Source organism: Chiroxiphia lanceolata, chromosome 1, assembly GCF_009829145.1.
Source record: "Chiroxiphia lanceolata isolate bChiLan1 chromosome 1, bChiLan1.pri, whole genome shotgun sequence".
Lineage (NCBI taxonomy): Eukaryota > Metazoa > Chordata > Aves > Passeriformes > Pipridae > Chiroxiphia > Chiroxiphia lanceolata.
This window is the reverse complement of record NC_045637.1, coordinates 60,041,568-60,113,226: the sequence shown is the minus strand read 5'-3', so window position 1 is coordinate 60,113,226 and position 71,659 is coordinate 60,041,568. Positions and strand designations below refer to the sequence as shown.

General features: G+C 39.5%; 3 protein-coding genes across 11 annotated transcripts in view; 2 read left to right on the top strand and 1 right to left on the bottom strand.

Moving 5' to 3' along the window:
• DIPK1C (divergent protein kinase domain 1C) overlaps positions 1 to 407 on the top strand; it is an 11,874-nt gene extending 11,467 nt beyond the window's left edge. Inside the window, exon 4 of the mRNA XM_032694827.1 lies at positions 52 to 407. Coding sequence (XP_032550718.1) covers positions 52 to 267 — 216 coding nt within the window. The 3' untranslated portion in view covers positions 268 to 407. The remainder of the gene's footprint in view (positions 1 to 51) is intronic.
• A 26,064-nt stretch (positions 408 to 26,471) lies between these two features.
• Positions 26,472 to 49,686, bottom strand: C1H18orf63 (chromosome 1 C18orf63 homolog). 9 transcript variants are annotated; one of them, XM_032704335.1, is made up of 15 exons: positions 49,120 to 49,686; positions 46,455 to 46,624; positions 45,705 to 45,783; positions 44,227 to 44,283; positions 42,749 to 42,860; positions 41,635 to 41,676; positions 40,703 to 40,779; positions 39,263 to 39,372; positions 38,536 to 38,632; positions 38,357 to 38,442; positions 37,613 to 37,790; positions 35,092 to 36,156; positions 33,996 to 34,112; positions 32,278 to 32,366; positions 28,516 to 28,629 (listed from the first exon to the last, which is right to left on the bottom strand). In XM_032704335.1, the coding sequence occupies exons 2-14, from the start codon at positions 46,586 to 46,588 to the stop codon at positions 32,310 to 32,312; spliced, it is 2,211 nt and encodes a 736-aa protein (XP_032560226.1). In that variant the 5' UTR covers positions 46,589 to 46,624; positions 49,120 to 49,686; the 3' UTR covers positions 28,516 to 28,629; positions 32,278 to 32,309. The 9 variants fall into 9 exon arrangements, with proteins under 9 accessions (XP_032560218.1, XP_032560226.1, XP_032560246.1 ...); XM_032704344.1 differs by lacking the exon at positions 32,278 to 32,366 and adding an exon at positions 32,663 to 32,714 and having other exon boundaries at positions 28,612 to 28,629; XM_032704327.1 differs by lacking the exon at positions 32,278 to 32,366 and having other exon boundaries at positions 26,472 to 28,629.
• A 332-nt stretch (positions 49,687 to 50,018) lies between these two features.
• Positions 50,019 to 65,918, top strand: LOC116789265 (cytochrome b5). Its single transcript, XM_032692887.1, has 5 exons — positions 50,019 to 50,271; positions 59,936 to 60,064; positions 61,786 to 61,815; positions 63,894 to 63,928; positions 64,804 to 65,918. Exons 1-5 carry the CDS (start codon positions 50,128 to 50,130, stop codon positions 64,880 to 64,882), a joined length of 417 nt encoding a protein of 138 aa, XP_032548778.1. The 5' UTR covers positions 50,019 to 50,127; the 3' UTR covers positions 64,883 to 65,918.
• Positions 65,919 to 71,659: the final 5,741 nt, after the last annotated feature.

The following is a 71,659-nucleotide window of genomic DNA, read 5'->3' as shown; positions in this document are numbered from 1 at the left end:
AGCAGGGCATGAGTTGCAGCTACAACAATCTGCTCTTTTTCCTTTTCTCAGGTAATCTGTGACAAAATATTCCGTCACTGGTTTTCCCCAAATCTCAGAGGACCGTTGGTTTCCCTCCCCCTGCAGCTGCAGCTGCAGAAAGCTGTGCAGGAGTGTGCTCAGCTGGGGCACATGGACGCCGCCGGGCACCAGAGGACTCTGAAATCTCTCTCTGAGTTATACCACCTGCTTCAGGTCACTCAACAAGAACTGCAAAGGGCAGAGTAGACACAAAGGGCAGGACACTGCAAAGGCTACACGCTAGTCTCTCTGCCATCCCTCCTACCCACTGTACATTTACAGCACAGATATTGCTTTTCTGCTATGCAAATGAAATTCGTGGCTGCAGGTGCAGCACATGGTGTTAATATCCTATCAAGTGTGAAATTGTTTTACATTACCTGGATTCTGTTCTTGCTTATTTTCCTGAGTTAGCACTATACCTCTCCATCAGAATTCAGCACACCATTCACTTACCAAGAGCTGTAGACACTGCATCTGTCTGAGAGTGGTGCTCAGAGTGAGGATGCACCTACAGAAGAAAAGTGTAAGTAAGTGCAGCAAAACTACTGTCGATAACTAAAAGAGTGGGTGGGTGTGGATAAATACATGCATGGTGCTTGTTTAAATTTCTCTGTAGAATGAGGTTTTTTTAAAGTAGGGACAAAGTGCTCTGTGTGATAAAAAAAAAAAAAAGGATCTCAAATAGGAAAATATGTTTTCACATGAGCAAAGAGTTGCTTTTGTACAAAGCAGTCCTGTCTGATGTCCTCAGATGCATTTTCTCTAGGGCATTGCATTACCTGTGCGATAGATAACTTTCTGGGGAGAAATGATATAAAGCTACTTTGGGCTTTTCTAGAGCAAAATAATTATACCCTTGCTGAGTTCCCATGTGGGTACTCATATTCTGCAGCACAGAGGTATGAATAATGGCACTGGATTTTCCCATGTGAACAAGCCCTCAGGCACTTGTACATCAGAGCACTTGATAAGAAGCACTCCTTTGCCAGAGAGCAGAATTACCCAGGAATGTCAACAACCTGTCCTTTGCACTGAACAGAACAATATCCAGACCCAGAGTTGTCTTCCACAGTATTTTTTTAATGAACAAAAGGAAAATTTTTGTATTAATTCATAATCTTGCAATGAGTTACATAAATAAAGATCCCTAGATTAACTTACAATCATTAACTTTGCCTTTTAAATGTGCATAGCTGGCGGTGGAGAATCTGACACACAGGTTCAGAAGACACTGCATGTGCTTAGGCCCAGTACTGGGCAATGTACCCACGAGCTGCATGAGGAATTAAAAACCCCACAACCAGAAAACCCACCAGCCTATGACAGCCCTTGGCTCAGAAGGACTCTTCAATGTTAAGACTGACAATATAGATTTTTGGATGTGAGACATATAACAACACTTAATCTGTTTCATCTTTACATCCCTCAGCCTTATGACAGCCATGAAGCCTGTGAGAACTAATTATACATAGACTTTCTGTTTCTGGAGTGGTTCTTTAAAGTAATGTTAAAGATTGCCTTGATCAGAAAAATAGGAGCTGCTTAGGAGACCTTGACCTGCTAAAAATTAGCTCAAATTTTCAGACTAGTGCTAGGTCTATTTTATATTTCTTGCAATAAACTACCATATTTTTAAAAATCATGCAAGTCCTTAAAAAGCTAATAGCAAGAGCAATGTCAGCTGCCTTTCCTGGGGCTGGACAAACTGGTGTTAAGTCAGAGCTACAGCTTAGGAGCTCCTGACTGGTAAAGCTTCTCCTCTACCCAGGCAGAGAATGTTTCAATACTATAAGATCATCCTTTGCAAAAGTGGGAAGGCAAAGCAGAATAAGAAGAAACATGAACTCTAGAACTAGCTCTGTTACAAAGTCACAAAACTGATAGAGAAAATAATTAAGGTAAATTAAATAAATTATGGTAAAGGGTTGGGGAAAGATAAAGTATCAGGTAGACAGAAGATAAGGAAAAAGAGTTGAAGGAGAAATAGAAAAAAGAAGTAAAAAATATGGGCCCCTTTGTGAAAACATGATTTATGATGCCAGATTGAATAAAGTAGCATTCAGTCTGAAGAAGAAGAGACTGAAGATAAATACAGTAACTCTCTTCAGAAACAGAAAGAAGGTGATAAAAGAGAATAATAGAGAACTGCCCTGTCCAGATTTCCTTGGTGAATGTGACCAGAAATGAGCTTAAATTGTAGCAAGTTAAAAATCAGGTTAGACATGGGTTACAGGCTTTCTGATAGAAAGAAAGAGTGAAGATATGGTACAGGTCATCTGGGAAAACTTCAGACTTCACAAGCTGTGATTTCTAACTACAAGCAAGAGTGAGTGCCTGTCAGGAATTATGTACATGCAGTTATATTGATGCTGCTGCCCTGAGGTAACCTTTTATTTCCCAGTCCTGTGATTATGTTATTATCAGGTTATGTTTGTGCTCTTGTGACTCCCTCACAACAAAATCCCCACTTCCGAGACACAAGGAGACATAAGTCTCCTTTATCTTATATGTGCAAATCCATGAGGTCCCCTGGGAGGGGAAGGCGCAGATCTCGAATGGTGCAAATGATGCTACAGAGTCTGCTGGTGTGATCAGGCTCCATGTGTTCCCCACGCAGCATTCCTGCTGATTGCACTGCACCTTGCTAGCTCAGGAGTGACTCAGTCTATGTCCCAAGCACTGCTGGGAAACCTGAAGATCTTACACACTGTTGCTCTCCTGTTTCTATGGTCCCATTCTTTCCTCCTTCCCAGGCTTGGAGGGTGCCTTCAGGGAAAAGCAAGCATCACGCGGACGCTCGGTGCTTTGCAGTGTTATGCTCCACCATGGCAGGGCTCCTCCTCCGATTTTCATGTTTGCATTTGAGACAGGGTAAATTTCTGTTGGATGAGAGGTTCCACTTCTAAAACAGGTGGAAATAATGTAGTGAAATGAAAACTGGCGGCAGTCAAGTGCTAGTGGAATGTCACTGTCCTCAGAAGGTCCTTGTCCTTGCAGGATATAGGAAGGGAAGCTGCCTTTGACAGACTTCTCCAACCCCCTCAGGGCCTGGCTGCAGCCACCTCTACCTGACAGGGACCTCCTTCCCCCACACCAGACTTTCCCAGAACATTAGGTTTCACTTCTTTTCAGGATACAGAAAATAATCCTCAGAAACCTCCCAAGAGCAACACAAACGGGTTATTTGTACTTGGCTGGGCTGTGAGATTGCATATCACTGATGCAGCCAGCTCTGGCTGGCTTTGGTATACACCTTCACCAGTGAGTGGAAGGGCAAGGAGAATCTGACAGGCTGTGTGAACACAGGGCTTGATTCTTTGCTGCCTGTCCTGCACTTTGTAAAGTCACTAAATCCTGGGAAACAAAAGAGGCAAATACTACCAGTGAAGTAAATGAAATATTACAATTTAATTAGCACACGTACCGGTGACCAAAACAGGAATAAAACAGTAGTTATGCCTTTATCTCCCTGGGGCAGAAAGAGAAGAAAATTAAGACACTGCTTTAGTTGCCATTTACCTTAAGGAGGAAAGTGCAAATTTCTGTCATTTGAGCCTGTATGGTTTTAAAGCCAGGTTTTTTTGGTGCAAATGTCTATTTTTTTTTTTAATGGAAAAATTTATACATGTGTGTGACAAGAAAAAACGGGCCTGGTGCTGCCTTCTGATGAAACCCCTTTCATACTGCTTTGGCAGCACTGCCCACTAAAAATAGCCCTGGTATGAAGATATACCCAGCTGGCCTGTACTGTGGAAGACACGGCCAGGTCAGATGGGTGTTGAGTGAGAGTGCTGTGGGCTGTTGAACCCTGGGCTGCCCACACGATTTGTTGCAATACAACAGCCAGGAGTGGGAGCCAGGAAATTCTGCAGTGAAATATTCCTGGGCTGTGGTCAGAAAATGAAAAGTTGCCCTAAATGATATCTTGCATTACAAAAGTATTTTTTTAAACATGAAAACTGTCAATTTAAAGTGCTTTTAGGCCAATTTTGAAAATGCTTAACATAGTCAGTTTTGTCACTTTCTATTTGGAAAAAACTATGAGTTATTTTCTCAGTTTTAGTTACTTCATACTGAAAAAGCTTGCAAAGCAAAAAGACAAAGATCGAAATGAATCGCAATTTAAACCCCAGTGTTTCGCCTGGTCTACGCAGTGAAGCTTGCTAGTATCTTCAGCTTTTTCTGATGTTTACTTTTCATCCCAATTCAGATGAGAAAACAGAGACTTTTTCACCTAGCCCTGGTGGTGAGATTCAGAAAAGAGGAGATCCACATATAGTCTTTGAAGGCACCGTTTCTACCCACTTCATTTCTGCATGATGGCCATGCTGTTAACTTGGGCTGCAATGCTTTCTGCTTGGTTTTTCTCTCTTTCAGGTGCCTCCAAAGCACGTTCCTACTGACATCCCTCTTTGGTTGTTAGTTCACCATAGGTTGTGAAGTCACAGACTGCATAAGATTCTTCCCGCTGTTCACCCCTTCCATATAAAAGATAACTTATAAATTTTCACTAGTAGGATTTGGTTGCACTGAGTGGCCGCTTATTATAAGTTGTCTGTTCTCATTTAATTGATCTCAGTCCCACTTTGCTCAGTCAGTCTGTTACCAAATCCTTTTTGCCCTATAAAAGTGGCATTATCTCTTGATTAATTTCTACCACTTGCTGCAGTAGTGCCTTACTCAGCAACTGTCTCCCCATATTTATGGCTCTCTGTGAAACAGGAATGGCATTAAGTCATTGTTTATTCCTTCCTTGAATCTCGGTTAGCAGCATGCGCTTCAACTTTGCAATAATCACTGTCTGTTCCCACATTTTACAAGAAGTGAGTCCAGTTGGAGGACTACTTCATCTTGAGGAAATCTTTAGGAGAGATAAATTGAACCCTTTGCTCAAGATTTTCACAGGACTACTTGATTTTCTCTAATTGGCATTTTATGCTCTGCAGAAAGCATCTACAAGCAGTAGTTCTGCACCAGGATGATGTAAAACAGAGTAAAACTCCTTGCTCTAAAGGATTTATGTGGTTCCCCTTGTGTTTTGAGGTTGACTTAATGGTAACTAACCCAGAAAAGCAGGTCATTGCTATAACTAGAGGTTTCCTTACAGAGATTATATTGTGAATTCCTGAACTCCCCCTTCACTGAGAGCATTCAGATGCAGTTGCTGGAGGCACCACTAGAGATAACAATAGGTATTTGGGACTGGGAGAGAACAGAGGGAAGGGTTTGTTTTCTTTTGATTAGAAACATTAACTGAACAAAGTACTTCCTAAAGGTGAAAAACGGGATCACAAACTTGAATGAGTTAGGCACTCCTCTCTGATTTTTTGTTTCCTTTGTTATAAAGTGTAGGCCCAAGCTGCCCTATTTATTTTTACGTAGTTAAAGGAAAAAAAAGGGGTTAAAGAAGCCACATTGCAGGTTGCCTGTCTTTCAGCAGATCATATTGTCTTATGTAATGAGCAGGAAGGCGATAAATTGCAGCTTTTAATGAGTATCAGGCTGTAACATGGGAGCCTTGTGGTTGCAATATCAGTTTACGCATCTGGACAACCAGCTATAAAATAAACCCATAACCAGTGTCAGTGGAAGCACACAATCAGATTAGCCACCTCGGCAGATGCTCTTATAAGCCTAGAACAGATGAATGATGAATCAGTCCCCTCTGTCGGAACTGACCTCTAGTGAGTCCAAGCAGTAAGCAGAGTCACTCCACAGAAGCCTCAGATGCTGCCGCTTTCCTGGATCCTCAGTGAAACCAGGAGAAAGGCTACTGGGCTTTCAGCAGCAGCAAAAAGGCAGCAACATGTAGAGAGGGAAAGCACAAGAATTTTCTCTTGGGAGAGTGAAAATCCAGGACAACTGAAGTCAGAACCAAAGCTAATGAGAGACTCCATACTGAAAAATCAGAGAACGTCAATAAATTGATTGGAAAAAAAAAATCCCAAATTCTATTGTAGTTCTTTAAAATAAAAGAGAACAATAGTACAGTGGATATAGTGGAAGCACCTCCAAAGCCATTTGCTATGTGTGTCTAAGGATCTGTCAAGTAGACTACAGAGCTGTATAATGAGATCTGCAGCCTAAAGGCTAGACAGAATAAAATAACCTAGCAAAAGCTTTTAGAACTACTATTTACATAAATGTAGAAAGCTACCTTAATTAGTAACAGCCTGTGTCAGCCAAAAAAAAAAAAAGAGGAAAGATTCCTTTTCTCACTGAAAGTGTTATTATGTCTATAAATTAAAGTATGGCAAAATGCTGAAGTCCCTGAAAGGCTACACTCCATAATCCTGTGGTTTACTTAAAGTTTTGATCCCTCAGGCTTGGGCCCAGAAGCAGCAGAGTGATTGCTGAGCTCCTTTAAAAGCCGTGATTCTTGGTGCCTTCTGCAGTATACTTTGAGCTCCTTTTCCTGTAAACTAGAGGGGCTTTTTCCTACAGTACAAAATGTGCCTAAGTGATGTTGGCAGCCAGAAGGATGTGCATATGATCCAGCGCATAATCACTTCCACAAGCATCTGCTGCTAGTGCTTTCAAGATACATGTAATCCAAGCTGGAGACTGTTGCGAATACCTCTCATTTTCCCTTGCTGGTTCCTTAGCGGTTTGCTTCCAGCTAGTTAGAAACAGAATCTCCCATCCTGCTTAAATTGGTTATAATCTCTCCAAGATTCATGCTACAGCAGGAAAAGAGCAAACTGCATTGAGTTCAGGATGGGTTCATTCTCTTAAAGGCACGACATGCAAAGCTGCAGGAAAGAACAGAGGCCAATTTTTATTTCTAAAGAGGAGGTTCTCTGGCTAAATATAAGTAGCTGAAAAAATAGATGTTTCAACCAATATCCCATGTACATTTATGAGTTAACATTTTTCTGTATCTGCATAATTCAAAGCCCTCTGCTTCTTTCCCATTCAAAAGAAAATTAAAAAAGTACAATGTGTTTACTACTCTGAATTTCACAGGTATACCAATTACTTCTTTCCCATTTCTGTGTCAGACACTTTGGGTTGTATGTTTGTCCTTAGAAAATTGATTTTTTCCATTATCCCAAGAAAGTGAACAGCTGGGAATAGGCAGTTTTAATTTTTTCTCTTGTTCAAGGGTTATTGAGCACCATTCTAATCTTGCAGGGAGTTATCAGTGGTTAAATATTTATTACATGAACCAGGGCCCATTTAATGGCCTCAAATGTCTAACAATAACTAAATAAATATCCAAGTAATTACTCCAGTGTTCAGAATTTCTCTTTTAAAGTAATGATACCAGTTTTAGCCTATCTGATTCTAAATTACATATGCACAAGTAAGTGCTTTGCCAAACTTATGTTCAGACATCCATTCACATGGATTCTGCCTGCCTCTGAGTCTTGGCAAAACTGTGCATCTGGAACAGAGCGTAGAGGAGCACAAACCAACCCTTGCAAACTTATATTCGTGGTCTTCCTGTTAGTCATCGTATTCTATTGGTTGTGGAGTAAAGGCAGTGTGTGTATGCATGGATACTCGTGCATCAGTTTGTTGAACTGTAACTTCATGTTACAAACGCTCGGTGGATAAACAACAAATGCCTGGTTTTTTATTTTTTCATATTATATTCTATATAAATTGGGGAAATGCAAGAGTAATTAGAAATATGAATGAGCATCACACAGTGCATAGAAATAACGAAAAATTAGCAGAATGTTTAATCAAATTCTGCATTTTTACATATTGATTTCACTGAGCTTTCTTAAGTAATTAAAGAGTTACATTTCTTGGATCAGATTCTAGTTTCCAACTCTTAGAAAATATTGGATAAACAGTATTATATTAGCCAAACCAATATCACTGAAGAAGTATGCAAGTATACTGCATGAATTTCCATTGCCATTTCAGTTGATATCTTTCAAAAGTGAAGAAATGAAGCCAAGAGCTAGACAGGACAGTGATAAGCTCTCCTGAAAAGCCGGCAAATGGACTCTGCAGGGACAGATCTTCAGTCCCACCTCATTCATTTTCTATTAGTTTTCCCTTGAATATGAAGTCACATGTGATACTAGCATGTTTTAGGGCTCAAGCTGAATTTACAGCAACATAATTCACTGGCATTTTAGTGCATGTTCTTGATTCATGTCAGCAGGAGAGCAGGGGCTCCTTGTGTTTTAAATGGGCAGAGGTAGGAGTAATATAAACAATAAGCTCATTTAATAAAAGAGAGAAAGAGACATATAACCAGAGCCCAGCGGGTTTTCTCCTTTCCTTAGCTTTGTCTATGGAAAGGATGACATGACTGCACCACTTGGATGCCATGTAGGGATGCTCCTCAAGGACCGTGGCACAGCCCATTGCTATCCCTTCATACATGGTGGCTCAGTGATGATGCCTGGCATGCTGGCAATGAGGCTGGGCTCTGCTTGTGCCTCAGAAACCCCCTCTTGGCTCTGGGGTAGGGCAGGGAGCTCAAGGACTCTCCCACACCTGGACAAGGAACAGATAGATGAGGCTGACCTGTTGATTGAAGGCTATAGCTTGGACTCTCTCCTACAATAGTGCTGATCATTAGACAATGAGTTACAAACATTCACTCTACCAGTCCTTGATTGCAAGCTCATTGGGAAATAAAAGCTACTTCTCAAATAGACCTTCATAGGGAGATGGTGGATGAGTCTCTAACACTGTTCCCAGTGCTGAAGTGTCTCCTCCAGGAAAGTCTCTCTCCTCGATGGGATCCTTCCCAGTCCCAGCACACTGGTGGGGACCTCACCCCACTGCCTACCATACTGCTCTTCTGGCTGCAAAACAGTCTTTTCCATGCTGAGACTGGTGTCTCAGAGGAACACCACACTCATGCCAAGAAGGGCAGTAAAAGAACACAAAACAAAGGTGGCACGATAGAGGTTCTTCATATGTTGATTTCACCCATCCCACAGATCCAGGATTTTCAGAGCCTTCACACAAACTTTGCTGAGAAAGACCTGCTCTTATAATGTAGACTGCTGCAAAAAGATTGTAGGGGTGAATTTAATACTATCTGCTTTTTCACGTGGGAAGTGGATAAGAATTGTCTGAATAATCCATACAAATAAGACAGTCTTTTTGCAAAGTATAAAGGAAGAGAGAGAATTTGTTGGGCTCTATCCTTTCATATTATAGACATATTATAGACATATATTATAGACAGCAAAGCACAACAAGGCTGTGTCTAATTTACAGTCCAGGAGTTCACAGAGCTGTCAGCCAGGTCAGATGCCATCTCTGTAAGCAACAGCGATTTAAATGCACACACACCCCTCTCTGGGCATTTGGATAAAAGTCTGGTAGATGGAGTGTGCAACTACAGGCTATAAATATTTAAACTGATCTGAGTGAGTGTTCTCAAGCTGCAAAGATGCTGGAGCACAGAGCAGAGCTGGAGCAATGCCAAATCAATAGGTATGGGCTTTTAAAGGGTGCTTGTATGGATCTCTGTGGACGCTTCTGGTACTATGAAGTGCTTGCTATTAAAACCAGAAGATAACAGTGTCTTTTCATCAGAGGAAGCAAGCCCTAAAAAAACCCCACCGTACAACCTCTCTCTTGCACAGACACAGGGAAGATTATTATGAAAGGAGGCTGAGAGGACTGTGCTTGTTTAGCCTTAAGAAGTGACTGCTATGTACAGCTAATGGGAGCAGGTACAGAAGATGGAGCCAAACTCTCCTTGGAAGTGCCCGATGGCAGGACAAGAGACAACAGGCACAAGCCAGAACACGGGAAATTCCAACTCAGTATTAAGAAAAAGTTTTATACTGTGAAAAGAGTCAAGCACTGGAACAGAGTTCGAGAGAGTTTGTGGTCTCTCTCCCTGGAGATATTCAAGCTTGACAGGACAAGACCCTAAGAAATCCAGTCTAATTGGACCACCCTTGAGCAAGAAGTTGGACTAAGTGGCCTCCATGTCTCAGTGCCAGCATGGAGCCTTTCAAAATATCAACCACAGTTTTAAAATCAGAAAAGCATAATAGCCTTTTTTAACTATTATTACCCCAAATACCCAAATATTTCTTTTACCATGACTATTATTCATATGAAGAAAACAAAAGTATGTATTTGGCTGCCGTCAAACAAGTGCCCCATCCAGTTGTTTGCAGGCATCTTCTACTCTAAGCTAAAACACAGACTTCACACTCTGGCCTAGCCAAAGCCAACTCAGGCTCTCAGGAAGCTGAGGAATGGGGAGAACAAGAGTTCTGTGACTGACAAGGCATGGCAGAGTTGCATTGCCAACAGTGTGAATCCTCTGCAAAATTCCTGGATCCCAAAAGTTAATCTCCATTTGAACTTTGAGGACAATATTATCATGATTTAAACATTTTGTTGTCTCTACCAGGCTAAGTGGATAAGGCCCTCACTGTGTCAGGTACTGGACAGGAGCAGGGTAATAAACAATGCCTGAGTTTGCATTCATGTTGGGCCTACTCTGTAAAAGACCTTCAAGGGCTAGAGTGGATATCAGTAAAATGTATGGCCACTGCAAGACCTTGACATGAGAAAAAATCAGAATCAAGCCCAATAATCTGATGTACTTTTTCATGTGACTTAGATTCTCCCTCCCAAACAGAACCTCAGTGCTGAGAAAATCCCAGTGCTCCTCCTTTATCTTAGGTATGACTACAAGATTAAGGACAAAAAGAGACCAGCCAAGTACTAGAGGTATAAAGATTTTAAAAAGTAGCTGTCATGTAACTAACAGAGAATCATAAAATAAATTCTTCAGAAATACAAAAATAAATGTCTTTTAGTTGTTCCAATGAATAAGACATAACGTGATTCTGAATAATGTATCACTATTGTTAGAAGCTTTAATACTATTGCTTTTTTCCCCTGAATAAGCACTATATATGGCAGATACAAAAGGGTTGTTGTTTTGTGTTAAGTGTTATTTTTTTTAAAACATTATGCCAAGTTGCTGTTTTCAAACACATGTCGGTGCTGGGAAGAAATAGGCATGTATCCATCTTGCCTTCAGGCCAAACCATTTAACCAGAACTGGGAATACTGACAAACTTTCTCAAGCCTTCTCTCTCTTTAGTACAACTGTATAAAGCAGCCCTTTGCAAAGCTGTCTATGAAAATAACTGGTAAAAATATCATGCTGCATGCTTCCCTTTATCAGGTGGAAAATTCTTTTTAATGTCCTTCTAGAGAAAGGTAACAGATAAGTAGCAAACGTTCTCACAGTTGTTATAAAGGGAGATGTGTCAGTCTATAAATCAATAGCTGGCTCGATGCCACTCGCTTCTGAATGGAAACTGGCTATTTTTACAGAGTTCTGCTCACAGCAGCCGAGCATCAATGCTAACTAATGTGTAGCTATTAGGGAAAAACCGAGCATGACAACACAAATCATGGAGCCCCTGATGAAGATCTCCGCACATGGCTGCTTCTCCTAATCACCAGCAGAATTTAATGAGACACCTGCAGTTTATAGACACACTTGCTCCAACATAAATTGCCCTGAGAGCACGAAGTCTTCTTTTAAAAAATCTTCTTTAGAAAACCATAAACGACAAAGAGTTCATTGTCACTAATAACATACTCTTTATTAATTTACAATGGTATGAAACCATAGTCATTCATACATAACCTACAATAGATCTAAAGATTAAGTCAAAGGCTGTTAATATCTCCTAATTAGCAGTTTTCCACCATTTAGGCTTTCATTAATAAAACAGTGCTAGAGACCTTGGAATTGACCCCTTGCAATGCAGCAAAAACACTAATTGTTCATAAATCTGACCCATATCAGGTGAAGGAGAGGACTGAATGCCTCCCGTGGGTCTCTATGTAGGAACAAGCTCAAGCAGGTTGGGATTCCTCCTCTGCTTGAAACTGTAATGGCATCCAGCTGACCGTAGCCACAAATTCTCCTGCCTCGCCTTCCACTTCCATTGCAGTGAGTGGGAAGCTTGAACTGCCAAAAAACAGAGGCAGTTCGTTAGAATGCCAGAAAGGATAAAAGTTAACTACCCCTTGTCATACCTTATCACATGTGCAGAGAGGAGGCAATAAAGCCCCTTGTTTTCTAATCAGCAACATGTTCTTTGTTGCATGGCAGAATAAACAGAGAATGGCATCTGCTAAAAAAGAAAACAAAACCAGCTCCTCTGAATCAGTGGACTCAGTGAGTGAGAAAAGTCTTGTTGCTGAGAATTAGGATGTTGTCATCCACCAAGTCAGCAGCTGTAAATCAGTGGCATGAATTGCTATATCTGTGGGACACCCCAGGGCTTTATTGTCTTGAACCAGAACATGTGGCCACAGCACAGAAGCTATCAAACTCTCTTCAGCAGGTGCACAGGCTTCCCAGAAATTCTGCTGGGAGCTGTTTTGTTACCATTGATAACAGCATTTTGACTTGTTAACATCCGTGATGGATACTTGAGGATCTTTGATGTAATTTTGTCACGACCTGCAAGTATCTGAGAGTTACTTTAAGAGTTTCCTTCAAAGGGCCCTCAGAAATTGGTAGCACATTATAAATTGTGATCCCTGATGACACAAGCCTGCTGCTTGTAGGAGGAAAAAGATTTGTGGCATTTGTTAGTGGAGCAGCATTTATTGGCAGCATTGAAAAAAATAATGGAAATTTCATTCTGCTCCTCTTTGGTGTCAAATACTATCTATTTGTCAGTGGCTCCGTCTCCAACATTTCATACACTTTTCCCTCTGTGGACAATAGCTGCATTTCATACTGTGCCAGCTGGTGTAAATAGACACATCTCCAGTGAAGCTGGGGATTTTTACACAGTCTGTGGACCTGGCACTAAACATCTTAAGCTGGCTGTGCAGTTGCATCAGTTATCAAATGGGACATGTCAAAGAGCAACTCTGAGTCAGACATAATAGTTGTCTAACAGCCCTGCTATCAGGAAAGCCACAAATGCTCTCACAGAAACAGTTCTGGTAGAACTGATAAGTATCTTTAACAATATGTTCCTTATGGAAAAGAAGGGCAGCACATTTTTATTCCTCTCACATTCTTCAGAGATTTTTCTCATCATCAGAACAAGAAAATGTCAGAATAGGTTTATTTGAAAAATGATTTTCTAATAAAGTAAATGGAACCTTCTTATCTAACGGGAGTGAAAGAGAATAATGTTAATGGAATTTTCATTAAAGAAAACTTCTTTGCAAAATAGTACAGACCATTGGGAGAGAAAAATTAGCAGTCAGATCCTCACTGGCTGCAATCTGGCGTTGTTCTAGTGACAGACTAGCATCTCATCTAGTGTCACAAGTGAAATTACACAGTCAAGTTGTGCACTGAGGCATGCATTTGTTATGCACTACCTCGTGTTTGTTTTTTGTTACCTCAGGACAGAGAAGTAATTTCATTTTTATTAATGAGAAATATGCAGGTGACATCTAACAGTGAACTTCTCGAGGGTTTGGCGTTCCTTAAAAATCTAACCAAAAATAGCCTAAAAAAAATACACATTTCAGGCATTGATCAATCCTTAATGTTTCAAAACCTCATTCTTATAGCCTACGTGAGTTTTTACACACTCCGTTCTTATAAACACAAGGTCATTTTTTATCACCTGCACCACGGGGGCCAACCAGTGGAACCCCTTCACCACCACAGCTGAGTCTGCAGCTGTCTAACAAGTTAGCTGTGCTACAGCCTGGGCTACCTTGGTAAACAAGTTCCCAGTGAAGTTCTAAAAGATTCAACAAACATCATACCTCTAAATTATATGAAGGTAACATTGATTTGATTTTTTTTTCCCCACATTTTAGTATTTCCTCATGTTTGAATTGCCTGTTGCTGTTACAGCCCTCAGGACATAGAGAACCCCACAAACAATAATGCACTCACCTTAAAGCAATACTGCTACAAAGCAGAGCTTTGCTACTATTAATTTTTTCCAAGTATTTCAAACAGCCCTCATTCATAACAATATTTAGGCATAAAAAGGACTAGTCAGTTACACGGTTATTTGGGTTATTAGTAGTCACAGGGAGCTGGGTACACTGGAGCTGGATACACCAACTAAATACTTACATCTCCCAGCACAAGTATCTTTTAACCTTGGCTTGAACTGCCATGCTGAAGGACACAAGATGCTTGGAGGAAAGGTAAGAACAAAACCTTGAGTTTTGGGGTAGCATTTTCATCTCAAAGCTGCCAGCATTACCATGCCTTGCATTGCCACCCTGGGCTGGCATCCTGCCTGCTCAGTAAAGCACACAGCAGCCCAAGCTACTGCTGGTGTTGGCACCTCTAAAGCACCAATCATCTCCGTGGTCTGCAGCACTGGAAAGAAATCAAGTGGTGGGTATCTCCATGGAGTTCTCTGTGCCTTTCTCCTTTGCTCCTTTTGGAAGTGGGGAAGAGGACTCTGAGCAAAACCTCTGCTAGAGCTGCAGAGACCAGAGGTGAGGTAGACAAGGCAGCTCAGGCACCCAAGGCAGCCTCCCTGGGGTCAGGAACAGGCTTGGTGCAGGCTCATTTCCTTTCCACTGTGGGCTGTAAAGGTGAGACAGCACTTGGCAGTGTTCCAGAGGGAAGCAGGTGATGAAATGTGTTGAAACACATATGAAGTGGGCACAAATGGAGACACAGGTGAATAAACATCAAATAGAGAATATAGAGAACAGAAACCCTTTTTCCTATCAGTCAAATCACGGCTGGGGGGCCCAGACTAATTCAATTAAGAAACTCAGAATACCTAAGAGACGCAAGAAAAATCTGAAACTTAGCAGGAAATCTGTTCAAAGTGAAGCCACTGAGTGAGCTGGTGACAGAAATTATTCCAAGGTGTGGAGCAGAGCCAGGGAAAAAAGAAAACAGTCAGCCAGACACTACAGAAGACTCTGGGGATAAATTGCTCTCAAGAAGTGCAGTGCTTCTTAGGATTCAATTTGAGGGTACTTAAATATTATTTCTAGTGTAAAACCTCCACAGCCAGCTGCTTGGGAATGTTTTTAGCAACTCTTTAAGGACTGAGAAATACTGATTAATCAAAGAAAATATTTTTTTGGGGAAAAAATGGTATCTACTTTGACAAATATCCATAGGACTATAAAAATGGCACTGAACTAGTGTATTTTTTTTCAAGTTATCTTCTTGGCTTAATGTCTAGACTCTGTTGTTCTATGGCTGCTCAGCAAAAGGAGCAGTCCTGCAAATGCTGAAATTTTCATACCTAGGAATAGCCCTAAGTTTTGGTCTGCCTCAAAGGATACCACCCCACAGTTTCCAAAACCCTTTTGCAGAACTGGCATTGCAGAAGTCCCAACTCAAATAATGATTTTCAGAGAACAGACTCACCATTTGGTAACTAGAGACTTTGACCAAAAGGGGACTGTGAGATAAAGAACTCTCCATAACATTTGGGATTCCTCTTTGCTGTGAATGACATCACTAAGCTGCATAAAACAAACTCCCAATTTTAGTGTCACTCTTTAAGGCATTTACAAATACATGAATGCCCTCCATTAACAGAGACTTTATTAGCTTTAAAGTATTTTTCACTAAACAAAATCTTCACATTTTTCAGTACTGAGATCAAAGCATAAGCAATTCCTATAAACATTTTATTTGAACCAGCATTAGAAACCAATTTGGCATTTGTTGTATCATTTGTCCCATTCTTATGCAAAAGCCTCCTATTCTGTTTTGTATATAATTTTATTTTGATTAGTGTAATTTTGGTTGCAACTAATCACACACATTAAAAATCAGCTAGCTTTGAATACGCCTTTATAAAAATCTCGACACTCTCTGCTGCTCATTCTTGATGTCTGATGCATTAATGCACACCTGATTTAAAATGCAAAGTACAGATACAAAGTGCTAATTACAGTGAATCAAACTGCAATCAAGCTTTTCATGGCTCTGCAGTGCGTGGTGTGGCATTTACTAGCTGTAGCTCAGGCCACATATAAGCCTTTGTTCCTTAATTTATTCCCAGTGACCGGCTTCCTTGGGAGCGAGGTAGGAGGCTTACTATGTTCCCTGGGAGCAAATGGCACTGCAAGACCATATGAACTCAAAACTTGACATCTAGTTTCCCATAAACCTGGTTCTGAAACGACCCCTCAAGACAAGTACATCCTCCCCTCCAAAAACTCATCAGGCCATTTTATTTTTAAAGGATTTTCCAAAATTGAGTCAGTGACTTTTTTTTTTAGAGCTGCAATTAGATATGGACCATATTTGCAGATTCAGAACCTTTTTATTCCCCAGTGTACTAGGGAAGCACTCTGTAGGCTTTGAATTCAGCCTGTGATTTCCCCAGAGCAGCCAACACAGCTCTGTAAAGCTAGTCTCAGAAGCAATTGCTAGATCAGATACTTAATTTGTACTTGACAATGTTCGACTCATACACACAGTAGGTGGGTGGGAGAATTTGATGGCTTTCAGATTGTGTGGAGGAAAGGAAGAAATAGACTTTGTATTTGGTGTGAAAATGATTAACCTCTCTTATATTCTTTTAAGTTACAGCATGGATGTGGAGCGAGAGAGACTTAGATTTTAATCTTTTTACTGAAGTAAAATAATTAAAAGGGTTTCACAAACTCATTTATTTCCACATGAAATATTCTATTTCAGGAATACTTGAAAAAGTGTTTCAGAAGTTAGCGGTTTAAAGCAAGCAGCTGCATACTGATAACAGGCACTTTAGATCACAGGAATCCACTCGGCAAAGGAACAAATTTTTCTTTCTAATTTTGAAAAATACCCTATTGGCTAGAGTGCTAGCTTGAAATTAATACACGGATCTGCTTATTTTCCAAGAGAAATAGTACAAAAATGGGTAGAAAGATCTGCAGCTCCTTTAGTATCACACAAATGATAATTTATTGCAAAGAGAAAAGCTACTGAATTCTTTCTCCTCTAATTACTATTAATTTGTGACATATGGACAGAAGATGTGACGCCTTTGATGTGGCCATTTTAAATACTGGTTTTATGCTTGTTGTCAAAGATATTGTCACAAAGAGTGATTGCAGTGTGTTACAGGTGCTCCCTGCGCTCGCTGCAGCCCCCCCCCCCCCAGCAGTCTTGAGTGGTGTCTGTCTGCCAGTCTCAGAGTGGAGACCTTACCACCCCAAACATCTAATGCAATGAGTGCTTGTTTCCCGTGTAATAGCTTGTTCTTGTACCTTATTCCCTGAAGCTCAGGTTTACCAAATGATATCAATGTTTAAATGGAAAATGTGATTGGGAGAACTGCTGATGACTTACGAGTCAGTTTGATCAAACCATTTTTCTGTCCTTGGACTTGACAAGCATGAAGACAGTAAAATCCTAGCAGCATTTGTATTTGGTGTCCATCTAGAACAACTCACTGAATCATAGAATTATCTCAGTCTGATATTTGGGGTCACCGAGGGGTTTTCTCTGGGCAAAAGAGTCAAGCAGATCATCTCTCGGTTGGGCTCCTTGATGGCCCATCAAGATCAAAACAGCTTCTCTCTGCTGTGAGAATTTTTCACCCACAGATGTCTACTGCAGCATGTGGGACCATGATTTTCTTGGCAACTTTTCAAAATTGGGCTTTCCTAAAATTATTTCCATACTTACTCAATAGCTGGATGTTTAGAGTTTTGCAGACTTGGAGCAAAATATCTGCAAGGGAATTCAGGGTTCAGAAAGTCACACCCATGTTATCAGTATTTTAATTTGCCCCAAACTCATACTTAAACCCAGGAGGAATCATTAAATATTGTAATCTTCTGTAGATCACAGGCTTTCATACAGTTACCCTTTGTTGAGGCCCCAAAAATGTTTGTTTGATTACTCATTTCTTCCATGTGAGATTTGATTGTTGATTTGAAGACATCCAGACATGGAAAGCCCTCTGTTTCTCTTCGTGGTTTGTTCCAGTGGCTAATCGCTCTCACTTAATTCCCTATTAAGTCTGCCTGATGCTGGCTTCCAGCCATCTATTCTTCCAATGTCTTTCTCATGAAGTAAGACAGTGTTGGGTAAGTCAGGGTCAGGCCCTAGTGTGCTATGTCCACTCAAGGAAAATGCTCTGCAAGAATGGTTGTTGGCATTTTTAATTAAAAAACTCTTTGCATATTTATATAAATGAATTGAAATAAAAGAAAAAAACCACCATGAATTAATGTCTTATGTAGCATTTTAAAAGGCATTGAGTGCTATGCAAGTGTATGGTTTTATTTTAATGTTTCTCTAGGCGGGTATTATTGAGAACTGGCAAAATAAAAAAAAACAAACCTATGTAGTTGTTCTTCTGCTATAATGAACGTCTGCATTCTTGTCTACCTCAAGTGCCTGTTTATGAAGTTAGAGAAATGCACCGCTTAAGGAGTAGGACAGAACAGTACTGAAAACTCAAAAGAAATTTCAGATGACAATCTGGCTAACTAAAGAGAACGAAATGAAACTCAAAGCTTCACCTCTCTAACAAAGCTCATAAGAAAAAATCTTAAAGACCCAGCTATAGCATTCGGTAGCTATATTTTCATTAGAAAGATGTTTTTTCTCTGGCAACTCTACCCTGAAATCAGGATGGACAGAGAATATGAGGCCTCAGATACTCAGAAGAAATAGGAATTACTCAAAAATGTTAAACATACAGCAGAGAGAAGAAAATCTGAGTCTGCATCAGTTGAAACCAATGGAAGTTTTGCTCTCAGTGCTAATGCTTTATTGCTTTGATTGAAATATTTCTGCTACACAGTTCCCTCAGATTCAAGAACTGTTAATATCACCCCCTCTGTCAATGTCCCTTTGTAGGGATGGGTTCGTTGGTCTTCCGTTTACAGGCTGGGTTTGGAAGGATGGCAGCATAAAGACATACTAAAAACCCTGAGAAAATTCACCAAACTAGAAGACCACAGAGATGCAAAATCAGGCTGAGAGCCCAGGGGCAAGGGCAGCAAAAATAAAAATAGTTTTTAAAATGCCCAAACAACTTGCAAAGAACTACTCTAGAAAGTTTCTATCATCTTTTTAATCCAAGTTTCAAGGACCCCTGCAAGACAAACAAGTCAAGATTTATTTTAACAATTGAGACAATGGTCTAACTTCTTGTTGTTCTCCACTACAAAAGAACAACACTGCACTTAACGAATCATTGTGAATGAATCAATTACACAATTACCATTAGTGCAGTTGTCCAATTATGCTTTTTCACAGAGCTAAAGGGAATCAAAGACAATCCATGTACGTTAATGTGCTGCACCTTTTCTTCAGGATGCTCTGGCATTGCTATTTCTAAAGACTGCCTGCAGCCAATTTAAATTCTGCTTGGGTTGAATAAAGGAAAGATAATGTTACTTCAGCCTCTCAGAGTCATCTGGGTTCTGTTTTGATCATATTTCAGAAATATTTGTATGCTTCCCATACATACTGTAAGAGTATTTTTGTAACATAAAGTTCTCCTTTCTAAGGTCATTTATTTTAGTTTTGATGCAGCCATGCTGATGAATGGGAGACAAAGGGGCATGAGAACTTACTTTCCCATTTAATCACAAACTCTAAGCAATAAAATATTCTCCCCAAGTACTAAGCATAATTTGGGACCAAATCTTACATATGGAAAACTGACTGCTTGCAGGGCTCCTGCTCAGTGTCAGTCATGGATCCACCTTCTCTGTGTTTTCTTAGCCTTTGTGCCTTCCATTGGACTGTTTTGTACTCACTGGGCAGTTCTGGGAATCAAGCTGTGCAGTCGGCACAGCCATCACAAACATTCTTGTTAGATGGCTTCTGTGTCAGCACTAGCTCTGGCAGGGATGGGGAGGGTTTTTTTGTATGTCACCCTGTCTTGGGATGCTAGAGGTTCAGTTTCCAGATGCATAACTGGAGGAACATATTTTTTGGCAGTTATCACAGATTATTGTGCACAAAAGGATGTAGGAGCTGGAAGAAAGATAGTGGTGCAGTCAGGGGAGGAACGTCATCCATCCGAAATCAACAGCACATTCTCTCAACCTTACATACTGGAAAAACTGCTGCTCTGAAAGATAGCTCTCAAGGTGACTCTTTCAAAGGTCCCTTCAAAGTAAATCTTGGAAGAGTAAACAACTAGAAAACTTCTTGGTACTCGCTGGATGTTTACTTGGGCTGATACAAATGTGGAAGCCAAGGCAGGGGTAAGAAAACACTGATTAGTGACAGAGATTTCTGTCTGGGAAACTAAGAAAACATCAGACTGGAATAAGACTGTGGGAGCGAGCAAGTCTAGTGGGAGAAGCTGGCACTGTCTGATTTTCTGGGACACACCGGCCTGCTCAGAAATAGATTTCTGGCGTGTACTCATAGACAGAATTATCTGGTCTCCGGCCCAGGAGGGAATAATTTCCATGCAACTCATGTAGTGCCATCACCCAAACCGCATAAACACTTCAAGCCTGGGATGGAGAAGCAGAGCTATGGGTGTCAGGGCATCACAAGAGGCATCTGGCTGGTTAGAATGTGGGTACCAAGGAGTATCAGCACCTTAGAGCAAAGAGTTTGCATTCAAAGACCATTTCCGTTAAGACCTTTTCAGACGTTGTATAAAGGGGCTGTGGGAAGCACTGGATTCCTCAAAAATGACATAGTCCGAGGACGGGAGCACAGCAGGCACCTGCCTGCTGCAGCTGCTGACTCCAGAGCACTGGGCAAACACAAGCTGGAACAGGGAACCATGTTCAAGTGTGAGCAGGGACAGAAGAGAGGGTGTTGCTGTCCAACCAGGGCTGCAGCCACATCATCGTGCCTGAGAGCCCTGCCATCCCAGGGATGTCTGCCCACAAGTGATGATAGTTCTGGTGCTGCTCAGCTGGACTGACGCTCCTGGCCAGGGAGATGCTGGCAGGAACAGAGACCCTGGAGCAGGGACACCCTAAGGGACTGTAGCCTTGGGTGACCCACTCGGGAACAGAGCAGGAGGAAAAGCAGCAAACAGCAAAGAGCAGTAGAACATCATCACGAATGGGAGCTTGCAGCTTTGTGAGACAACATACTGTAAGCACAACCAAGAAGAAATAGAAGTTGGTGCAGAAGGGACAAGGATGAAAAAGACGTGAGCAAATATATGAGCTGAATACCTATGCTCACAGCTTTGTTTAAAGTCAAAATAATTTTTTCCCCCAAGAAAAAATGTTAGACAGAAAAGGTAAAAGAAATCTAGTGTGTATGGATATGAATGAAATACCTCAATCTCAAAAGACCAAAATGGGAAAAATAAAGCTTATTTCAACTCTTGATAGATATCCTTTTCAAAAGACACCTGGCTTGGACACTCTGAATGCATTTAGTCACATCTGTCCCATTAAGCAAGAGTGAGCAACCTAAGCCATTTGAAAATTGTTACTGGCCCAAACACAACTCACTAGGAATGAAAGCCAGTCCCATTAATTACTTTTTGTGGACCATTCCCAAAAGCGCATTATTCACACTGTAGTCCTAAGCACATTGTAGTTCAAGAGGCAGAGATGGGAAGACCCTCATTTGGATACAGACAGAAAGCTGCACCTTTGGACTGAGCAAGCATAAACTCATGGGAGAAAGGAGTGAAAAAATTACACAAAATATTCAATATGATTTATTAATTACCTTTAATAGAAGTGTTATCATAATCATAAAGGGAGAGATAACTAAATGTGCAAAGAATTCAGTGGGAACTGTAACATAGAATCAGTTGTACATTTTGATACTTAACAGCTCTCTGTTCCTGCCTGTAGCCTGTGGCTCCAAAAATGTGTCTATATCTGTCCTGTCTGTTTGAGTCTGTTGCTGACCAAAAGAGCAAGTGCCACATACAGTGATGCTATCTGACTTCTAAATTTTTACCTTCTGAGCTTATGTGACTCTTATATCTGAAACTGATAATGCAACATATTATATCTTAATGAAATAGTGAGTTATTGCATAAATATTTTATCCTTAGTTCACAAAAATATAAAATACCACCTGGTTCACTCTATGCTAAACACTTTTTTTTTAATTAACATCTTAAAAGCCTGCTGTGTTATTATTCTGAATTATTCTGAAAATACTTGCCCTGATTATACAATAGCAGGCACATGCAGGTGATTTGAAGGAGCTAAACTTTCCATCAAATTTCCCCTGGGTACTGTGTGAAACTGAACAATAAATGAGTGTTGCAGTAACTTAAACAGATACTGACTCTTTGGAGACATGAAAATAAAAATCTTGTGGCGTTAAAATGTGGCCCTGACAGGTCTATTACACTCCTCGCAAAGTCTGATAGTTTTCTTCTAACAGTAGCTCTCTTAAAAATTAATGATGCATACTTTCCATGCTATCTTATTACTGATGCACAACTCAGTGGGTTCAGATGAGATTCCAGCTAGAAGGCTACACCCTTGCAGTATGGGGGATTGGGCTTAGTTCACCAAAAAGCTCTCCTTCTGCATATCTTTTTCTACTTTATCTGCAGAGACTCTCTGGGAGATCTTCCACTCTGTGTTCGCCTTTTCAGTTGTCAATATGACTGCTTTAGATCTCCATCTTGAGTTAATTCCATACGATAGCATAAAAATAAGGCTTTTTAAACTGAAGTTTGGAAAACACACCAAATATTTCAATCTGTGAAGCAGAAAAAAACACCTTTTTCTATAGCACATTAAAATTTCCATTAATATTTGAAAAGATCCCAGTAGAAAAGAACTTTTCTCCATAAAGCTGCAAAAGTTACAATACTCAGAGTATTGAAACTCACAGCATAATTGTTATAATAAATTCCCGCGGGTTTATTGTCACCGACCAACAATGCAGAAAGTAAGTAGCTTTTAGCCTTTCCATTTAACTAATTTAAAATTAGTTAATCTCTATAGTCATATGTCAAACATGCAAGCCAGCTTTCCAGAGGAGTGTCTTCGTGATTTAACGCAACTTCTTGCCCCCTCTCGTCCAATTGGCTCCCTCCAGCCCAGAAAAGGCCTGGGAAAGGAGGCAAAATCGGCATTCTGACCCAAGGATGGCAGACTTGGCTGTGCCAGGGGAGTGCAGGACACAAGAGAGTACAGCTCAGCATCCCTAACCCAGCTGCGGCCTCAGATTTCAGTAGATTCAGGCATGCCAGTGGCCAACGGATATACGTATGTCCAGTATTCCCAGTATGGATGAAATCCTACAACTGGTGCTGTTTTTCCCTCTACATCTGAATGATGGCTCACACTGTGTGTGCTTACGCTGCTAACATCAATTGATTCACCTCTAAATAAGAATTAGTGAATATGTGTGCTCAATACCAAGCTGGGCTGGCTGGCTGCCCAGGTATCGGGAGCTATGAGTTTTCCATTACTGGAATGCATTTACTCTCGCCGATGTGCAGAATTTGGATTTTGTTGTTATTCTTTCTAAATGAAAAAAAACCTGCAGAGGCAGAATATGCAATAGTGCTATGAGGCTGAAAAATAATCACCCAGGTCTGGTCAATAGGACAATGTGCTCATTCTGTCTGGGTGGCAGTTTAGTGAGGGCATTCCAACAGGAGCTGTGACATCGGATGTAAAATGAAAAGCTTCGGTCAGCCTTCAAAGAGTCTTAACTCCCAGAAAATATAAACTTATGAAACTCAGTCTTACTTAAGTCTCTCTTGCAATACAAAGGGCGCTACAGAAATTTCCTGGTTAATGAATGCTTGAATTTACACATATTTCAATAATTTACAGTGCTGTTCACATACACTAAAAGCTTCACAGTAAGCTGCAGAGTGTTATCTGCTTTACAGAGGGTCCATTTAAATTCTTTCCATACTATTTTCCATTGTATGAATGGAAAATAAATGAAGTTTGTCTTCAAAATAAAAAAAAAAAATCAGAAAATCGAGAACTACCTTATCATTCCATGTTATGATTTACTACCCTATTTTCCCTCTTCAGCAGAGGTTTAATTAAGTTTCATTTACCTCATGTGCTTTGAAATATCCCAGAGCCACAAAACTCCAGTTGTAATAAAAATATTTCTGCAGCATAATGTAATAAAAAATGTGACATAAAAAAATTAAATAGGTATCCGCATCTTTTTTGGATGTGTGGGCATCGGGGTTTCTTGCTAGCACCTCCCGGTGGAATAACCCTTCTTATTTTTATTCTGGAAAACACTTTGGCACTGAGCAGTTTTGGCTGGTTTCATAGAATCATAGAATGCTTTGGGTTGAAAGGGGCCACAAAGACCAGCTAGTTCTAACCCCATTGCTATGGGCAGGGAGACCTTTCACTGGACCAGGTTGCTCAGAGGCCCATTCAATCCAGCCTGCAACTCTTCCAGGGATGGGGCACCCACAGGTTCTCTGGACAGCCTGTTTCAGTGCCTCACCACCCTCACAGTGAAGAATTTCCTCCCAATATCCAATCTAACCCCCACCCCCCCATCAGTTTAAAGGCATTATGCTGTATTCTATCACTGCATGTCCTTGTGAACAGTCCCTCTACAGCTTTCTCACTGTCCACCCTTAGGTACTGGAAAGTGGTCTGAGGTCTCCCCAGAGCCTTCTCTTCTCCAGGCTGAAGAGCTTCAACTCTCAGCCTGCCTTCATAGCAGAGATGCTCCACCCTCTAATCATCTTAGTGGCCCTCCCCTTGGACCTGCTCCAACAGGTTCATGTCTTTCTTATGTTGGTAGGCCCGGAGCTGGATGCAGCGCTCCAGGAGGGGTCTCATGAGAGTAGAATAGGAGAGGATCCCCTCCCTCAACCTGCCGGCCTCCATTCCCCAGCACTACTCACTGGCTGAGCTGAGACACTCTGCCAGCTGCTTTGTAAAACAAATGTTCATTCTCTCTAAAATCTGTGCTGCAATACCATGCATAAATAAGGGAAATGCATTTTACTGGACTGTGGAAGCTGAGAAGCACATAACCACAATATACTTTGTGTATATTTATGTTAAAGTTCAACTTTGGATCATCAACCCCTGTGACCAACTCACAGGCATACCTGCAGTGCACAGACCAACATGTTGGAATAGGTTGGAATGTCCTTGGCATGTAGAAAAGAGTGAAAGTTTTACCTTCATTACTGAATTGGCATCACCCAAGATTTCATACCATAACCACCCTGCAAGCTGCAGCACACTTGGCTAACTCTTGATTTATTTATGTAGTAGTTGATGGTTTAATAGTACTTAATTAAGCTCAGCACAGTTAAAACCAGCTAGGCTTTGGCAGCCTGTTCCTGTCAGTGTAAATTGAATTCTGCATCATGGACAAGGGAATCAGGACAACAAAATGAAAATTCTCTCTCTTGCACCACCCTCTGGTACTTGGCAACAGGGAACTACCAAATGCTGCTGCCCAATCTGAACTGTCTGTACTAGAAATAAAATTTTCACATTACACACCCGCACCATATTTTTTAAAAATCTGTTATGAAGCACAGCTATATGTATGGATGTGTGTATTCACACACATGTGCTCTAATACACACACACACACACACACACACACACACACACACACACACACATATATTTTTACACACATATTTGGCTGTTCTCTCACTGGAACGAAACTTTCTGTTCCTGAAAGCAATTATTTAATCCCAGACAAAGAGCTTCCTGCAAGAAGATCAGACATATTAGTCATCAGTACTTTTGAACTGCTCTTGCTGGAACAAACTTGAATCCCTTTACATATTGGGTTAAATAAGAAATTTGTTGTAACGGTTTTGAACAATAAAAAAAATTGTTGCAAGAAGCTACGTGTGTTCCTGGTGGATCTGTAAGCTCTTTGGGAACAATTTTCACATATTTTCCAGCAAAGTTGGACTGCCTTGTCCCAGATTCTAATGCTACCCTGGGGGGATTAAGCTGTTCAGAGTTTGCATCAAGTTCTGCACAGATCCCAGGGAAAACATACTTGCTCATCCTGGCTGCAAATTTTTAGGTGAGAGGTTGAGCTGCTGCTCTGTGCTGTCCATGGGCCAGCAGAATCACACAGTTTTGCAAAGAGACAGCACACTGTCATTTTAAGGGATGTGATGAGATGTTTTCCTGAACTAGCACAGGAGATGCCATATTTCTTCAATTCAGCGTTCTCCATGAAGATATGATGAGCATATTGATGCAAAAAAACCATGCAGCCCAAGGTCCTTAGGTTGACATATTTACTTAATTCCTTTGTGATACAGTGAACATAGTACTTTCAGGGGTCTTGATCAGACTATTTTTAAACCATCTGGTTTGAACCACAAGCTGGTATGACTCTGGCACCAAAAGAGCTGAACAACAAGCTTCCCTGCAGTTATAAGACAATTTGCAAGCTTCTAAGTTCATATTTGACAGAGCAGTTGTGCATATGCCAATTTAAAGCACATAAAAAGTCCCTCTGGCTTACATCTGTGAAGATGAGAGAGGATAAGAACAGTCAACTTATGAAAATATGTGAGAGAAGATCATTCTCTGGAAATGCATATTTACGAAATATTGTGAACTCATTACGAATACTTCAACTTGACAAATCCTCCAATACAGTGGCCAAAGAAAGCTCTTGTGAATGTAAATCTGAATTGACTTAGACACAGAATCAGACGATTTGAAAACTGGTGGAAAAGCTATAAAACACTGTAAAACCCAGCAGATGTCGAAGGGCAGGTTCTGCCAGTTGATCTCTTTACCAGCATCTCACACCTGGGGATTGTTTTAACCTTTTACATTTTCACTTCTTCCTAATGTACGTTTATATATTTTGGGGTGGGTGGAGGAGTCTGTTTCTTAAATCTTGAGAAATCAAGCCAGCAGACATCACATGTGGGGGCTCCAGGTGGTCCTAGTTGTTGAGGGTTCCTTTGGCACGTTCATATACCTGCCAGAAGTGAGGATATTCTGCCCAGTTAGTAAGAACTGATTAAAACCAGAAAGTGGGGTGAGCTCTTACAACCCCTCCATATAAACAGTGAAGGGTAGGGCAGAAGTGAAGGTCCCTTCAGCATCCCCAAATCCTCCCAAGGCAGTCACAGCACTCATCCTTCTTCCTCATTGGTGTCATTTCCATCGGCACCACTCCTGCACCCAGCACAGTTCTACTCTATCAACACCTTCCCATGCGTTTACAAGGAGTGGGTGGGTGGGTGAAATAGCAGGGTTCTCCCCTATGGTTTAAACTAGGAAGTAGCTGGCAATTTAGCACACATGAGTAATTCAATAGTTTATTTTAAATGGAAAACATTGGATCTGCAATAATTAAATTTTCTCCATTTTGAGTATTATAACAGATACAAAACAATGTAAACACTTGAAAATGCAAGAATAGGGCAAAATTACTTCTGTGATAATACAAGGCAAATGTTGGCAACCAGCAGCATCTTAACAGCAACAACAGGAAACAGATTAGGTAAAGCACTAATTTATATAGCATGGTAGAAGTGCAACTGCTCTACAGGCTTTACCATGTTGTAGGACAAGTAAAGGATCAATTACATAAGGTTAAATCTATAAAAGAGTAACTAATCCACAGAATTTGAAAATTAGCTTTATATACCAATTTCCGGATAGAATGTAAATATAATTCGATTTCTTGCATATTGCTCAAAATTTTGTGATATTTGTCTTGGCTTGTATGTTTTTATGTTATGTATGAGAAAATGACATATTGTTGAAGTGCCCACTTCCTTTTAAACACTTGCACCATGAAATTTAAGCTATGTTAGCAGTCACCATTCAAAAAAACTCCACAACAAAACAACCCAAAAGTTGTCACAGTAGTAGGGCAAAATCCTGCTTTGAAAAATGATGCAAATAAAAATACAGATATGGCAATATAAACATTAAAGATTTCCATAAAGCACATAAAGTTCTATTGTATCAATTCCTTTAGGAAAAAAAGATTTGCAAATGTATATCTAAAACAAGTGTTAAACTTCAGTTCTATAATGCTTGAGTTTAGGAGCTAGGGTGACATTGAATTCTTATGTTCCAGGAAATGTAATAAGGTTCACTTTAAATCAGTGATTATGGGGCAACAACCATATATATATATATATGTTTATATTTGTAACTGCACCTTTGAGTAGGTCATTGAAGATACACTTATGGTGATAAAATTAACCAAGGGGCAACTACATATTCTGCATAAACTCCTGAAGAATAGCTTGTCAATTAAACTTAAAACAAGTCTTTTACAGAGCAGTTTAATTTCTGAAAATTTGTCAAAAATTACAATAAGAATTAATGAAGCTTTAATCACACCTGGCCTTCAGATCATTCCCCTAAGAATAAAATTATTTTTTATTTTCTAAGCATTTGACTTGACAAGGAAAACTTATTTAGGAATGTTTTACTGATGAAACAAAGTGGTCCAGACATTATAGGAAAGAATCAGATATTATATCTTTACAAACCAGACTTGAAACATCAAAATAAGTTGAAAGAATGATTAACTGTGTAAGCAGGTACTAGGGCAGATATAATGTGATTCAAAAACTAAACAATTTAGCTAAATTTTTAAGTTCATTAGAATCTTATTAACCTGAACTGTCTGGAGAAGTTGCTGATACAAGGATTCACTTAACTGTATTTAACACTCAGTTTTTCATGAAGAAACAGGTACCAACGACAAACAGAGCTAAATACACAAAGCTCGAAGATCCTCAAGTATGTCCTCTTGGAAACCTGAATGAAATAAAACATAGGAAAAGTTTAGATCATAGAAGAAACCAAAAGACAACTCAGAACTGTATGATTAATATGCAGAGAATAAAATGTTTCTGTAGTTCCACATTTGTGTTTGCATTCTGCTTACAAAGTTTGGATTTAGGGCATCCACATTAAATGTATGCATTTTTAATACAGAACAAAAGAGAATTCTCTTCTTGACAAATCTATGGTACCGTGCACAGCTTTATCCGTCCTCTTAGGTCTGAGTTTTTAAATTTAAATCCCTCAAAATATTACGGTCAGTTGTGGTGCTGGAAGAAGAAACTTAAATTAAAGAAGTCTATTCACACCTTCTTAACCAGCTGAGGTCAGGTAGCCAAACTACATTCTTAACTCCCTAAGAAAGGAAGAGACAGAATCTTAAGAAACTATTATTTAGCATTTATAAATGGTCAACCACACAGTAAATTAGATTACCCCTAACCTGGAAAAATCCTGCAGCAATGAAAAATGGATAGGATAACAGAAATAATGTTATGATTGCACCTATTTTTTTGGACTATGTGTCAAGTACTTAGGTACCAACAACCTACTAATGAAAACAGTCCAAAGGTTATTTCTGCTACTAGATTTGATTAGGAAATTTTCCCCCATCATAGAAGAAATTGCTTTTTCATCAAAAGACTGAGCATTTTCAGAATCTTCTTTCAATGAAACCCCAAATATTTTCGCTATGTACAAAAGGTGTTATTTTAGCCTACTCTTTCACATCAAGAATGCGTTTGAAAGATGGCTTTGTTGAAATGTTTGTATAGCGCCCTTCAAAATCTAAGATAAATTCCTAAATGTTGCCTTGGGGACTACACCTTGTAGAAGAAACAGTCCAATAGTTCTCAGGTCAAAACAAATGAGAATTTTTCTGTAATTCCAGTTGTGTGGATCTCCTGCCTTCATCTTGTGTTCATACAATATTCTTCCGGTAATGGCAGCAAATATTTTCAGGTGAAATGCTACTATTATTACTATTATCTGTGATGAATTTGCATCTTCTCATTTGCTAAATGAAATTTGGCAATGAAAACCAAAGATCAGTATCTCACTACAATAGAAGGAGCAGAACAACAGGAAGAATTGCAGATCGGTGGAAAAGGCTTGGAACCTTCAGTGATATATGTCTGTTCTTGCATCAACATTTGTGGTGATGCAAATCCTTCTTCTAAAAAATCTTTCTGTACTCATATATACTGTCATTTGGAAGCTCTGCTCTTATGATTGGTCTTAGAAGCCAAACTTCCCTTTCACAGTAGTTTTTGACCTTGAAAATGACAGGATGACTTTCATGAATAAAGGAGTAAGCATGGAGACTTTTTAAAAAATCTGACTGCAAATATAAAACAGCTTAAAAAGAATCTATAAACCTTTTCTGCAAGCTCTGTTTTCATGCAGGTCTTTATTCACAATGCATAACTATTCAACTCTTACTCCTGTGGTGCGTTTGAACTCCACATTTAGACCACCTACCTGTGCCAGTCTACATATGTGTTAAATGTCAAAACTCCTATTAAATTCAATGAAAATCTACACAACTTACCCAACAAATTCTAAAGAACTCACCTAGCAGCAAACACCCTGCCCTCACTCCATAGCCTGAACACTTCAACAGCCTTAGAGGTTGCAATGGCCCAATCTGCAGGGCCTTGGAAAAAAGCAATGTACCCAGCATAGTCCAGGCCTCTAAATATGCTTAATATCTGGCTACTCCTTTTATGCCAAAGGAAAGTCTGAGTCGGTCCCCAGAGAGTGGGGGATTGTCTTTATGTGGGTAAAACCAGAATGATTTAGTATTAGAATTAAACATTCAGCTTCTTAAAATGTGAAGTACTTCTCTCATGTTGCTTTATTGACAGATTCCAGCAAAATAAAAAAATGAAAATTAGGATTATGCTGTGATTTCCTGGATAAGTCATGAGGCTATGCAACCTGGCACATCAGTCATAAAAACTGACCCTTGCTGCAAGAAAATAGTAAAAATAATTTTGTTGTCATGAATTATAGAACCAAGTCCTTTCTGCTGACTACATCATGGAATTCCACTGTAAGGCCTTCTCACCCATAAATCTTAGCACACAGTAAATTTGAAAACTTACAAGTAATTCTCAAGTGTTCAAATGAAAACATGCACTCTGAAAACATGCAGTAATACATAGTAGAGGAATTCAGAGCAAAGCTTTTCAGAATCAAATATGTAGGTACCCACTCAACAGCAGAAGTTATTTTAGCTCTAGTTTTCTTTTTAAATCAACACCAATGAAGAACTCCTGTCAGAGGAATTTTTAAAAATCATATTTTAAACCCTTTACAGAAGACACTGTTTCCCCTCAAGGGTTTAAGCATCACCTACCATGATCAACTTGACCCTGCAGCATTTAACTTGTAAATAAAAAAAAAATCAGAGCAAAAAAAAAAGTAAAGTTCAGACCATTTGCAGAGACACCATTTCTGTTCATCAGTCCTAAGTGAAAGTCACAGACTTCACAGACTTTGGACCTACAGATATCTATGCTGATCACTAAAACATGTCACCTCTGAAGAAGGACCGTGCCTGAACCGCCTGGCTTGAAGCAGGAGAGGTGAAATGCAAGACCCAGGAGTAGAATATGCTGAACACTGAAGTATGATGGCCATAGATGGAAAGATTCCATCCATACAATGTACTTTCTCTAGGAAAAGCAGACAACTGATATATATGTTCACTGGAAGAAATATATTCACATAAAGAAAGGAAGGAGATATGTTGAAGCCAAAAGCCAGATTAAAAAATGCCCAGATTATATTTTGCTTCTTTATTGCTCTGTTTTTCTATTTGCTTTGTGTAATGTACATTTTTGTGCTGTTGTGTCTGTGTGATCATCTTGCTTACATCAATATTTTCTTCTGAATAAATATACTTCTATTTATCTCTGAAACAGTTAACTATATAGGCTACTCCTTCCTGTGTGTTTTACCACTGATAACTTGTGATAGGCATTAGGGCATTAAAACTGGTGTGACTCTTATGCTATATATATCCTTAATATTCAAAGGACATTCAAAGGTCAAGCTTGCTCTATCTTGCAAGACTACAATCAACAACCACTCATGATGTAGGCTGAAATATCTCATCACAAAACTATATTTATTCTGTTTGTATGACAGACAGTTTTGTCCTTTGATTAGATCTCAGCACCACAAAAGCATTTAGCCACCTCATTTTATGAAATGATATCAAATGATACACAGCTTCACTTGCATGGTTTATGGTTTTAACTGCAGCTCAGATTCAAATGAAACATTGAAGTACAAAAACCAGGTGTATTTTAGTCTGAGAGAAAATAAGCCAATCCAAATAAATTTAATCCAAATGCTAAGTACTAGTAAGTACAAAATGCCTTTTTTTAGCGTTGTTGTTTCACAAAAAAAAAAAAGCCAAAGCTTTATTTGTTAGTGTCCAATGAAACTTAGCTTCTGTTACCTCATTATTTTGCTCTAGAAGCCATTTCTTTAGTGAAGTGATTCCTTTGTAGACAGCTGATATCATCATCATAATCCAAAAGAGTAGGAACTATTACAGACATGATACTATTTTAATAAAAGAAAAATATTTAAAATTTGTAGTAAGCATACCCAAGAGTTTTCTTTCAGTACTCCAGAACATATTAAGTAGAACGCTTACTTCTTTTGACTGTTCTTAACTTTGAATAACCTTCTTCTTTCTGCTCACAATCAAACAAAAAAAAGAGGCAAAAACCAGTAAAGCAAACAAACCAGTAATATTAAGCTAACAGTTCAACTAAAAAGTTATTTCTCATGAAATGCTTAGTTGAATGCAAAGCAATTAATAAAAGGTTTTATTCTTCAATATAAATATAATTTAAAGTATGTTTATATCTACAGTGGTTAAATAATTAAGACCAGAGCTACTGAGAAAATACCCTTTTACATGCTGGCAACCATGACTTTCAAAACCAACTTGGTTGTCCGAACTTGAGATATAATGACTAAGGCTTACTCTTCAGAGAAGTGTTTAGCAGTGCCTCCAGTTAGTGCCATTGTAGTTTAATCTGAGAGAGGAGGAATCAGACTGACGAGCACCAGAGAGTCCATCCCTACCCCAGTGAACAGACGAGTCCCTCTCCTATTCCTGAGACTCCAGCTGAAATTTCCCTAGAGCTGTGCATCCACCTCACTTGAGTCCAGCAGTGGCAGTCCTGCACTGACTGTGGTAGGGAGGCAGTGAGAACTTGCTGTCTCCTGACACTTTCCAAAATTAGCTTGCAGGGCTCAGGCAGGTACCTGTGCTACTCACAGCCTGCCTGGAGAGTGAGGAATGCATGGGGCACTTCTGATTCCTGACTAGGACAGGACAGTGCTGAAGTCCTTTGCCTGCCACAGGGAATGACTCAGACACAGTAGGGCTCGTGAGCATAGAACTACCTCTACAACTTGGGCAGACCAGATAAGCAGAGAACTTGTAGCTGGTCTGGCAGCACTGCTGGAATGGGGAAGGAGCACTGTCCTTTGTATTGTGGTGGAAGTTTCCCTTCAGTACTCATACCCCTGGGGTTGCTATTCTTATGACCACAGTTATTTTTAGTTGCTGCTTTTCTTCTCTTTGTGAGACTGACTCTACTGCTGTAGCACTGTAGTGCTGGGCCTGTAACTAGTGACTCAGTTGTGGCCCTGTGGAAGGGCCTTTCCCAGCTGCAGCTGGATGGGGCCAGCTCAGAGCAGCTGGGCTGGCGCTTCCCACACCAACTCCTCTCTTCCCTGCTGTAGCTTGAGCTCCAGGGTATGACTGTGTTCCTGCAGTAGGCCCCTGGGGTTGCTGTACCGCCCTTTCCTGAACTGCACTGAAAGCACAGAGTGTGTTCTTTTAATTACAGTTAAAACTTCCAGAATTGTCTTGTATTGGGCTTTAAAAGCTTAACAGAACAAAAAGTAGTTTCTACAGAACGTTGCTGAAATCGAGTCCTTCAGATGAGATACTTACAGAGCCACTGACAATGCCCATAGTTATATTGGCATTATACAGCATTATGTTTTCTGTAGAATCAGAAGATCTGCTTCAGAAACAGTAACATCATTAAACATTTTAGTAATGTCTTTTTCTGGAGACAAACATTCTAAATGAAGGCCTGAAGTAACAGTATCATAACCAATGGTTAATGTTAGTTTTATCCTGGTTATGGATAGTTTTATTCAAAACCAGCTCAAAAAGATTTCTTAGTTTGCCTATTTTACCTGGAACATGCTAAAATGAAAAAAATTTAGATTTCCTTTTTATCTCTTAATTTAGGTCCTTCTGGACTGGATCAAGGGGTGTATGTGTGTGGGACTTTTACCTGTCTTCTTCTGGCACAACCTTTCTTTACAGATTCTTCCATATTGCTCTCCTTGACTGATGAAGTCAGTTCTGAGGTCAGTGTTTCACATGTCAGATACTTGTTCCCCGTAATCATCTGAAGTATACAAGTTTATATCTTCATTAGCAAACAAAAAAAAAAGCACAAAATTTTGAACCAGTTTTCTAATTGTTAAAATTACCTATGTTTTCAAAAGGTGCCCTCATAACACAAAGTTGAGATAACCTACCAAATTACGTTATGGATGAAAAAAGCGATAAGCACAGGACATTTCATCCATGTGACCAATATATGGGATATCATCCTCATTAAAGCTGTACTGCAATCAGCTCAGCTATTTATTTTATTGAAATGCAGAGAGAATCATAGAAAAATTAGGTTGTGAAGTACCTCTGACTGTCATGTAATCATAACTTTTACTCAAAACAGAGCTAACTTCAAAAATAGATCACCTTGCTTTGGGCCTATTCAGTCTGAGAACCTGAAAGGCTAACAACCTCAAAAACGCCTCTGTGCAACTTGTTCTAGTACTTGACCACTCTCACTCTGAAAATTCTTTTCCTTATGTCCAGCAGGACTTTTTCCCGTTGCAACTTGTGCTTTTTGTGAAACTGTAATTAAACTTCTGTTTGCAAAACTTCCATGTTTGTCTAACGGCACAATGCCTTACACACAACTGCTGTCAGCATCACACAACTGAAGTCTGAGAGGAAGGAATTACTCCATTAATATGATTTCATTTGAAGACAGACTGAACACCAAACAATTTTACCACGTTAACCTCACACAGATCTTGATAAACTGATAAACTGTCTTAAACAAAGAAAAAAAATTTATCCCACCTTAAAAGTCCCACAAAATAGAAGTGTGCGTCTCACATAACACAGGAAATCATTTTCCCTTTCAGAAAAAAACCAGTAGTGGCTGAAAACATTAAGTTAGTAGAATTTTAGAAAACCATACTGAGAATGATGGCAGAACATGATGAAAGTCATGCTCTTTATTGCTTAATGTTGTTTTTGAATACACTGAATTTGTGAGAAGCAGTAAGAATGAGCCCTGTTATTTACTGTACCTGTTCAAAATTAGCTTTGGAATGATGACTGGTTGTCTTAGTGATATAGTCCTTAGAATGGCATGATGCTTTATTTTCTTCACTACTGGCAATGCAAACTACATCTTTGAAGACAGATTCATGAATATTTAACCCCACTCCTTTATTTGATCTCTTTGTTTGTTGCAGTGATAAACCGGAATTTGTAATTTCATTGCCTAATTTACAAATCTGCGAGCGCACGTCCTCTGACTGGAGTTGTTCCTGAAAAACTTGCAGGGTATTTTGACTTGCAAACTTTTTCCCCCTTCTTGCACTGGAAATAGGAGATTCACATGCATTCAGACTCAGATTGGTGTTGGATTTCTGAAGCACTGGCCCAACATTCTTAAGAAAGAAAGAAGAATTTGTCTTTTTGTGGTTGATTTCACTTGAATTCCCACCTGAAGTTGAGTTTTCAGAAAAATCAGAATTAGTAATTTGTCCACCAGACTCTGTTTTCCATCGAAATATGGGTGTACCATGTTTTTTGTGTGTTTTTGTTTTCATTACCTGAAATATGCTGCTGTCAGGAGGATTTTTGACTGACAAATTTTGATCTTGTTTGAAAACCTGAGTTATGCTGGACTTGTGCACAGTCAGCACAGAAGATGAAACACCCATAACTTTTATTGGCCTTTCAGCATTTTCCCTTTTCTTCCTATTCATTTGATTTGTGGCCTTCCCGTTCATTTGCATCAGCTTTCCTTTGAAAATTGGTATAATTTTGCTGACTTTTGGAGGAGGGAGTTCAAAGGCTGAGTTTACGGATATTCCTAAAGATTTCGCAACTGGTAACTCCAGTACTCCTTGCTTATTATTCATTGATTTCTCTGTTGCTTCACTGCGAACCTCTCCTGCGCCCTCGCTGCTACTCGAAAAACTGCGTGTTCCTGGCTCTTTGAGCAAACACTCCATCCAGTGGCTGTTTTCCGTACTGCACGGTGAAGGAATTTTAGGCAAAGTCGGTTTCCTTGGAGGAGTCTGCGTTAGAGATACTACACAAACCATTTCACCATCCAATTTCATATGCTTAGATTTTATTTCCTGCAATAAAACAAGAGTTGTTAAATTGAGTGAACTGGATTTAAAAAGTCTGATAGTACCACGTAATGCATCACGATATGATATCAACCTAATACACATCACAAGATTTAAGCATACATTTTCCTGTTTTGAATCAGAATGACTACATTTTTAAACGACATTTAGTTGTCACTATAAATTAAGTTTTTTTTTTTTTCATCTCCTCCAGTTCTTTGTTTATAAACTATGCTGGAATATCGTATTTATCAGAAGGAAACACTTAAATTTAAATTACAGTCATTATCTTGGTTTAGTGCTTTCCAACTGGATAATGTCTACCCCTTTTGAGGTGGTCTGCACAGGGTTTGATTGGCAGGGCTCCTTGTCTCTTAAGACTTCTAAAAGCATCTGTATTCAGAGCAAAAGACAGTTTGGATGTCTATAAAAACTGCAGATGACACAGAGGAGCCATTCTGGCTTTGATCACTGAAGACACATAAACAGGAACTGCCTTCTGAAAGAGGATTATAGCATTTTAGAAACTCTGCAACTTCTGTCACTATTCTTTGTTCAGAATTAATTACTTCATTTCTTTCACTACTACCAAAGAAATTTGAGTCTCAGCCTTTGTCACAATCTCAAATTAAAGGAGTTTTGATTACTTACCTCCTTTCCATCACCAGACATGGAGCAAATCTTACAGCTTGGTTTTAAATGCTTAAGTTCACAGAACTTTATTTTAAAAATTAATATTGTTATATTAATAACAATAATTAATTGTATATTATATATATTTACATATTAGATATGTTTTGCACTTATTATTATTGTTATTGTTGTTATTATTATTAGTGCTTTCAGTTGGAAGGGACCTAATAGGTCATCTAGTTCCAGCTCCCCTCCCAGGGGCAGGGACACCTTTCACTAGACTGGGTTGATCAAGTCCCTATCCAACCTCGCCTTGAACACTTGCAGGGATGGGGCATCCACAACTTCTCTGGGCAACCTGTGCCAGTGTCTCACCACCCTCACAGTAAAGAATTTCTTTCTAATATCTAATCTAGATTTACCCTCTGTGAGTTTAAAGCCATTCCTCATTGTTCTGTCACTACATGCCCTCGTAATAGTAATAATAGTAATAGTAATAATAACAATAATGTAATTGTTATTATTGTTATGGAAGAGAGCTGAGAAAGTTCTGGACATCCAACTGTTAAAAAGCATCTATAGAATTGCAAATACTGATAACACCAAGTCCAATTTTTTAATGTATTTGTGATATGAATAATAACATAACAATGGCAAATAACAATGTAATTTTTCCTTCCACATTTAATTAAATGTTAGAGGATTGATAGTTATTTGTTGTGAAAAGCACAGTTATATGCTCTTACTGTGCTCTGAATATGATAAAGACCACTTCATACCATGAAAAAGCATCACCATCAATATGTTTATAAAAAAGCCTTACACTCACCAGAGCCCTGGAGAGTTCTTGTGTACCATAAAGTGCTTTACTTGTCATCTTCACTGGGAATCCACATAGTTGTGAAAGATTGCTCTTCATGTCAGAAACAAAAGAGTTCACTACACTTTCTGCATCTGTTCTAGGGAAATACTGCACTGGCTGACTACGAACGCAACTTAAAGGATACCTGAATAAGTGTTAAGCGAGACACAACAAGTTTCTTTATGTTTCTATAATTACTAATCATCTTCGTAGAGAAGAAAGCATGAACAGGTCTAAAGCTTTTTTAAAAAGGTGAAAAAAAGCATTTAGTTTCTTGCAGGACTGAAGCTTATAAAGTTACAGGACTTCAGCATGACTATACCATACTAACCTACAGTAGTAAAGATTACTCAGTAGAAGTAATCCTTAGTCTAGTCTTTCCTGGTAGGAAAATTCTCTTTAAAACAAATATTTGTTGGCCATGTTTTTACAGGAATTTAACTCTTTCTTTTACTTAATGCCACACCATTTAGAGTGGCATTATCGTGTTTACAGAAGCTGTGAAATAAATGGCTCTATTTGACTAACTATTATTCAACACTAGAACAGAGACTTGACTAAATATTTTGTTTCAATGTGTCTAGTTAAACAATTCTCTACTGGCTTCTATAAAAGTACGAAGAAGAAAATGTGGTGCACTCAAAAATGAAAAGCAGAGCTTTGCTAGAAATGTAGTAGAGGAAATGTAACAAATATATTCTGAAAGGATACGTGAAGAACCTTTCCCCTATTGGTTTGAAGTAAACACTCAGGTATATTTTTGTCTCTTCAAGATCCTCAGGAAGAATATATCCATACTTTAAAAAAACAAACACAAACGTGTATTACAAATACAAACTCAATAGGCACAAAGAAGGAAGTGAAAAGTGAAAACTGTATATGTTTCTTACCAAACTCTTCCAGTGCACCTGAAATTCTTTATATGAACGGAAAGGAGATTCTGGAGGAATTATATGGCTGATGTTTATGATCTGACCCATTTTCATGCTGTGCACAGGTAAAGAAGGGATGCTTAGAATGAGTGTCAAAAAATCCCGCCAAAGATCTACTGGTCTTTTGGAAAAAAAAAATAATTTGGCATTCAAAGTATTTACAGATTATTTTTGTTTTGAGGACATTTAGCTCATAAGTTTATGACATAACAATAGCAATACTTCCTGAAGTGTGGAAAAGAACTTGGCATCTACAAGTCTAATTTATCTTGTCTGTAATACTACCAGTGAATAGAGAAAAAAAGCAAATATATAATTGCTTCTCATATTTTTATGATGAAAAAGCATAGGTAAAAATAAAGATAGTTTGTGGCAAAGATGGAAATATTTTTTCTTTAAATTGGCACTTTCTGCTAAAATTATATTTGAGAAAAAATGATGCTTTTGCATACCACAGAAGTAGCACAAAATTGAAATAATACTTAAATGTGTAATTTATGATTCACCGGTTACTTTTTCTCATTTTCCATAACACTGAGATAATAAAAAAAAAAAAAAAAAGATTCCTGAATGTAAAACAGACCGCAAGACAGAAGTGTTCTTATCAGTAGTATCAAGTTCACAGTTTGTAGGGCAAGCATTCCAGGAAGTGTTTATTTCTGCTGAAATGTAAACAGATTCCTACCTTGGCAAAACATAGCACCAGTTACTTAATATGGAATGTTGGTGAATAACTGTATTTTCATTGCTGTCAAACAGCTTTACAGTGTTTTCTGAAATATCGAAATCTTCCAGCTTAAAAAAGAAAAAAAAAAGTTCTTTTGAAATATTTCTACAGTCATCCAAAACTAAAATTTTCAAAATTTTTCTTTTATCAGCTTTCACAGACTGATTATTTTAGAAGATATTCCTGTTATCAAACTGCACATTATCTCATTTTAGAGCTCACACTTCCATAAGCTATACAAGTACAAGGTTTAAAGTGTATTTCAATCAGTGATATTTAAACTTTATTTAAGATGCTTTAATAAGTAAGAGTACAGGAATTTCTCAAACTGAGAGCTGTCTTACTTCCATGCACATTTTTTAAAATGCAAATCAGAAACCCATGTTTGACATTCTAGTAACTGTGTATGTCACTTTGCCTATTCAAGTGCAAATATCCAAGCAACAGAATTAATGGGACATGCAGTTTCATCCTCTGAGAAATCAAAAAACACCACACATTTTCACAATGTCAATATTTGACTCTACGGGACAATCAAAGACTGAGATTTGAGAAATATTTTATCTTTCTATGGGCTACCAGGGTTTGTGTTTATTCACTGACAGGAAAATCTGGACATTTCTGTTTTAGAAAGGTATTGAAAGGATCAAACTGATAATGAAGCCACATCATGATCACGTCCATCATCGGTCTGTGTCGTTTGGGAATTGGATTCCTATAGATGGCTTTAATGTTTGTGCTGTCCCAAGCACATCTTAGAAGAAATCCTATTCTTCTATTCTAAGAAACTGCCAAGCCTGACAAATATGACCCTATATGGACATATGCACCAACAGTGACATGGCTGTCACAATGGATGGTAAGTTTTCAACCTCAGCCATGATTTCTTAAACAATTTATTCATTATGCTTACAAGCAGCATAGTCCTAGTTGCTCCAGTACTTTGGAGGCTGCAAAGAATATGAAGCAGATTCCATAATAATCATATACATAATCATATACAGGGACTTTAAACATGGTGCTGACAACTCACCTGTAGTTTCAATGTTGTTACTCAAAAACTGTCTATGTATTACAGTGAGACTGAATGCTTTCTAGAAAACACTGCTAGAAGGAAATCTAGAATTACAAAACACTCCACTACTATATTCTGTTTGCATTTTTGAAAGGTCTCTTACAGAATCCCAATTTTATAATGCTTGCGAGAATGTACCAATATAGATACTATATGGATGTTATGCTCTTATAACAGGTGCAGATAGTCAATGACTATGATTAATGTCTCAGTGCAATCAGAAATAAGCACTTCTATCCCTGTCATGCTAATTGGAAGTCACCTAACAGAAGATGGACATTAATAAGACAAACACAGTCATAGAAAATATAACCGGCTTATACCTCAGGGGGTGGCAAACGAATAGAGCAAGCCTCCACACTGATGCAAAGCTGTCTCTCTGACACATTGAGGTCTACAACTAAAATTAAAAAAAAGCACAAAGCCTTGTTTTGAATTACAGTTCATCTGTTAGGCAGAAAGCTAACCCAGGTATTTATTAAAGGTAATTGTTAGTCGAAATGTTGCATTTGAAAATCAAAAGGCTACACTTTCTCAGCATGGAAATTAAAACCAAGAGCATTTTAACTATGAAAGTAAAAATAATAATGAATTGCCGTTGCACAGTACATCTCCCTAGAAACTCAAGGCTGGATATGCAACTGGATGCCTCATACTCTTATCTTTCAATAGGAAAGACTATATGAACAAGGTATGCATTTATTGGCACACCTCCATAACTTCCACCCAGCTTTGAGTTCCTCAACATACGCCCCTGTTACAAATTTAGGCTCCAATATCCCCAAATGTAGCCTTAAACTTTTATACAGGAATAAAAATATTACTTAGTAATTTTTGCAGTAGCTAAACAGTATGCTTTGTGACTTCACTTTCATGAACAGCAAACATAGTACATACTGACAGTCACTATAGCTCATTTTCCTATCTATTATTACGAAACTTTCACATCACTTACAAGACTCATCATCTGGGGCAAGTGTATTTATTTGCAATAATCATAACTTTAAATGGGCAAATTTCAATCTATGGCTGTAGATTAATAGCATTAAAATTACCTTTTTTGTGGGCAATTTTTCAAAGGTTCGGTTGAGCTGACAACTATCACAGCCAGAGCATCATCTGCCATCACGTGTATTTTGACAGAAGTGATTTCAAAATGAAAATCAAAGACACAAATGCCAAGACTGTGGCAGTAGGAAAGTACTTAATTATACCTTGCTCTCTCAAGTTTACCATTAACAGAATTTGTACTTACCAACAGCATTTTGCCTTCCTGAATGAGACAGAAAGTCTTTTCCTTAACAAATAAAATAGATAGGCATTATTTTATAAACTGTATGTCTAAAGTCTTTGTGGGGAAAAAAAAAAATAGGAATCACACAGTTTTGTTTGTGTGCGCCAGGAATGCTGAAAGGTGAATGCTTTTAAGGAGAGAAAATCTGTTCTATTAATTAACTTTTCACTGATTCATGAACATCTTATATAAAAAAGAAAGATGTGTAAAAGCATGTTAGTGGACAGCAATTTGCACACTGCTTTTTCCTCCTGGTAAGAAGCAACTATTTATAAGTGACATAGGAACATAGAACTTTTTTTAATTGACTAACAGTTAATTCACTTCTTAGGATCAAAAGCAAATCTGTATAGTATTACTATGTATTTTACCAAATATGTTTTGCCCAGCTTTAGCAACATAAAGGATTAGACAAGCTGCATGTATCAGGGTCACATTGTTGTTGGTCAATGTCTTTATTGCAATCGGCTTTGTATCAGCTACCATCTAGCCCTCTACTTCTAGCTGCTACTCCTGAATCAGTTGATTTCATTTTGAGAGCCCTATATTTTGAAGATACTGAGAATAGGATACTGTTATTATTGTGGCTGGAAATAAGATAACACCATATACACTTTTCTCAGTGTACATTTGAAATTATGTATACAATTGCTCTACTTATTATGAGCACACCACAGTATCTGAAGAACATGTGCCACTGCTGAAAGCATGAATCTGAAAAACAGGCCCAATTTTTGGAAGACATTCACTGTCCAACAATATTTGGTTTGGAAATTATTAATCTGGTACATTGCATTCAGTTGAAATAATTATTTGATCTATTAAAAAGATAAGGAAGAAGATGAAAAAGTGAATGCTATGTTCATTCATGTCCATTCCGTTTATTAACATGAATCATTCAACTTAGATAAAGGAACAATAAAGATGCAATTAAAGAAAAAAAAATAGGGCAAAGGAACAAAACAATTTATTATAATGAATGAAATAATTACGGAAATTAAATTATGGAAAATAAATGCAACAATAAAAAAGTGAAAACTAAATGCTTGATCCCTGACCCAGGTCAGCCAAATACCTTGCACGAAGAGATGGCCAGCCTTGTTCCATTTGGGTGCAAGTCTGGCTGTAAGCGTATAGGAGAGACAGGTTTGAAGGATGGCTGGAGTAACTGTTTGCGGTCCTTCCAGCTAATAACAAAAGTGTAAAAAAGAAACATACATTATTAATAATTTAACAGATTTTTTTCAAAAGCCTCGGTCAAAATTTAAGCAAATATACTGTTACTGCGTCTTGGTGTCAAATCCTAGTGTATGTCACACGTAATCTACTGAGCTATAGGAGGAAAGTATAATAATAATATTTGATGTAGGCATTTAGATTTCATGTGTCAAAGTAAGGTGCACTACAGCTCCTATAATGTTTCCACAGGGCTGAAAATAGACTTGGGGAAAAGATCAGTTGAACCATCTGCAGTACTTTACTAGATATGCAACTCTTTCCAGACAATAGGCACAACATCCAAAACTGACATTACCTCTGCTGTCAAACTCAAGACCAGAGATATTTTCTTGCAATCACCATAGATAAATGTAGCTTTGCTCACCCAGCAGCACCACTTGCCTGACTCTCTGTCCTGCAGAGCTTTCTCTTGACCATTAGCATTGGTCAAGACTTGGTCAAGAAACCAATTATAATGGTTTAAAAAGACTTAACTAATACATCTCCAGAGGGATGTTTCTAGTGAGACCCTGCAAGGAACTACTTGCAGATCATGGTTCTTAACTATACTTCATGCTTCTTATCTGCTGGTGTTGGAAAATCTAACGATGACAGGTTAGCTGCATATATCAACATAAAGCAGTTTTGTGAGATAAGCATTTTCAAACAGTATATGTCTTATTAATCCAGATAAGCATTTGCACTTCTTGGAACAAAGAAAAATACACCCAACTGGTTGTTCCAATGAATTATGAGAGCTACTGGCTTTGATTACAATCAGTCTTTTGACTCAGCAATTCTAGTGCATCCACACATACATTCATAAACCCCACAGATGTTGCAGTAAATTATACACATAATGCTCTAAAAATATATCAGCTGTTAAGCTCAGGGTTTCCATTTCTTCTCTGTGCTTTTGGTTTGTGTTCCTGTACAGGCAGAGTAAACCCAAAGGTGAATGGGGAGACAGTTCAGCTGCCTGGACATCCCCTGCTGGGGAATATATGGGGCACTGGTGGAGGGAATGATCAGTAGGAGAGCCAAAGGCTTTGGCCCAAAGAGCAGGTTGACAATGCCCCTGTGCAGGATCAGGATCCCACTGCAATTGAGAAATCTAGGGAAGTTGTTCAAGAACTTCGAAAAACTTTTGACTCTGACAAAGTATACTTACTATACCCAGACTCATAAAATGCATTTTGTCTATGGGGCAGATTTTTTCACCCTGAAACGTGGCTTCAGTTCAAATCGCATGGCCTATGAAAAATACTCATCTCTGGCAACAGCAATTGCAGGCAAGTGTAACAGACTCAAGAACTGTTATATATCAGCACTTACAGTAGCTCCTTGTCTCTCTACATAGGCTTGACATATTCCTGAGTTGTAAAATGGTATCTAAAAATAACAATTAAAAAAAATAAATCAAATGTCTAGAATTAAGAGGTGTTTTGCCAAATCGTAAATTAAATTCTGGTACAACAGTGACTTTGCCTTTGAGAAACATGCTCCAGAATAGTTAAGCAAACATTTTATCCTGTATTTAAAAGGAGATAAGTAAAATTAGTTCAGGCATCTGTCATAGTGTAGTCTCATTTCTAGCTGAAGATACATTAACAAACAAGGACAAGTTTGCCCAAAACACAATTGCGGAACTCCGCTTCTCTTCTTGCAAATTGGGTGGCATCTTACCAGTTGAGTCCATTCCATTTCACAAAAAGGTTCACAATCCAAAAAGGCCATTTCAGTCAAAGGAGTAGAGGACTTAAGGTGTTCTCTACATCACTAATGCACAAAAATAAAAGTTTTCTTTAAATGAAATATCTTTACTTATCCCTGATCCTCAAACAAAACACTTCTTAGAGAAAGTATGTATAAGAATACAATTGACCCCTAGCTGTAGTTTGGTTCAGGCTGATCAAGAAGCAACAGGTCTCACATCTTTGGGATGAACTTGCAAGCTGGAAAGTCCCTGGCTCATGTACAAGGGAGTGAAGGTGTCTTGAAAAATATTTCAAAAGGTGTTTTCGAAACCCAAAAGTACAAGATAACCAAAGTACAGAACAAGATATCAGCACTAAATCAAAGACATTTGTCTTATCTATATGATTGTCTAAGAGCCAACTCCTTCATCCTTTTAATATTAAGATCAGGATGGGCTCAATTTGAGCTCTCCCTGAATGCCAGCCTATATGACAGCTAGCCTGCATGGCAGGTGACCCTCCCCTTGAGCAGGGACCCCTCTCAGGTTTCGAGATTCCATACCTGAAACTAAGAGATCCTTCCTTACTCAAGGCCAGGAGATCCCTTACCTGTGATCTGCAGTAAGTGACTGATAGCATGCTGAATTAATACTATGAAGCATTACCAATTCATGCAGCTACTCAGATACTATAAACATTATATGGATAATTCCACTGAACAGTTGATCAAGTCCAAGACTAAGATTGGATCCAGCCACACCTAGGCTCCAAAAAGGAGTTCAGAAAGCAAGGGGGTCCACTCAGAACCTATGACTCAACTGGAGGACATGTTATTCCTTGCACCTCTAGTCTCTCTCTGAGTCATTCTAACACAATTTTCCTTTGTATGCTTCTTCCATGTAGTAATTATTGAGGCAAACCTTGCCATCAAACTTACTGAACCTTGTCAAGCCACTGTTAAAACTTTGCTAAATTCCATCAAACTCATCGAACTCTGTCAAATTATTATTTTACCTCAATAAAGCATACTGTTGCTTCTCTCTTTTGAGTGAGGTGCATTCTGCACATCTGCAGCAGCACGTAACTACAGATACTTATTTACACAGTGATACTGACCGCCATTACAACTGAAATTTGATTCAGTGTTCCAATAATAGGTGCAGAAAGGATCTCTTGATACAGGAATAATAACTGTCTATATAAAAAAAAGAGAGAGAAAAAAAATTAAAAAATAGTTTTACTCATTTGATTTTCTCAGCTTAAATTTATTTTCCTCACCTTCTGCAAATATAATACTTTCCACTTTTAATCAGTTTCCAGTGGTTCAGTACAATAAATTGGATTAGTCCAAGTTACTTGCTCTAGAAGATCCACAGTGGTCTAAGACAAAGACTACAGGCATTTGGCACATAAACAGAACTCTCCAAAAGCATTACTCTTAGCAGAATTTCTCATTTCTCCTCTTTTCTATTAAAGGGAATGACATAATGCATGGTGAATGCTAGGGAGAATACTTCTGCTTTCCAAATATTCTTTTCACTGAGTCTCAACCCACATAAAGCATTCCATTTTTGCAGGTGAATACAGATTAACTTTAACCATTTATTAATCTGATGTATGTGGCCCCTGTTAGTTTTAGCTGATGAAATTTAAAACCTAATGGAAATTTGTTTTTTCTCCCCAACACTCAGCAAGGCCCCTGCCCAAGAAAAAAACTCTACGTTAAATAATTTTTTATGGCTTGCCACTGATAAGAATTTTGCTGATTTTATTACAGTTAATTCTAGTGCTTCTAATAAAATAATAAAATATTTGAATAGCAACCACCAACAGCTTCTGAAAATAATAGACCACAAAATTCTTTACCTGCAAGTTTTTATCTGTGTACTCCTCGTCTCAGCTTCTGGTATCTGAGAACTCAGTGTTACTGTAGCAGCACAGAGTTTTTGCAGCTCTGGGAGACTGACAAAGAACAGAGACTGGTGCCTGGTTTTATTCATGGTATATGGTTGATTGCCCCAAGGCAGCGCCTGGGTCTTAAAATAAAAAAATCAATTCATTTTTATAATATTTGTTTACAGAACTTTATAAGTATATGGCATTAAGTAAATGAGTAATCAATTATCTTCTGATTAAGAGTAGGTAGGAAATACAAGAATTTAGTCAACTAAAACAGCTCAATATCCTTTTGTTATATGCAGTGCATCACACTTGAAAAAAATCATTATTCACAAAAGCCAAAATATTCAGACTAGAGGCAAGGATAAAAGAATACAGAGTACATGCATGTACATGTATGCACCTCTGTCATTTTTGGGACCTCCTAAAAAGCACCAAAAGGAACCAGAATTTCAGACTGAGAATGTGAACCTTTGATGCAGTACAAACAAATTTCATGTCAGTAGGAATAATATGAAGTTATAGCTCTTACCTGTCTTGTTGGACACCTGTTGTGTGCTTCTATGTATTGCAGCACAGGCTGAGCTCAGTGTAATGTAATATTTATGATAAAAAAATAATCTAATATTTCAGTATTTGAATAAAAAGACACCTTTTAACAATAGCACCTTTCTCAATCAAAGTGTTTCAATGAAAGACAAACAGGTAGAAAGTCTGCTTGTCATGAAAAGCCAGGAACAAACACTGCACACCAGAAAAAGATGTTTTATTAGTTCTTCCCTCTCCAAACACTTAAACACTTTTGGAAAATGGTCTCACCATTGCAGTGAAGACAGCAATAAATATTTTGATTCTAAATTTTATGAAATCACCAGATATTCCCTTGAAAAGCTATTTTGTAAAGCATGATAAAAAAATTATGAACTGGAAATATATTTTGAGGACCGATGTCAAAGATAATTCCGCTGTTCTGATTTTGCTTTGCTTACACTGTAACACATTAAACAGATTAACCTTAGCCATATGCTAGAAAAATCACTAGATTAATGTTTTATAACTGTAATTTAAAAGAAAATAGCATGTTTCCTTGTTTCTTACCCTTATAGGAAAACACATTTAAAGTTTTTTCAACAAGCACGAAAAGAAGATTTTTTTAAGATGCCAGACAAGACTATCACTTCATCAGGGAATTCCAAAAGCTACAGCTCAAGGGAAAGGACCATTTTAAACAAACGAGAAAAAAATCCTGTCATTTTGCAAACCCAGAGAAGAAAGCCCAAGTCCTCTGCTTTCATAATGTTTATTGGGGATTTTTGTGGCAGCAATGTTATAAAATACATGCTGCAATGCTACAGTGCCCTGCTTGTTGTTTGAGGCCAACTCCCCTGTGGGAATCACTCGCTGCGTAATGCGTAAGTTAAATCTTCCCAGACATCTTAAAAGCTAATGGGACAGAGTGCTTGCAAAAGGCTTCTCCCATCAGGGGAGAGGATAAAGAGAGGAGTACCAGTTAACACAGAACTACCAGTTAAGAAAGAACTACCAGTTATAAATCACAGGAAATAAACCCAATTGCCTTCTGTACAAGTAAGAGAACTTTATGTGTGTGGGAGAAATTACACCTTTAGATGCCGATAATCACAATACATGAACTTGAAACCATCACTGAGTTCCTACTGAGCTGAACAGAAGTCAGAGAATGGCTATTGCTGTTTTTCTGTCAGAAAAGGCAGGTAAATCACAGAGCTTGGCAGAGATATTTGCAATTTTCAGTAACAACCTGGAAGATGAAGAGCCTCCTTATTAAAGTTGAGAATACCACCAATCTGAAAGACAGTGGCTACTCTTACTGTCAGGTTGACGGTAAAGAAGTAGAGGCAGGACCTGAAGGAGGTGGTGGGGTACAGTGAAGTTGTCCTGCACACACACACACACATAGAGTACAGAACATCTGTAAGCACCAGCTCTGAAGAAAGGCGACAGGTCATGCTGGGTAAATTCTATGCCACAAAAAAACCCAAACCAAACCCAACCCAGCCAGTAATCACGCCGGAGCAGATCCACGAGACTACTGCTGTTGAGGCACCCAAGTTGTGTGTGGACGTGACACGGAGATGGGGGGACCCGAATTGGGCCGACATACAAAGCCATCGAACATATCCGAGACCAGAGCTAAAGAAACATGTTTTACCTCAGGGAAAACGGAGGGAAAACAGGGTGCTGGGCGGGGGACAGAACCTCACCGAGAGGAGAAGAAGGCGCTGCTCTCTGAGCCCTCAGCCCACCCGGCAGCGAGGCAGGGCGCTGTCACAGGAAAGCCTCTCTCCAAGGCCCGCGGGAGAGCTCTCTCAAGGCACGGTGAGGGGCTCCTGCGGCAGCCGGGGGTTTTGAGGAGCTGTGAGGAAGCAGCCGAGGCAGGGAGGCTCCTGGAGCCGCCCCTGCCGGGATCACCTCACGGCGCTGCGCGGGAACAGCGGCAAACGCGCGCGGGCGCCTCCAGGCGCTCCCGCCTGCCTTGTCGAGGGCAGGGTGGGCTGCGAGGGTAACCTCCCGACCAGCGGCTGGCCTGGTGGGACACCGGGCAGGAGAGGGAAGGGTGCTCCTTATCGGCACGGCAGGCTCCCGCTCGCACCTGCAGAGCGAAGACCGGCGGCAGCCGCGGTGGTGAAAGGGAGCTCCTCGGGCGCCGTCCCGCGGTCGCAGCTTGGCGGGGCTCGGCGGCCGTGACCCGCCGGGAAGGTGGGAAGCGACCTCCCGGTTGGGAAGCTCGGCAGCCGGGCCGAGGCAGAACGCGGGGCACGGCGTGCCCGGGCGGGCACGGCGCGGTGGGAGCCTGGGCCGTGTGTGCGCTGTAAGGCAGCCCGGCACGGCGCTGTGGGCATTGCCCGCGCCAGGGATGCCTTAGCCGGGCACGGGCAGCACTTCGCACAGCCGGGGCGCCAGCCGGCTTTATCGCAGTGGCATAAAGGATAATTTGGATTAGATGTTAGGAAAAAATTCTTTACTGACAGGGTGGTGAAGCACTACTGGAACGGGCTGCCCAGAGAAGCTGTGGGTGCGCCAACACAGGATCCCAGAGCTGCTAGTGTTGTAAGGGACCTCTGCAGATGATTTAGTCCTACCCCCCTGCCAAGGCAGGGTCACCTGGAGCAGGTTACACTGGAACGTGTCCAGGTGGGTTTGGAACGTCCCCAGAGAGGGAGACTCCACGACCTCCCTTGGGCTGCCTGTTTCAGTGCTCTGTCACTCCCAGCGTGAGGAAGAGCTTCTTTACGCTGAGGGTAAACCTCAGCCTGCCAGCACCGCCCCACTACCGCTCTCCGCTCGCGCCCCCCGCACCAGTAGCGTGACCGGCGGTCATCACGTGGGGGGGGGCGGAGCGGCGGCGGGAGGGGGCGGGGCACGAGGGCAAGCCCCGCCCCCGGGCGGTAGCCAGCCCTAGAGCCTTCCTTGAGTGGCATCTCGCTCCGCCAATGAGAAGCCGGCGCGGAGGGAGGGGCGGGGCGGCGGCAGCGGCGGGCGGTGATAGGCCTGCGGTGCGGGCTCGGCTGGTGCGTGAGGGGTGTCCGCGAGCTGCTGTTCCGGAGGTGCGGGGACTGCGGTGCGGGACGAGACGGGACAGGACGGGACAGGACAGGACATGGTGGGCTCCAGCGAAACCGGCGGCGAGTCGTGGCGGGGCCGCTACTACCGCCTGGAGGAGGTGCAGAAGCACAACAACAGCCAGAGCACCTGGATCATCCTGCACCACCGCATCTACGATGTCACCAAGTTCCTGGACGAGGTGGGTGCCCGCGCTGCCCGGGGCGCTGCCAGAGCCCGCGCCGTGACCCAGGCGGGGCCGGGGCTGCCCCAGGCCGGGCTCCCGTCCGCCTGCCCCGGCCCGCGGGTGCGGCACGGCGGGAGCCGCCCTCGGAGCCGCGATAGCGCCCTCGGGAAACAGCCCCGAGGCGCCCCCGGCCTCCGGGCGCCTCTCGGGCGGCGCAAACCCGAGCGCGCCGGCCCTGCTCCCGTGTGGCCCGCTCTTTGCCTTAAACCTTCGGCTTCCGAATTTCAAGGTGAATTAGCAGGAAATGAGGACAACGAGAAAAAACGCTGTAGTCAGTCTTAAGGGCTCCGACAAGCAGGCTGTCTCTGTCAATGTCGGGTGCCAAGAGTGGGGCGGTATCCGTCTGCCTCTTGCTCTAGTGCGCCGACTGAGAGCAGGATTTAAAGTGGGAATTTAAAATATGGCTAGGACCCCGAGCCATATTGTCTCGTGAACGGAAAGGTCAGCAACTCCTCTCTTCACACTTTTACAGTGTGTGTTGTATTACAGAACAGGAGGAAAACTTCACGAAGTAGAAGGAAAGTATCACAACATCCCGAATATCGTAGGTTTTGGAGTTACTCTAACAGTCACAGAATCACAAAATGGTTTGGATTGGAAACGACCTTAAAGCTCATCCCATTCCAACCCACCTGCCGTGGGCAGGGATGCCTTCCACTAGACCAGGTTTCTGCCAGCCCCATCCAGCCTGGCCTTGAACACCTCCAGAGATGAGGCATCCACAGCTTCTCTGGGCAGCCTATGCCAATACCTCACTACTGTAATTGTAAAAAATTTTTCCATATATCCAATCCTTGGTAAAGACACTTGGTCACAGTGGCTTGTGTACATATCTGCCAAATGAATACATCATGGGTGACCTTAGACCTGTCTTTTTGGCAGGACATGGTAGACCTGGCATTGCATACAGGCAGCCAGGTTCAGAAAATTAACTCAAGTGTTGCTCCGGGGTCTGTGATCTCACTGCCACCCTAATCTGTTCAGTGCCAGCAAGGCAGAGGAGTGCTGCAGAGCTGCACGAGTTCAGACTCTGGTGTGGAGGACTAGAGTCAGGTTGAATTCCTTTGGTTGTGTTTTACTGGGTTTTTCTCTTCCCCAGTTAGCAGCTGACGTTTTTGATCTCTTATGGACAGTGAGCAGTTGGTTTAATGATTGATAGTCATGGTTAATAAAACAGCATTTTAGTTATTGGACTAAAACATTCTTCTGTAGAGATGCAGAAGTATAGCCACCGAGAATTTTTTTCTATATTAAATGGAGCTGGGATTTAGATATTTTGAGTTTTCTCCCTTGTTCCCATTATTCCCAATTTGCAAACAATCTCAGAATCAATTAGGTTGGAAAAGGCCTCTGTGGTTATTGAGTTCAACCTATGACCCAACACCACCATGTCAACTAGGCTATGGCACTAAGTGCAACATCCAGTCTTTCCTTAAACACCTCCGGGGATGATGATTTCACTACCTTCCTGGGCAGCCCATTCCAATGTGTAATCACCCATTCTGTGAAGAAATTCTTCCTAAAGAAGACCTAGCATCCAATTAAAAAGTGTATGGCAGAGTTATATTAATTTCTTAGAAGATACAGTTCAGATGGGTAGAGACATGACAGATTTCCAGCCTCAGTAGTTCTGTAGCACTGTCTTTATTTTTGTGCTTGTAAACACTTGCAATTCAAAGTAGAAACTGAGCATTTTGCAAAGAAAGGTTTGACAAGCAATTTTTCAAAGGCAGTGTTGACACAGGTAGTATTTCATTCTTAGGTTGTGTGTCAGTGCAAATTGTTTGGCTTTTCAGCAAGGTGGATTGTGAAACTGATCTACTGACTCTTCCTTGATTATTTTTCATCTAGCTCTGCCCTGGTCTTCTTCATCCTTTTGTTATGGAAATCTCTGGTTATCCAGGCAGGGCCAGTTTAATTACAGAAGCCCTGGAGGGGAATGAAGCTTTTCATGTGTAGTTGTTCTTGAAACTTGATTAGTTCTGATTGATACATTATTGTATTGTATAATGTCCATATTGGCCAGGGGGAAACAAAAAAGCCCACACCTCAGAAAAACCCCAAACCTAACACAACACAAGAAAAAAAAAAACACTTGACAAAAAAAATTCAGGATCTAATGAACTTTTTAGTTTAAGTAGTTGCACAGCCTCTTCCTTCAGTACATGAGGTGAAACTGGGCAATATTAAGAGGTACTACCTTGTGTAAATTTTTCAAGAGGATCTTAATTTCAGCGTTCAGGACAACATTGATAATTCAGCAGCATATCAAAAGAATTCAGTTTGTAAGCATTTAAAGAGTTGGGTTTTTTGGACAACTGGGGGTTGTCTTAAGACACTCTGGTACACAAGGGTCAGACTTTAACCTCACACTAAACACCTTGCAATAGAACATGGCTGGTGTTGGAGCTGAAATTTTGGAGTCATTCTGAGATAATAAATCAATGAGATTGTCGAAAATAGTTACTTGAAGTATCTAAGTGAAGCTACACTCTTAGGGAAAGCTCTTGAATATTTTAATGTTCATTGTGTTGGTGATTTTTGTAATATGGAACCCTTGGATTAAGATATTTCATAGGGCACTTTTTTTTAACCTTCTTCGAATGCTTTTGATACTTGGTTAACTTATTAAGTGTTATGCTAATTCTTTTGACACTGTCAGACACCCTGAGGCATTTACATGTGACAGCTGAGGAGAAATTGGAGCTAGCCTCTTGCTGGTTCACTCCAGAGTACAGTAAACCCTTCTCCAAGTGGGGATTATGTTAGCTGTTTCAATAGCATTATTGGTTAAACTCAGGTTTATTTATTTCTTGCAGCTCCTTGCAGGACTAGAAAAGCTTAATATATTTTAAGAATTAAATGTGGGCCTCTAAAATTCAAATCTAGTAGCACTAAAAAGGATGCACTGCTAAAGCATCCCCTCACTCATGCTCTTCACAAGTAGTAAATAAGTAAAAGTATCAGTTTACAAGGGAGTGAAGAAATGGGAACCAAAGCTGACCTCACCAATCCCACTTCTTAAATCAATAAGGAATCTTTTCAGCTACTGCATTAACCTATGGAAATATTTTCGTATTAATAAAGAAGTTGAAAACTTTACTGTACTTCCATCCTGAAGACACCTTGGATGTTCTCACACTTAATAAGTGAAAGTGTGCTGCTGTTTTTTACTCCGTTACAGTGCTTAAAGGGTATATTTCCTCTCTTGAGCTGGTGTCTTCACAGAGCTTGTAGATATTTAGTGGAATGTTTGGTTTTTGGGAACCATCAGCCTCTGTGAACACTTGATTGAAGTTAGATAGTAAATAGACTGGGGGTGGTGATGTGTATGTGTTGAGAGTGGTGAGGCTGAGTAGGAGCAGAAGCATCGCGTGGCATGACCCATATTAGCTTGGCAAGGCTTCAGAAAGATCACTTGAAATATAAAGTGCTGAAGGAGGAAACAGTTGTGTACCTCGACACCTTACCTTTGGGATTACTGAAGATGAAGATCCCAGTAACTGCTTTTTTATCATTTTTTTTTTTTAAATGGAAGATTTTGGGGAAAATTCATAACTTGAATATTCATCTCTGAATTTTCTTTGATTATCAAAGTGTAGGAGAGGAAGTCAAGAGACCTCAGCTTTTGGAGTGCAGTATTTAAAAGGTTTAATTTCTTTGGCATGAAAGACTATGCTTGAAAATGGAAACTTGTACGTTACCTCTGTCATTCAAAGACTGTCAGACCTGTAAAACAGAAAATTTGGGAAGCATTTTCATAGTTTCAGGTCTTGTGGTTTAACCCCAGAGAGTACCTAAGTACCATGCAGCAGCTCGCTTGCCCTCCCGCCCTGTGAATGAGGAGGAGAATCAAAAAAAGGTGAAACTTGTGGGTCAATATAAGAACAATTGAAATAAAGTAAAATATAATAACGATAATTGTAATGAAAAGGAGAGAGAGGGGAATAAAACTTGAGAAAGAAATTATGCACAATACAAGTGATCACCACCCACTGACTGATGCCCAGCCTATTCCTGAGCAGAGGTTGGTGGCTCACTGCCAACTCCTCCCAGTTTATGGATGGAGTATGATGTTCTGTGGTGTGGAATATCCCTTTGGCCAGTTTGGATCAGCTGTCCTGGCCATGCTTCTTCCCAGCTTCTTGTGCAGCTGCTCACTGGCAGAGTATGGGGCACTGAAAAGTCCTTGACTTAGGGAAGCACTGCTTGGCCACAACCAAAACGTCAGTGTGTTATCAACATTATTCTCCTGCTAAATCCAAAGCACTGCACTGTACCAGCTACTAAGAACAAAATGAACTATTCCCCAGCTGAAACCACAGTAAGGTCCGATGTCACTTAAAGGAAAATAGCTACTAGAAATGCATGTATAATCATAGCAGGATCTCATGGCTATATCTGTATTGCAGATAATTACATATATGAATAACATTAAATATCAAGTAAAGGACTAAGTATGTTGGCAATGCCCTATAGTATTTCCCCATAATTTTAATAAAGTAATCCCTCTAGTCAGGCTTTGACATCAATTTAATGAGCTAAACAAGAGTAACTGGGCCTATAAGAATGAATGGTCAGTGTCTTGATCTGCTTGCTGATGTGGTGAGGCTTTTGTGGGAACTCGATTGGATTCTTTAAGCTAGGCAAAAAAGCTGACATGTATAGGAACATCTCTACCAGAGAGGAGATTTTTGTTCTGGAAACCAACTGTGATATGCATTTAATATTAATCTAATACAGACTTTTTTTAGATTACTTCAATTGTTGGTGGTCTCGGAATTCAACAAAAAACAATATTGGTCAATAATTTTTTTTTTTTTTCATAAGGTAAGAACTTTTAATTTCACAGCACTTTTTCTAAACAGCATGGACAGCTCTCACTAAATGTGTTTTGTAATGCTGGTGAAATAAAGTGCAAAAAGCAAATATTGTTTTACTGTGTCAGGACGAAAAATGTTCTTTCCCCTATGTGGCAATAAGTTGCATTCATTCACTATGATGATATTGTGGAGGAGTAGCATAATGCCTGCCATGTTTAAAATAGTGAGCAGCTTACATTGAAAGGTGCCAGTATTAGCACATTTGAAGTCTGCCAGTGTACCATATGAATTGCTATTGCAGAACCTTGTAGTCCGAGGCTTAAACCTGATGTTATCACTTCCTTAAGCTCTGATGAAGCTCGCAGGAGGATTTGAAAATGCTTTGAGAAATAGCACTCTTTTTTTGCAGCAAGCTGTAACTGTTTTGTAAGTGGGGAAATGGGCACTGTTGTGGTTTAGCCCCAGTACCCTGCAGTCCCTTGCTCACTCTTCTCCTGGCCCCCCCCAGTGGGATGAGGAAGGGAATCAGGAGAAAAAAAGGTAAAGCATATAGTTTGAGATAAGAACAGTTTAATAACTGAAATAAAATATAATATAATAATTGTAATAAAAAGGGGGATGATGACCCCGGCCCAGCCTGTTTCCAAGCAGCAATCTGCAGCTCCCAGCCAGCTCCCCACAGTTTATATACTGAGTGTGGTGTTCTGTGGCATGGAATACCCCTTTGGCCATTTGGATCAGCTGTCCTGGCTGTGCTCCTTCCCAACTTCTTGTGCGCCTGCTTGCTGGCAGAGCATGGGACACTGAAAAGTCCTTGATTTAGAGTAAGCACCACTTAGCAGCAACTACACCATCAGTGTGTTATCGACAGTATTCTTGCAGTGAATCCAAAGCACAGGACTGTACTAGCCTCTAAAAAAAAAAATGAATATCACAGGTAGAACCAGGACAGGCACCCAGCTACTGGGTATTTCTTTTGCGCTTCATCTAAAACCCTAATGATCGTTTTCAAAAATGCACTCTCAGAGAGAGATCTTCTCTCCTAGGCTCCTAACATTTTAAATAAGCAGACAGTTTCTGTCCTGTAACTTAAATGGGTGATGGAAATAATTTGGAGGACTCTTTTCAGACTACACAAAAGTGCCCTTGAAACAAACAAGCATTTGTCTGTCTGTCTTGCATAATAAAGCTGATGTTCTCTGTGTGTTTCTGGCTCTGTCCCTGCCCCCTTTCTGCTTCTCATCCCTGTAGTGCATAAAGTGAAACATGAATTTGTGACTGCCACTGATGGAGATCTTTTCTAATCTCCCCATAAGTTAAATTGGACCCTAGATTTTATTCCTCCAGTGCGGGAAGGGAAAGGGGGCAGGAACTGCAAATTAAGGTAGTTATGCTTTACTAGTCTTGAACTATGACACTGAGAAATCTGCGTGACTGTGGCAAGGGGGAGAAGAGATAGCATTCAGGATGAAGTAACTCGGACTTTTGATCCAGATGAGAGCAGCAAGATTAACTGCTTACTTGCTTTATCTAAAACTTTCTATTGTGCTACTGTTAGGAATTAGTTTATGCTATGTACTAGCGCTGGATTTATACAGACATCTGTTATGCATGTAACTTATGTCAGTATATTGGGAATGTCCTAGGAATGAGCTAGGCTATCTTAATTTATCATCAAAAGCTTTTTCACTCCCCTTGAACCCCAGTTTTACCTGCAAGAACTCTTCAATTATTTTTATCACCAGGGTTTTGGTTTAGGAGTCACTATCTGTGTAGTCTTGTGGGCTTTCCCGTTCCAGAGCCTGTCCAGAGAATCTTCATTAAAGTAACAGTTCTGGTAGTAAGCTTTGTTTACCCGGCAGAAGCATGAACAAAGGCCTTGTATAAACAAACTTTGGGAAACTCATCCAACTGTGGAAAATGCTCAGCTTTTGATAGAAAAGTCAGTTCCTGCCCTTTGTGTGAGACATTACAGTTGCTCCCTTTCATTAGGGGAGGTGAAATATTTTCATTAATTGCTTGTATTTTGTGCTAGTTTTTTGCAGAGGGTTGGTAAGTTTGTATCCTTAAGCAGAGATGCCATCTAAAAGCAAAGTGTTGGGTTTCAAAGTACTTTTACCTATGTCTAGTAGGTTACTAGTAGCATCATCTGGTAGATAGCTTAAGTTTGGAACTCTGTGTGTCATTCTCTGTACTTAGCCTTGCTTATGTCAGAAAAAAAAAATTACGTTTTCCAGCTCTGGTGGCAGAGGTCAGGGTGAAGTTGTCCCCTTCAGCTGATAAGTGATAGACATTTAGAGGGTTGGTAGAGAGGGTTGGTTGCAGTCACTGTGATGACACTAATATTGTGGTTTTGTAAACAGAGGGATGAGTTACTAGTTACACCAAAAACTGGTTCTACAGAGAAGAGCTGGAGTGCCTCAGTGATGCTGCCCAAAGCTACATGATTGCTTTGTAGTGGCACAAGGGAGGAATTTGGGAACACAAGTTAGTACACGATCATTCTGTAGTTGGCAACCAACCTGCAAGCAGTTTGTTAAAGTACTCTGTGGAGTAATTTTAGATGCACTTATATTGGTAGGTATCCACTTGTTTAGTTGGCTGGTGAATTTTTTTTGGGGGAACTAGTATAAACCATGTGATCTTGATGACTTGCTGGGGTAAGTAGTATTTTATGTGCTTGTGTGGGATTGGTTTCATTGCAGTGCATGAGTTTACATGCTGCTGGTGCTTTATGGGATGTTTAACTTTGGTGCCTTTTGCTTCTAGTTGATACCTTGTTTGCTAAGCATGTTTTCCAAGGAGTTGTGCCACCTCTTCTGCTGAAGTTGCTACATATATTTTTCTATTTTGGGGAGCACAATTCTTTAGAATGGTATTAAAAAACCTAACCTAAACAAACCCTCCAAACCCATGTTGCTGAAGAAATTCTTTGAAGACTTAGTTGGGTCAATACCTGGGAGCGTCTATTAGACCTAAGTTCTTTAGTACTGTTTCAAGGCACTGAACTTGAGTGATCCCTAAACTTTTGTCCAGTTCTTTTCCTGAATACTTATCAGAATGGATTCAAGGGCAGGATTTTGGTAAGCCTGCCATATTTGCACGTCTGCTTGCATAATCTTTACTCAGTATGCACTCCTTTAACCTTTTTTGGATCGGTTCCTGTGTCTAATCTCTCTATCAGTTGCTTAACCTTGCTTTTGCTTAGTCATGGTAGGAATCCCTTACCTTAAGAGCTGTGTATCTTGGCTCTTTAAAAAGTGTTGTTTTGGGGTTTTTGTGGTTTTTTGTGTGTTGTTTTGCTTTTTTTTTCTCCTCAGCTTTCATAATCTAGTAAAATAAATGTCTGCCTTTACTGCAAAGATTCAAGTTTTGGATTTCTGGTACTCCTGGAAACTGTTAGTAGAGTAGTGTTTTCTTCATCTGTATAAACTAGTCTTATATTTATTGGAAGAGAAAGTTCGATATGAGATTTGAAGTAAATGCTAACCTGAACTGCTGACTAGCAGGAATGTTTATGCCATTTATTTTAATCTACTGGCTAAGCATAGCCTTTCTGGTCAGCTATGTTCCAGGCAAGATGACCCTAAATAGTAGAAATTTTAGATCCTGTAGCCAGAAGTATTAAAAACTGAATTGAGGCTCCAAACCCTTTTATTTCCTCTGCCATTGGTAAAGTACTAATATCTATTCCATGGTTGCCTTAATTCAAGGCAGTACTAGCAAGTGTTTTTAACTTGCTTACCTAATCATTCCCTATGTTTATATAGTAGTTGCTTACTTGAAAGTTGAGTGTTGAATTTTGGGCATGTTACTTTTCTGTTATATGAATGACTTGAAGCTGAGGAAATTCACTAACAGCATGTGATATATCTTGCTGTATATACAGGCAGAGTTATTTGATGGATGGAAATGTGGAACTTCATAAAATCCCAAAAGTGCATCCTGGGGCAGAATAACAGTTAATGGAGAACAGGAATTTAGGTTAAGGGAATGGTGATGGAGTGAGGTATTAGAAGGTACTGGGAGATGATGTCCCTACGTCTCAAGGTTTTATCAGCGTTGTGGGTTTGGGATTCCATAGTCTATGAAAACCAAATTGCTATTCTAGTGTCTCATATGACTTTCAGTTGTGCTTAAACAGTTCCAACGTAGCTGGTTTACTCGATATTCGTACATTAATTTCTTTTGGAAAGGACCCTTGAAAGTAATCTGGCCCAACCCCCAGCACAGACTAGAATTAAGCTGAAGGTCAGGTTTCTTAGCACCTTGTGTAGAAAGCCTCAAAGGATGGAGATTCTCTGTGCTACCTTGCCAGCTTGTTTTGCCAATGCTTGGTTGCACTTCTTGTGAACAGGTTTTTTTTTATATCTTCCTGGGATATTCTTGCTGCAACTTATACATTTTGGCTTTTATCCTTTTTGCTGTGTAAAGCATTGCTTGGATAAAAATACACATTTTCTGCAGAAGTCAGAACACAGACTATAACTTTGGATAATAGTTGGGCTATTAAAATACAGACTGATCCCCACACAACAGTCTAAATACTTTAGTTGATAGGGGTAATGCCTCTTTCTACTTTGCTGCCGATGAAATAGAGACTTAGCTTCTTTGGTTTTGGCTTCAGAGAGTACATGAAACTCTCTAGTTATTTAGAAAGACTTATGTTTTCTCTAGAAGGTCTAACAGTTGATTTTGCCTTTTTTTTTTTAATTTTATAAATGTAAAAATGAATAATTTCCAGTTCTAGAATGTGAAAATTTTAGTAACAAATTCAAACTCATTAAAAATTGCAGCACCCAGGAGGTGAAGAGGTCCTCAGAGAGCAAGCTGGAGGAGATGCTACTGAGAACTTTGAAGATGTTGGCCATTCCACAGATGCAAGGACGATGTCAGAATCTTTTATTATTGGGGAACTTCATCCGGTGAGTGTGCGAGAGTATCATTACTTTTTTTTTACTGTAGTGTTTTTCCATCTAGTTATTTATCTGGTAATTTACTTCAAAATCAAGAAGAACTGCTAGTTTGGTTGGATGCCCGGCCTGCAGCTGTTTGTGGATGGACCTGGGCTGGAGACACGTTCCCCCAGTGTGAAGGCATTTGATTAATGTAGTGTAAGGATGGTCACATTTTTGCTGATTTAAATTGTCTTACAGCCTAGTTTTTGAATAAACTGAATCATGCTATATTCCATGAATATGGAATCGTGCTATTTCTGGTGTACCCTGTCAGTTTTATAATGAAACTCTGTAACCCTTGAAGGTGATGTGTCAGAATGTCTAGACCTTTTCCTGTGTCAATATGCAGAGTGACTACTTAACAGCCACTTTCGCACTTTCGTCATTGTAAATATATATCTGCCAGGCTTCCATCTGGATCTAAAAGCACAACCCTGGCTCTTTGTATGTATGTTTAGAAAATGGCTATTATAAGTGCTGTACTTCTAGTTTGAGGCTCTGTGTTCCTTCTCTCTGGCTCCCCCCATTTTGAGCTGTATCAGCGTTCCCTACGTGTGGTTGTCAGGGTTCTTTCTGATCAGTTCCCACCGGATCATCTGTCACCTCCTCTTTTCTGTACTGTCCATACCATTTCCTGTACTTTTAACAAGCACCTTTCTGCTGTCTCAAGTTTTGAAGGATGTATTTCTGTCAACAGAGCTGCTGCCTTGGTTTCCTTCAGCTAGGCCTTCAGTTAAACTCTTCCGCATCTTAACAGTTGAAAACCACTGGCTAGAGGTTTAGGCTGCTAGTGTGCCCATCTGCTCTACTTTACTGCCCGTTTCTGCCTCTTCTCTTTTCCTCTTCTGTTTTGTGTGTGTTTTGTCTTGCATTCCAGGTAAATACCACTGTCTTGAGTAGCCTATTTCACAGTAGGATTCTTGAACTTGTTTCAGTCTTATGTCCTCTCTTGATAAATGTTACTAGTGTAGCTTCTCTTAATAAGAAATAACTCAGCTCTGATGCACATTTGTGTCCTTGCAGACTTACCACGTATTTCAGATGGCAGTCGATGCCAGTAGCATTGTTCTTAACCTGGCTATCAGTCCAATTCTTCCTTGTTTGGCAAGTGCCTGTTTTCATTTGATATGAAACAAACAGCTTGGTAGTTTAATGTAAAATGCAGCACTGACAAGACTATATACTCTTGGACTTTTATGTAATGAATGTGACTATGCCAAGTAAAACTTCACAAACTTAGGAAAGATCCGTAGAATTTGGGACCTTTGGTCCAGTGGACATTGGACCAAAACTATTTAGTTGACTTTGTCCAATGATACCAGTAGACTAGGTAGAAGTAAACTAATATGACTGCAATCAGTGTGTGACCTAAGGTTATGTGTACTCTCTAGAGACAAAGGAAAGGCAAAAACATGGGCACAAAGAATAATAAAATTTGTTGGAGGCTCAGGTTTCACTTCTTTATTGCCTACTGGGAAGTATTGTTTAAGGAAGTAATCTTGTTTATGGTAGCTCAAAATCACACACTGACATCTGCTCTCTTACAAGTGTGCTTTTGTCTAGGGAAAAATACTTACATGTTAACAGAATAAATTGCCAGCGGAATTTAGTGATAAATGGTGTGGGTTTGGGATTTTTTTAATGCTTTTGTATTTTGTCTAAATGTTTCCTGCTTGTTTTCCCCACAGGATGATAGACCGAAGCTTCAGAAACCAACAGTAAGTGTGTTTCTCGAAATGCCACATTGTTTCTTTTAGGCAATAGGAACAGTGTCTGGGTAAATGGTATACCCCCAGAAATAAAAATAATTCAGCTTGATTTAAGTGTGGTGGTTCAGGTTATTAATCTCTTAAACCTGTTGTTATGGCTTCAGGTTATTCTTCCTCTTAAATGTTATTTTCTTTAATTTGTGTGGCTTGAAACCAGGAGGTTACTAAGTGCGATAATATTATACCATAGCAAAAAGGTAGACTCTAGAATTGCTGCTGCTGTGTCTATAGAGGATGTTTGCTCAGGGCTGGCCTACCAGTATGGCAGTGTGCTTAGGAAATAATTAAAGGTTATTTTTAAATGAAGCTTAGTAAGAATAGGATCTTACTCTTGCTGTTTGAGAGATTGTAATATCTACGAATCATATAAATTGGTTAAAAGAAAGAAAGTAAATTTTATATATATAAATATATATATATATATACACACTCTGAACCATTCACTCTAGCAATTATTAACTATTATTAATTAAGGATTGGAATTAGTACACTAATGAAAATAAGAAATGGAGTAGTTGCTGGAATTCTGAGCTTCTCATCGAGAATAACATCTGCCTTCAGATTTCTTTTGAAATTCAGGGAAGCTTCACTTAAGTTGTAAAAGGAGAAATTATAAATGAGAAACAGACTGCCCAGTGCAAGTTGTAGATAATCCTTTGAGTAAGCTCACCGAACAAGTACTTAGAATATTAATTTGACCAATGCATAGTCAGTTGGGAGTTAAGATGTATCCAAATAGCTACCTACACTACACTGTTTTTCGTCATTCCAGAAAGAATTTGAGGTGCTTTTCTCCAGCAGGATGTGTGGCTGTAGAAAGACAGTTTCATTTTGCATTGTACTCTGGGTGGGTAATGTGACAGGTTAGGTGGGTTCTGTGCCCTGGCTCTCTAGGAACTGTCAGAAGGCCTTGGGCTTTCAGATGTCCTGCTTGCCCTTGCAAGTGCCCTTGCACTGTGTTTAAAGTAACTCTCAGTGTTCGTACCCACTGTCATAGAGTAAAAAAAAGAGTTTTTTATGAGCTGGGCCCTATTTCTCTTACTGTCTTGGTGTCCTCTAGGGAGGAGCCATCCCCTAGTCCTGGATGTGCCAAGTCTCTTGTAGAAGGTGTTAGCCTTGACAGTGTGGGCACAAGCTCTTCCATGCTGTTTGGCTTTGGTTTTTCACTGAGATGTTCATAAAAGCAATATAGATGTAATTACTGAGTCATATTCTTTTAAACATGGTATTTGTCACATGTAAACCTAGGAAGATTTGAGTACTTGCAGAAGTAGTGTGCTTGGACCTTTGAGAGGATGTTGAGAATCTTTCTTCAAATCAATTTTGAGTGTTCTGATACTGAAGTAATTCATTTTTCAATGATGGATCTTGTGCCACCAAATTTAAATAGAGTTTTAATGCTTAGATCTTTAAAATGCACTTAGGGTCATGTTCAATTAGAGTTATTCAAATTTAGTAAGCTTTCATATAAATTGTGCAGACGTACCCATCTGGGATTTGATCTTGTAGTGCTGCTTTCTCTGTGGAAACTGAACAAGAAGTTCAAGGCAATATAATAAACAGCTATGACAATTTGACTGACACTAAATACCTGAGTTTAATAAGCCTTTAGATGTAAATTAGTAACTTTTTTTCATGTAGTTTCAATATAAAAAAATATTTGTGAGTTAATTCAGAGTCTTTTCCATTAGATTTTAGTCAAGTAATTGATTTCTGTCTTTTCGATGACTAAAACTTATCAAATGTAACCTGAGGTTGAAGTTAGCTTCGTGGAAAATTTGCAGTGAAATTTTTCTTGATGATATTGGTTTAGGAACTTGATGCAATGTTGGCTGTAGAAACTGCTGCTAGCTAACTTCTAATACAACAGAACTGTTACAGGAATTATGAGAAGATGCTTTCCAGATGCAACATTGAGTTGTTTCTAAATTAGTCCCACTTAAAGAGTTTTGAGAAATTGAGGGACTAGTTAAGATGGAGAGGGGTGTCTGCCTGATGTAAATATCTTTTTATGCTTTGCTTTCCAGGAAACTCTTATTACCACTGTTCAGTCTACTTCCAGGTACAGTATGACACCTTATGTCAATCTTGAAGTTCCCTGTGACTGTGTTTCTAAAGCTTAGAAAGCTGAATAGCTTTTAACTACTGGAAGCTTAGATGTCAGAGGATGGTGCATGAAAATTTATGTTCTGTGTAGAGTCCAAGCTGGCATCTATGTACCACTTTACAAGTATGTCAGCTTAGTAGGTAGATATTTTTCTCATACTGACATGTGTCAGTATCTACCAAATGGTTTATTTTGCACAGGCCTTTATTTCTGAAGTCTGCCACGTGAATGGAAGACACTTAGTGCCATTGCCAACTATTTTACTGATGTGGATGCCTCACTTTTAAAATTTGCTATTGCTGTTGTGTCTGAGGGAAATAAGAGGATTCTGTGTATAAGAAGAAGAATGTTTCAGAATTGAGAGGGGGTTGGAAAACACTTTGGAACACCACTGAATCAAACTCTGTAAAGTTATATCCTGCTGACAATTGCCTACTGCTGAAACCTCAGAGCACTGTTCCATGCCCCTCTGGGTGAGGAGCTTGGGTGCTTTTTAAGTGTCATGTGATGCTGCTACTTAAATCGCTTTTGAATGAATGATATTCTGGGCAGCAGGCCATGACTTTAAACATGTCTAGGGTTTTACTCTTCTCTAGTAAGCAAAATTCTTGTAAGCTCTAGTACAAAGCCTTAACAGTACAAACTTTTTCACTTGTGTAGAGTATTACTGGCAAGCCCAGGTGTTCTGTTGCCCTGAATTTTAAGTATTTATTGGAGTGGGGAGGAAGGACTTCTTTAAGCAATTACTTATTTTTTTTCTTTTTTTTTTTTTCTTTTCTAACTTGCTGGTTGTCACTTCCTAAACTGATGTTTAAAAAACTTCCTTCTAGTTCGTGGTCCAACTGGGTGATCCCAGCAATAGCAGCAATTATTGTGGCCCTGATGTACCGTTCCTACATGTCAGAGTAAGCGCCTTACGGAGAACTAATGCAAGAAGAGAATACATTCTCTGGAAGAGAATATAAGCAATCCTAACCCAATAAGTTTCTGGACGAAAGCCTCATGTCTGAAGAAAAATTCAGCTTTTTCAGAAAACTGAAAAATTCTTTTCTGCTGTGCACTTTTCTTAATGTTGCCTTCTGATGTGCTGCTCTGAAGTGATAAAAAGGCAGCATTTCTCTTTTTGTATAACAATTTTATTCTCTAATGAATTATTGGATAACTGTATTGGTTTCTATGTTAGAATATTGTTTTATATGTAACACTGATTCTGGTTATTTCTCTTTAATCTGTAATGGGGTCCATAGGACTCTCTTTACATATACATTTTACAGCTTTAAATGACTACCAAAACTGTGTACATGTATTTGTCTATGTACACAAATTAACTTAAAAAATCATGTTGTCTTCTTAAATGTAGTATGTTTGAATGAAATGCAAATTAAATGTAATGAATAAAACTGAGTGGAGTAGTGGTTGTAGGTGCCTGTAAGCGGTTGGGCCCTACCAGTCAGGCTATAATGAGCTGATTTTTTTACATTTCTTCTGGCATCTGCTCTTATAGCTGTTGTCGATACTCCTACTAGCAAACTGTTCTGTTTGTATCCTGTTGAAAAATTGAGGTGAAATATGAAACTCAATGTTTGGCCCAATTACGTCTGTCTCACTTATGTGAAAAATATATATTTTTTTCAAAAAAGGCAGAAAAAAGTAACTCTTACTAAACAGTACTACTCCTGCCAAACACTCAGGTGACTGTAAAATTTGTTCTGGGACTTTCAGGCTTTGGTAAAATCTTTAACTTTGTCATGTACATTGTGAGCGGGGAAAAAAATGATAGATGAAATCTATTTCTGACTCTTCTGTGATGTGCTCCTTGGTGTTTTACTACAAAGAGATGACTATTTTCAGCCCTCAATATACAAGATAACTGAAAGTTTGCATTTTGTGGTGAACATTTTTAGTCATGTGTAAATGATCGTGAATAAAAGTTTAACTACTTACACCTGCTGGCTCAAACACGTTCGTTTCAAACTTTTTGAAGGCCTTGAAAGGGATGTCATATTGGGACACTTTTCAGAAGTACTTGTTTGATGGTGCATCCTCAAAGTCAGGATAAGTTCCTAATTCAGGGAAGTGTAAGTGAAAAAGTGTATCATGGAACAGTGGCATAGATAGGCGTTTTCATCAGCATGACCTTAACACCAACTAGTGACTTAGCAGTGGTTTGGCCCTGCAAGCTCTGCCTCACTGATATTCATCAGGACTTGAAGCACTATTCCAAGGGCTGCTACTTGCAGCACCAGGGAGGATATGTGCAGTTTAGGGCCAGTGTCAAGCCAAATCAAATTGGAAGATAGTACACTCTAAACATGAGCTTTAAAAAATAGATAAATAAATAATTGGGGGAGAGAAAGTGCTATGACTTCAGGAGATTGTCTTTTGCATGTGTAGGAATATGTCAATACAGGAATCCGTCAAGAATTTCTTGCTGTGGGTTTCCTTTTGTGGGAATTTCTTTACTGTTATAGCGAAAAAGGTTATCAAATAGCTTCAACTAGAAAGCATTAATTATTTTGTACATTGGTATTCATGTGTACTGTCAGATTTGGTTTACGGTTACAGATGTGCACTTACAGTAGATCCCATCAACTTCTTTATTTTGCTAATTTTAACTTGCAGTATAAATGGCAGTGTTTGGCTTTGTGTCTAGCATTAAATTATTTTGTCCTGGTTTTGCCCTAGATTTTCTTCTGAATGTAGTGGAAAAGAGTTTAAAAATTCAGGCTTTATTGATGTTTTTATAGATAACTTTTAGAAAGGATATAGTAACTCACAGGTGGTATATAGAATCACAAATCAAGTTTCAAGTATTGAATTCTCTGTGTTTTTAAAACATCATTCAAGTCTATATTCCTAGGTGAGGCAAAGAAAAGAAAAAAGGCAACTTCAGAAAGCTTAGCTTCACTGTGCCAAGAATTTTAGGTTGGGATAAGTATGTCTGCATCAGCAAACAGGGTAGTGCAATCAAAGTGGATCCATAAGGCAAAACACTTGCAGTGAAAGGCCTTTTTTCCATGCTGTGTATGTATTTGGAGTTTTAATATGATACAGCTCTGTTTGGATCCCACTTACTGGATATTCATTTATGCAATCCTCTGGAGTAATGATGCAAACTCAATCCCATCTAAAAGTAGTCAAGCTGGCATGTGCAGGGAATTTCTACAATGTGAACCAAAAGCATTGTGAGAGGAGGTAAGTAGGCAATGCTTCAAAAACTGATACGAGTTAAAATGCTAATGCACAGCTTGTTCCCTGTAGTGGGTCTGTTTGTATTCCCCTCTACTGGTGCGGCTATACGTTGTTCCTCAGAGATACACATTCCTTTCAGGTTTTTAAATGTAAACTGGTTTTGTAAACTGATATAAGTGTGTCAACTAAAAAAAAAATTATAAGTCTTATTTTCCTCTTAAATATCCTAAGATTAGAGTTGCTTTCCTTAGGGTTGTCATACAGGAATTTTTTATGTGAGTTTAGATTTTGAATATAAAAGGAGAGGAAGGGAAAAAGGCATATGGGTGTGTTGAGGAATGAATGACTCTGCTATTGAAAAACCAAGTGAATTAAGGGCAGTCAATGTTTTTACAGTCTGACAGCAAAAAGAAAAGAATTGACAGTGTGCTTTCTTGTCGGAACAAAATCCTTTGTCCATGGATCTGATCTGAAGGTATTTGCTCTAATTGTCTGGTAACAAATACTAATTTTTGTTTGAAGAGGCTGGCTTTGGTGGTCAGTGCTTTAAATCAGATCTTATGTTATCTACTGGTACAACCTCACCTCAGTGTTTATACTGCTTTAAATTATTTGAGCATCATATTTTTGTCCTTTATTTGCCTGACTTCTGTTGTTCACAAGAATGCACAGTGGCAGAGAGCACCCCCTTAAATGGAGATGACCGTGGCTACTTGGTGTCTGGGGAGTACAGCCAGCACTACTTGTTCACTTGCTCCCCCTGCAATGACAAGGAAAAAAATAGTACACTGTCCCTTTCTCTGGCTTACTTGCTCTGGCATGCTGCTCTGATGCCTTTCCCTAGTCCTCAGTGGTGCACTGCAGTCAGGATTTTGCAGAATGCTAGAGAGAAGCTGGCAAGGGGGTAAAAGCTAGGCAAATGGAAGCTGATCAGAAATTTTCTTCAGAGGCAAAAAAATGCAAAGGTGTTACTTTCTGAATGTTTGACTACTAAGAGTAAATGAAAGCTTGCTTCCAAGTGCTTGGCCATTTGGAGGAAAACTATTCCTGTATATTCTGCAAGGCTGGCAATGATTATTAAGCAAAACTTGGTAAGAAGAATGAGCTGTATCACTGGTGCACAAAACATGTAGGATATTAATATTATTACAGCATTTTCTCCCGAATATAGAAAAGGATTTCGGAAACAGCATAGAAGGAACAAGAAGCAGGAGGAAGCTCATACTCCTCTGTGCTTAGCTCTAATGCCTGTTCACATCTGCGGTGAAGCTAGTAACTGATGGATGACATATTTAAATTTTACTTTCATACTGCATTACATTCCTTCCTTTGCTTAATTCATTATGTGTTGAAATATTTTGAGTTTTTAGTGACCTGGCTTATAAGTGGGTGGGCAGACAAGCACATGAATTAATGAGAAATGTTGGAACACTGGATCTCAGTAGATGATTAATGCTGGATTTTCTTTTCTTTATGAAAACTAGTTAGACTTGCTCTTAATCTTCTTACATGTAAGAGTGTGCATTAAACAATCCTTGACATTTTCTTTGCAAGCTTTCTAAAACTGGGGACATACAATGTGACTACTGGTCCATATTGATAGCTGCGAAAACAAAGCTCAGAATAGACATGATTGCACTGCAGTCTCATTTATAAGGAATAGATTTTTACTTTTATCCTTTGTGGTATAATTTCTCTGCCTGTATTTAAACAGTTTACTGCACTTAGGCAAATAGCATACTGCCCAGAGCTGTCAGTTCTGTTCACTGAGAGGAAAGTACTGTCAGGCAAGAAGAGTTACGCAGTGGAAGCCTTAGGGAAGGTTTTTTGGTTTTCTGGACAGAACACCAGAGAACTTGTACAGATCCCCAGAGTCCAGGAACTGTACCCAGTAGCCTAATTACCACAAAAATGTTACCTTTTTCCATAGGCCCTGGTCTGTGGAAAAGGCTGATTGATCCTATTGCAGGATGAGAGCACTCGGCTGTATTTCTGGAGTTCCACCTACTAAGGTCTTTGATAAATATAGCCCTTTATTGTCTGAAATTAAGAGGGTTTTTACCTGTCAGCAGTGGAAAATGAGTTCTGGAAACTGCTTCAAGGTTTAGAAGGGTATGGATAGAGAGAAAAAGGTAAGCCAAGCAAGAGGTGTACTTTCCTAAATGACTTCTTGAAAAAAAAAAAGGAAAGATCACTTTCCTGTCACATTCAATTGTCACAGATTTCTGAAGCCATTTGATCCTTTTAGTGTCACTCATCTGGTCTTAACATGGCTTGTAGGGATATCCATAAAATGTGTGTTTTCTATGTAGGTGCTTAAGGTAGACATGAAAGAAAAGCTTAGCTTGCTGCTTAGAAGCCTGCAGGGTGGTAGGCTGGTAACTGGAAACAAACAAATAGGTCCTTTCATTTGTAAACTGAGTAGATCCCAACTTGTATTTGTTTGGATCCATTTTCAGAGTAGTGTTGCAGTTGTTAACATTCTCTGCATCAGTCTGAGGAGGACAAGCAATTTAAAAATATTAAAGTTTGTATTTGAGCAGTCGTGGCTTCTGGGATCGGAATGAGAAAACCTTGTTTTATTTTTAGGTGATTCTGTAGAACTACTTTTTGACCCTATTGAAATAACAAAGACATTTGAGAATGCAGGTTATTATCTACTTTCTTATCATGGTGAGATCTTCAGATATGAGGATATGGATGAACAAGTTACTAGAATAAAAGCCAGGGTGTACAGACTTGGAGCCAACTAGCTACTCTCAGGCAGCTCCTGCTGGTGGGCTGCTCTTTGTCTTAGTTGCACTCAAGATAATTGATTGCACCGTTGCTGAAGGCGATATGATCATAGGCTTGAGAAGCTCAGCATCTGGTAGATGTGCCAGTCTGAGGAAACGAGACTTTCCTGCCTCAAGGTCCCCTGACAGTCTCGATCCAGGATGGTGTCTCAGGTCACATGCAACACACATCGACACTATCAGGCTTTTCAAAACAAATTATACTTTTTATACAGTAAATTGGTGTCTTCAAATAAATGTCAGCAGGTGAGGAAGAGCAGGAACAGTCACTGAAGAAAAGAGAAACAGCCTGTGAAACAAGGATTATTGTCCAGGATTTTCTTTCTGAGCTCTGTGCCCTAACTGCTGATTGAAGAGATTTTTACTCTCTCCTCTCTGCTGTGAATCCGGCATTGTTTTTTCTACTGGAACGGATGAACTGCTTGAATATTTATCCTGGTTCTTGGACAAAGTTTTACAGCCTGGGCAGGCTCTGGCCTAGTTTAGAGTGAGCTTGGATGTGTCTGCATCGTTCCTGTAGGCGTAACCTTGCTGGTTTCTGCTGGGCCTCGCTTCTGGTTTGCATGAAGCACGAGAATGCAGCTCCAGACTTGTCCCACACTTTCATGTGGGAACCTTTCAGTTTCTTCTTGAAGTCATCACAAGATCATTATGAATCCCTTAAAAATAGATGGCCTTCCCACTTCCAGCTGCTAATATGCAGTTAAAAAAAATAAAAAAAGCAGCATAGGGTTAACATTAATAACAGATCACCAAACTGCATTCCTTTTGTACTCTAAAAATCCACATATTTTAAATCCATTGGTGCAAGGACTTCACTCTTTTGTGTAAAAAAAAGTGTGCAAACAGATTCTGATCTTGTTTGGAGTGCTCAGGAGTTCTAATAATGCTACTGAAAGGAGTGTCAGTAATGGGGCTTGCAAGCAAATGGATGAGTTTTAATTCCCCTATAAATACAAATTTGTACATATCCGTGTTAGATTTTCTTTTGTTTACTATGTAAACTACCAGTGCAATTAAAAATCTGATGTATGGAATGAATTAAGACTAAAAACTTTGTCTTGAAACTAAGCACAAAATGAGACACCACATGTGAAGGTTGTGATGCCCAGTGACTGTGTGCTGTGCTACAGAGTGTTACTTAAAAGCAAGCAAGAGGAGTATGTGTGTCAGTATCCTATTTCTTCTGGCTTACTGCATTCTAGTAATTCTGTCTTTTGGGAAACCTTCGTACAATGCTATTAGAAAACAGCTAAATTTACTTTAATACTTGTTTTATTGACATAATGAGAAGGGACATAGATTTTCAAAGTGTCATATAAATGTTATGGGTTCTATTATTCATTGATCACGTCCTGGCTGTGATATTCACTTTGGAGATCAGTGACCAGGAATATCATGAACAAAACAGGATTTCCACAGAAATTAGATGCTAAATCATAAACATTCTTTCTTTTTTTTTTTTAATTTAAAACTTTAAATAACTTTTAAACTCAGGCAGCAGTGTTCATTTTAGAGGAATCAACCCAGCCTATGCAACAAAATGCTGTCGAAATGCTCTGGAAGAAGAATAGTCTTCTTCCATAAACCTGTTTGCTTAGGTATATGTATTTTTTAGCATCTTATTGCATAAATCAGCTATGTGGTAGGCCACAAATCCTTTCAAGCAGCTGCTCAGCATATGAAAAATTTTGTCTAC

Excerpts from the sequence above, each read along its gene's own strand:
- LOC116789265 (XM_032692887.1), top strand. The coding sequence starts at position 50,128 with ATGGTGGGCTCCAGCGAAACCGGCGGCGAGTCGTGGCGGGGCCGCTAC. Across the intron at positions 60,065-61,785 it reads TTATTGGGGAACTTCATCCG|GATGATAGACCGAAGCTTCA; the intron begins GTGAGTGTGCGA and ends TTTTCCCCACAG. Across the intron at positions 61,816-63,893 it reads CGAAGCTTCAGAAACCAACA|GAAACTCTTATTACCACTGT; the intron begins GTAAGTGTGTTT and ends TTTGCTTTCCAG.
- C1H18orf63 (XM_032704285.1), bottom strand. The coding sequence starts at position 46,588 with ATGAATAAAACCAGGCACCAGTCTCTGTTCTTTGTCAGTCTCCCAGAG. Across the intron at positions 45,784-46,454 it reads ACACAGATAAAAACTTGCAG|ACAGTTATTATTCCTGTATC; the intron begins GTAAAGAATTTT and ends TTTTTTATATAG. Across the intron at positions 40,780-41,634 it reads AGGAAGGCAAAATGCTGTTG|TTGTAGACCTCAATGTGTCA; the intron begins GTAAGTACAAAT and ends TTTTAATTTTAG.